Consider the following 72,089-nt stretch of genomic DNA (forward strand, 5'->3'; position numbering starts at 1 on the left):
CTACGTCCACGGGGCAAGGAGGGAGGAGTTCTTACTATTAGAAATCAAGAGAATACAAATAGAGTTACAAATCTCACCGATCAAACCCTAAAACAAAGCTCTAGATCTCTCACAAATCTCTTACAATTGGATGCAGCAATCATCTCCAAAAGACTGCTCAAAATCGTCCTTGCTTAATCCTAACTAATTACAATTAGGGTTATATATCAACTCAGAAACGACCTGGGTCAAAAACCAAAGCCCAGCCTAAAATCCTTCTGTGGTCGACCGCGACGGTCGACCGCGCAGGTCTCGCGGTCGACCGTACGAAGCTCGCCGCCAGTCTGCCTGGCTGATTCTTCTGCTGTTTTCCTATACTCTCGCCATTTCTTTAATTGTGTGTTTGAATTAATGGATAACGAGTCAAATGAATGGAGGGGAGCTTCCCATCACTAAAGAGTGATGGAAGATCACAAGCCCTCGCTCACTAAAAGCATGTATTCCAAACTATATAGATTGTATTGTGTCACGAGACACATATATGTGTAAGTATCATACCCGCTTTGAATATATTTTCACTGTAGATTCTGATCATGTAAACTTGAACTAGATTTCATTAATTCCCATGATCTTGACATGTGGCACTTACCTTTTCTTCAAGTAGAAATCAAAGTTTTGTTTTATATTTTACTAAATCAGGCTTTTGGGTTTGAAATATGCATATTTAGTTTTTCATAATTGTTTGGGCCTTAGGGGCTGTTTGGTTCAATTTCTATACAAAGAGGAAAAAGAAAAGTACTCAATTTGATTTCCTTGTATTTCTATAAAATTTATAGGAAAAATTTATAAAACTTAAAAGAGTACAATATTTATTGTTTTTTTGCTATGTCTTTGTTTGATTTAAAGTATGAAAAAGTTTCTAACTTTATAGAAAATAAGATGTTTTATTTTTCTTTTGTTTGGTTGGATGTCACTTTATAGAAAATAGCTTACTAACAATGCCCATAGGAAATCACATGGGAAGGGTACTGATGTACTTAATTATTTTTTAATATATGTGTCAGATTTCTAGGTGATTTTTGCCCATTTTGAGCAAAAATTAATTTCTATAAAATGTGGTACTTTTCTGTACTTCATAGAAAACTTTTCTATAAATTTTTTGAATCAATCACAATTTATAGAAATCTCTAGAAAATTTTTATTTATAAAACTGCTATAGGCATCAAAAATTACCCACTGATTCCCGCACATGGCTTGAGATAGAGAGAAGATGATGAACATCACTATCCGAGTCACAGAAGCTTATTGGACATCGACAAACGCATGAAGTGAGTTGACGAACCGTATGAAGCAACGGAGCTGCAGAATAATGAAGATACAAACTGATCGGGAGTTACGCTTCGCTTATGAAAGACAAGCGCCCCTCGTATCTTGTCTACTCCATGTATGACTCAACCATGGGAGCTCGTAGATCTCTTCGTCGGCTTTCCCACGTACTTTCAATCATGTAATTCCAAGTTCGGACGACAAAAATATAGCGTTTTTGACCGGGGTGTGCCTGAACGGTGCCCAGGCCTTGGTGGAGACACTCATGGTGTCTCGGCCAAGGTCGAGATACCCATGATGTCTCGGCCATGGCCGAGATACCCCAAATGTGATGCCCCAGGGTTCACACAAGGCTGCAATCCCAGGTAAAACCCGGATTGTCAAACCTACCAAGTACCAATACCATGCTACGACATGTTTCACAATCACAATCACTATCGCTCTAGTGGAAACAATAAATAGATGAAGGTACGGATAGGTAAATAATCAAAATCGAACAACACTAAAAATATACACAGAAGAAGCATAAGAAATATTAATAATGAGCCCAACTGGAATGAAGTATCTGAGTCTGAACTGAATCTCAAATACAATGAATCAAATAAACAAGGTCTTACAATAGCTCTCAACTCTAAAATAAAGTACCAATCTAGAGTCTAAAAATAATCACTACATGTGGAGTTCTGCAATAACTACAAAGTATAATAAATAGCTCAATGGACAACTAAGAAGTCCCATCATCCTGCGACTCTCCGTGCGCCAGACTCGCTACCTGAAAGAGGAGAAACAACGAGCGTCAAAGCGCTAGCGAGATCATCACTACCTCTCCCCAGGGGAAGGGGTAGGAGTATATAAGAAAATAGAGTTAGGATATGCATATATCAAATCATTTATATAGCTTCCTATGAATGAAAACAAATAGTCAAGGAAACATGCTCAAATCTCCAACATAAAGAATAAATACTTCATCTCGAATTACATCCGAGTAACCTGCTCTAAAATAAGAGGATGCCAACCAAAATGAATATAACTACCATCCATAACGGGTGTGCCAAAACTCAAAGGAAATACCCTACTCACGGGTAGTCTATCATGGAAGTAAAGCTTACAACTGATTAATTATCTATGTGTGCATTATCTTATACTATAGCGATACTCTTGTAATATTCTTACTCAATCTCTCTGCGACAATAGGATTTATTATCTCCCTATTCCGGATACATAAAATAACGATACTATTGTAATACTCTTACTCAATTGTTCTACGGCAAATAGGTTTCATCTCCCTATTTCCGTATACGTATAAAACAACACTATTCATATGTGTTTATCTGTTTAACTTGTTTCATAAGTGTGTCAATCCACCACAAACTAAGCATAAATGTACATATCTCGGTGTGCGTGCCCACACCTGAAGTTCACCATCATCCTTGGTGTTAAACAACTCTTAAATATTGTAATATATCTTTACGAGATCGAGGAATTTTCTCAAAAGCCAACACAAATCCAAACAACATGCACAGGCCAAAAACTGTGTGGCGGTCGACCGCACATATGCGTCGGTCGACCGCGATGGGTTCCAGGGGTTAACATGACTCTGTCCTGCATGAGGTCGATTGAGGCGGTCGACCGTGGACATACGCGGTCGACCGTGGCGGTCGACCGTGACCCAGATTTCCAGTTTCTCAGATTTTTTTTAATAAGTGTCGTGTACAGTCGTGTTTATGTGATTCAAACAAGAAAAAAACTTCATGAATATTGCATACAAACATGCTACAGTAGATAGAAAATATTTGGAAACAAATTCAACATATATAACCATGATTTTATGCATTTGATTTATATTCAAAACCCTAAAACATGCACCATGATTTTATGCATTTGATTTATATTCAAAACCCTAAAACATGCATAAAAGCTCAAAACGATAAATCAAACTTCTTTCTTTAGATTTTATATTCAAAACCCTAAAACATGCATAAAAGCTCAAAACGATAAATCAAACTTCTTTCTTTAGATTAAAAATGTTTTAAAAATCATCTTCAGATCTTAAATACATCTGTAAAATTTATGCTCAATCTTTTTAGCATGAAAAGACCTAATCTTTATACATATAATACAAAAGAGTTATCTTTTATACATAATCTAGCCGTTTAGGCTCTGTAAAACATGTTTAAATCTCCTTAAAAACCTTTTAAAAACTGAGAGTTGGATTAGCAGAGATGATACTCTCCTGGGGTTGTAGGAAAACGTGTTAGAAGCAACGTCGAAGAAGATCTCCACTCCAAAAGCCAAAAATCAACAAAAACCCAACTTGAAAGCCTCCAATCTTCTCCAAGAAATCAAACTAGGGTTTGGGGGGTTTGATGGCTGTTAGGGTTCTTAGGAAAAACTGAGAAAAAAACATGAAAAACTCATATATATATCAAGGAAAAACGAATATGGGTTTAGAAATCCAAAACCAACTCAAAATAGGTTTAAAATAGTCTGCAGGTTTCGCGGTCGACCGTGGCAGTCGACCGGGCTACGGTCGACCGCGACGGTCGACCGGACTGGGATTTTTCTAGTTTCCTATGTGTTTGGCCATTATGCATGTTTCGACTCTTTCCTCTATCATGTATGAACTCGTTCATACTCAAAACACATGGTATTATATTCATATACCATTAAATGATCTTTATCATAATAAAAATCCATATATCATAATTAATCTCATATTAATGTATCATTTAAAATTATCGGGGTTTTACATTCACCCCCCCTTAAGAGGATTTCATCCTCAAAATTCCACAGTCACATCACAAAGCTCAAAAGCTAGGAAAAACACATTAAGAAGGTGTATTCTATACATAGAAAACCTTTTGTACTCATCTCATAGCATTAGCACAATAATATTTAAAGCTAACCAAATAGAATGCAAACATTCTCACCTAAATCCCTAACTAAACGAAATTGTTACGTCGAGCAAAATAATCTAAACAAGGAAACTCTCATGTATATACCATATATTTCAAATGATTAAGGATCAGGTGACAATATCCCCATTCTAGTGTTAGAGGTAAATATAAATGTGTCTAAATAACATAGATAATGACAATTATCAAAGCATCAACATCATACCTGTCCAAACAGGTGCGGGTAGTCGCGACGAACATCCACCTCGCGCTCCTAAGAAATCTCTTCGGCTCCTTGCCGGTTCCACTGCACCTTCACTAATGGAATGACTTTATTTCTAAGCTTTGGTGAGTCAATCACTCTCTATTGCTCATCATCTCGCAGATGCTTCTTAAGCATCAAAATATGAAAGACATCATGTACACTCGACATCGATGTTGGCAGGTCTAACCTATAAGAAACATCTCCAATGCGCTCGATGATCCTGAAAGGACCAACATATCTCGGGACAAGCTTCCCCCGTCTACCGAAATGCTGAACGCCATTCATCGGTAATACTTTTAACATAACTAAGTCTCCGACCTGGAACTCCAAAGGTCGTCTCTGCTGATCTGCATAGCTCTTTTGCCGACTCTGGGCTGCAAGAATGCGCTCTCGAATCAATGCTACCTTTTCCATGGTCTGTCTAACTAACTCTGGACCAATTAATAGACTATCCTCTGGCTCTGCCCAACATATGGGTGATCTGCAAGGCCTCCCATACAAAGCTTCATACGATACCATTCCGATGGTAGCTTGATAACTGTTATTATATGCAAATTCAATCAGTGGGATGTGATCCTCCCAGCTACCCTAAAAATCTATAATGCACGCTCTCAGCATGTCCTCCAAGATCTGATTCACCCTCTCGGTCTGTCCATCTGTCTGGGGGTGAAAAATGCTGCTAAATGACAACTGACTGCCAAAAGCATCCTGAAAACTCCTCCAAAAATGAGATGTGAAGACTGAGCCCCGATCTGATACAATCGTCCCCGGGACTCCATGTAATCTAACAATCTCCCGAATGAAGATCCTCGCATACATATCTGTCGTATAAGTCATCCTCATTGGTAAGAAATGTGCAGAGTTGGTCAATCTGTCCACTATAACCTAAATAGAATTATTTCCTTTCTTTGATTTAGGCAACCCCACTATGAAATCCATGGAAATATCTGCCCACTTCCACTCAGGAATGGGTAAAAGCTGTAGGGTTCCTGTAGGTCTCTGATGTTTTGCCTTAATCTGCTAACATGTAAAACATTTAGCATATATTCTAAAATCTCTCTGCGCATACCGCTCCACCAGAAATGCCTCTTTAGATCTTTGTACATTTTCGTCGTGCCTGGATGCACTGTATATCTGCTATGATGCGCCTCATCAAAAAGTTCATTCTTTAGTTGTAAGTTGTTCGGCATGACAATTCTGCCTTTCATCCGAAGGCCTCCATCTATCCTTATAGTCTAATCATCCTTGGACTCTTTGGAAATCTCCCCCTTACAGGTTTTAATCCAAGAATCCTCTATCTGAGCTTCGACCACTCTATCTCTCCAAGATGACCGTACAGATAAAGCTCCTAAAAACACACGGCTCCCGCCAATCTCCGGCCTGAAATCAAAGTGGCTGAGGATATTAAGATCCCGATGAAGTGAACACCTCAAAGCTGCTAGTCCACGATGACGCTTCTTGCTTAATGCATCTGCTACTACATTTGCCTTTCCCGGATGGTATTGAATAGAAAATTCATAATCCTTAATAAATTCTATCCATCGATGCTATCTCTGATTAAGTTCTTTTTGAGAAAAAAAGTATTTTAAACTCTGGTGATCCGTGAATAGCTCAAACTATACTCCGTACAAGTAATGTCTCCACGCCTTCAGTGTAAATACCACTGCTGCTAGCTCCAAGTCATGCGTGGGGTAGTTCTACTCATGAGTCCTCAACTACCTCGAAACATAGCTACAACTCTCTGGGTCTGCATCAATATACCTCCAAGACCCAATAAGGATGCATCCATGTAGACAACAAAGGTCTTATCACTGCTAGGAATAACCAAAACTGATGCTGAAGTCAACTTAGTCTTCAAAGTCTCAAATACCTTCTGGCACTCTGTGCTCCAATTAAACTGTACACCCTTCTTAGTAAGTTGTGTAAGTGGTGTGGCAATCTTCAAGAAGTCTTGAATGAATTTTTTGTAATAGCCTGCTAGGCTTAAGAAGCTACGAATATCGATAACCGTCTTTGGTGGCTCCCAATCAAGTACGACTTCTACCTTACCCGGATCTACTGCAATGCCCTCCCGGCTGATGACATGACCCAAAAATCTAACATCTGATAACTAGATTTCATACTTGCTAAATTTAGCATACAACTAGTGCTTTCTAAATCTTTGCAATGCTAACCTCAAATGCTGCTCATGCTCGGCCTCCGACCTCGAATAGATAAGAATATTGTCGATGAAAACTATCACGAACTGGTCCAAATAAGGACGAAAAACCCGATTCATCAAATTCATGAATACTGTGGGTGCATTGGTCAGCCCAAATGGCATGGCAAGGAACTCGAAAGACCCATATTGAGTCAAGAAAGCGGTCTTGGGAATATCCATATCCCGAACTTGTAACTGGTGATAAACAGAACGAAGATCTATTTTTAAGAAACACTGCGCTCTTTACAACTGGTCGAACAAGTTATCAATCCGCAGTAATGGGTACCTATTACGGATAGTGACCTTGTTCAACTCACGATAATCTCCACATAATCGCATACTCCCGTCCTTCTTCTTCATAAAGAGGACTGATGCTCCCTACAGAGTCCCTACGGAGAATGACTCCGTCGAATGAAGCCCTGGGACAACAACTCATCTATCTGGACTCCCTCATCTCAGCAGGAGCCATACGGTAAGAAGCTCGATAAATCGGTACGGTGCCTGGCTGCAACTCTATGCAAAACTCGACCTCTCTCACTGGAGGTAATCCTGGTATGTCCTGGAAGACATCCTGGTAATCTGAAACTACTCACATCTCACTCAAATTTGTGCCCCGATCCCATAATACCACCTCCTCTACGTACACCAGAAATGACTCCGCAAATTGGTTGCTTCTGGAGGTTGCTATCACTAACTCAGATCCATCAACTGCTCGCAAACTAACTATTTTCACAAAACTATCGATATTAACTTGGTAGGAAGATAGCTAATCCATACCAAGAATCACATCAAATTCAGACATATGCAACATGATCAAATCAATCGCGAATTCGGAATCGTCCAAGCTGACGATGCATCTCCTACAAACACTCTCTAACAGAAACATCTCTCCCAACATGATAGATACAGATAAAGGAAAATCTAACAGTTGAGCTAGAAGCAGAAGTCTAACCGTAAAATCATAGGAAATAAAAGAATGTGAAGCGCCAGAATAAAAAAGAATACGTGCTGAAAAGGAATTCACACGGAATGTACCTTCCACCACAGCCCCGCTCGCACCATGATCGTTAGGAACAACTGCATACACTCTACCGGTCTGCTGCTCTGCATCACCTGGAGTGAATGGTGCTATCTGCCTTTGCTGGGTCTCCTGGACTGCTCGAACTTGTCCTTCAATCCTCGGGACTGCTGGAGGTGCCTCTATCCTTAGCTGATGGCCATGACCGCATCCCTGAGCGCGGTTCTGCTGATGCTACTCTGTTCTGCCCTGTTGGCCTCCTGGTGTAGGTGTACTGTGGCACTATGCTGCTCTGTGTCCAATCTTGTTATAATTGTAACAAGCTCCCTGAAATTGGCGTTGATGATGCTCTCTCTGGTCCTGCTGATGGCCCTTCTTATGGGGACCCTGTTGATGTGGACCCTTACCCTGCTGGTGGGGTCTACCTGAGCCTCCAAATGGTCTCTTACCCTTTCCTTTGTCCTCGGACTATCCTGACTTACCATTATCCTTGCCCTTGATGAATAAGGCTGTATCTGTCTCTTGAGCCATGGCAGCATCTGCCACCTCCCGCACTGAACGAAACCTCCGAGATACTATGTAATGACGCAACCCTGAACGAAGTCGCATCAAGAACATCTGAGACTGACGCTCCTCTGTATGCCACATACCGGTGAACCTAAGCAATGACATGAACTTACTCTCAAAGTCCATGACAGACGTATCCCCCTATTCTAGACGAGCCATCTCTAACTTTTTTCCGGCTTTTGCTGTAGCCGAAACATACTGCTCATCGAAAAGATATATAAAGGTCTCCCACGAAATCGTCATCCTCTGCTCTGGGATGAAACAGAGCCTATACCATCCTCCTGCATCACCTTTAAGGCTGAAAAACCGCTAGCCACTTCTTTTGTACAGAATTAACATTCAACATATCCAAGATGTTACTCACATCCTCCTTCCATTTGTGTGCGGCGATTGAGTCCGTCGAACCATGAAATTCTGGAGCCTTCAACTTCTAGTACCTCTCTACCAAGTGAAGCCAAGCCTCCTGCTCAGCCACTCCATCATCAACTGGAGGTGGTGGCAAAACTACTGGTGTCCTCTCTGGTATCTCCTCCTGAATGAGAGTTCCCTGTCAAGCCTGATCTGCTAATTGCTCCTCAATAGCCACCAACTGAGTTGCCAAGGGTGCTATGAGATCCACTAAGTACTGCGGAGTTTGTTGTGGCTCGAGCTCCCTATCATCCTGCTCAACTCCCTGAGCATGAGTAACTCGGCGTCCATGACCTCCTCCTGACATCTATAATTCCAAAATAAAGCTTATTACACAGTAAATTGTATCTCAAGCATGAAGGATATAACATATGCCAATAAGTAAATCGTATCATATATATCTCATATCATGCTTTATTATTCAAAGCAAAAAGATCATTATAAAAAAATGTTTAGATTTTCCGTGTACATATATAGTACGTCCTCACTCATGCTAAGGATTCCTAGTGGACTGTATACATGATCCCTAGGAAACTCTATCCTAAACTCCATAATATGACATAGGTATGATCCTAAGGATATGAGAACTAGAGCTCTGATACCAACTGTAACGCCCCAGGGTTCACACAAGGCTGTAGTCCCAAGTAAAACCCGGATTGTTAAACCTGCCAAGCACCAACATCATGCTACGACATGTTTTACCATCATAATCATTGTCTCTCTAGTGGAAATAATAAATAGATAAAGGTATGGATAGGTAAATAATCAAAATTGAACAACACTGAAAATATACACAGAAGAAGCATAAGAAATATTAATAATGAGCCTAACTGGAATGAAGTAGATATTTCTCTGAGTCTGAACTGAATCTCAAATACAATGAATCAAATAAACAAGGTCTTACAATAGCTCTCAACTCTAAAATAAAGTACCAATCTAGAGTCTAAAAATAATCACTACATGTGGAGTTCTGCAATAACTACAAAGTATAATAAATAGCTAAATGGACAACTAAGAAGTCTCATCATCCTGCGACTCTCCGTATGCCAGACTCGCTGCCTAAAAGAGGGGAAACAACGAGCATCAAAGCGCTAGCGAGATCATCACTACCTCTCCCCAGGGGAAGGGGTAGAGCGAGATCATCACTACCTCTCCCCAGGGGAAGGGGTAGGAGTATATAAGAAAATAGAGTTAGGACATGCATATATCAAATCATTTATAAGAAAATAGAGTTAGGACATGCATATATCAAATCATTTATATAGCTTCCTATGAATGAAAACAAATAATCAAGGAAACATGCTCAAATCTCTAACATAAAGAATAAATACTTCATCTCGAATTACATCCGAGTAACATGCTCTAAAATAAGAGGATGCCAACCAAAACGAATATAACTGTCGTCCATAATGGGTGTGTCAAAACTCAAAGGAAATACCCTACTCACGGGTAGTCTATCATGGAAGTAAAGCTTACAACTGATCAATTATCTATGAGTGCATTATCTTATGCTATAGCGATACTCTTGTAATGTTCTTACCCAATCGCTATGCGGCAATAGGATTTATTATCTCCCTATTTCGGATACATGAAATAGCGATACTATTATAATACTCTTACTCAATCATTCTACGGCAAATAGGTTTCATCTCCTTATTTTTTTCGGATACGTATAAAACAACACTATTCATATGTGTTTATCTGTTTAACTTGTGTCATAATTGTGTAATTCCACCACAAACTAAGCATAAATGCACATATCTCGGTGTACGTGTCCACATCTGAAGTTCACCATCATCCTTGGTGTTAAACAACTCTTAAATACTGTAATATATTAGTACGAGATTGAGGAATTTTCTCAAAAGCCAACATAAATCCAAACAACATGCATAGGCCAAAAACTGTGTGGCGGTCGACCGCACATATGCGTTGGTCGACCGCGATGGGTTCCAGGGGTTAACAGTGACTCTATCCTGCACGCGGTCGACCGTGGCGGTCGACCGTGGACACACGCGGGACCGTGGCGGTCGACCGTGGACACACGCGGTCGACCGTGGCGGTCGATCGTGACCCAGATTTCTAGTTTCTCAGATTTTTTTAATGTGTTGGGTACAGTTGTGTTTATGTGATTCAAACATGATAAAAACTTCATGAATCTTGCATACAAACATGCTTCAGCAGATAAGAAATATCTGGAAACAAATTCAACATATATAACTATGATTTTATGCATTTGATTTATATTCAAAACCCTAAAATATGCATAAAAGATCAAAACGATAAATCAAACTTCTTTCTTTAGATTAACAACGTTTTAAAAATCATATTTAGATCTTAAATACATTTGTAAAATTCGTGCTCAACCTTTTTAGCATGAAAGGACCTAATTTTTATACATATAATACAAAAGAGTTGTCTTTTATATATAATCTAGTCGTTTAGGCTCTACAAAACATGTTTAAATCTCCTTAAAAACTTTTTAAAAGCTGGGAGGGGGATTAGCAGAGATGATACTCGCGTGGGGTTGTAGGAAAACGTGTTAGAAGCAACGTCGAATAATATCTCCACTCCAAAAGCCAAAAATCAACAAAAACCCAACTTGAAAGTCTTCAATTTTCTCCAAGAAATCAAACTAGGGTTTGGGGGTTTGGTGGCTATTAGGGTTCTTAGGAAAAACTGAGAAAAAAAACTTAAAAAACTCATATATATATCAAGGAAAAACGAATATGGGTTTAGAAATCCGAAACCAACTCAAAACAGGTTATATATATATCAAGGAAAAACGAATATGGGTTTAGAAATCCGAAACCAACTCAAAACAGGTTTAAAACAGTCTGCAGGTTTCGCGGTCGACATATGGGTTTAGAAATCCGAAACCAACTCAAAACAGGTTTAAAACAGTCTGCAGGTTTCGCGGTCGACCATGGCGATCGACCGGGCTGCGGTCGACCGCGGTGGTTGACCGAATTACGATTTTTCTAGTTTCCTATGTGTTTGGCCATTGTGCATGTTTCGACTCTTTCCTCTATCATGTATGAACTCGTTCATACTCAAAACATATGGTATTATATTCATATACCATTAAATGATCTTTATCATAATAAAAATCCATATATCATAATTAATCTCATATTAATATATCATTTAAAATTATCGGGGTTTTACACCAAGTGTCTCGGCCATGGCCGAGACACTGCGGGTGTCCGTAGACCCAAAAACATAGTTTTGAGCCATTTTCAACCGTTAACCATCTGGATTTATTACAACTGATCTAATGTTATCCTAGAACATGATAAAGTGGTTATAACTGAGGATAAGAGTGAATTGGTCATTCTTATCCGAAAATAGTGCTCCTGAAGTCTATAGATACGCCTTCATTTACACCATTTGGAATTCTCGAGCCTTGGCGAAGCCCTGCTGAATCAGAGACTGAGGAGAACGAATTTCAGAGCGAGAGGAGGAGATCGGATCGAGTTCTTCGACATAAGAAAGAGGAGTTCATGAGATCCATACCCCGGTTCCTTCCTTTGAGATCGTACCTAGCTGCGATCTCGAGAAGAGTGGTTCTCTCGCTGTTGCTGAGATAATTGCTCCTGTTTCTTGATTCTTTCGTGAATCAACGAGAACTCCAGTTTGATCTGAACGCTTGGTAGTCCATGGATATTAACTTCCCCGACACAAGCAAAGATCCCACGTAAGCAGCGGTAAATAAATGTTCGTTGTGTTTGTTTGAGAAGAGTTATAATTTTCTTTATTTTATAGTATATGGAGATCTTATGAAAAGATTAGACTTTTAAACTTTTTGTAATGACTAAAGTTATAATAAGTTACACAATGAAAATATTAACTTTCCACCCAAACAAGCTGGCAACCACAGTTAGAGCCAACAACCTTACTGTCAAGGCTGTCGTATCGTAGCCGACGATCAAGATCCTCGTGGCTGAAGAGGTCGAATATGAGTTTGACCAACGGAAGTTCGAGGAGTACGTCTCCTCCTCCTCCTCCTCCAGATCCGCCTCTCATCGCAAGTGTAGGAAGGTCTCCTCCTCCTCTAGATCCGCTTCTCCTCACAAGTACAGGAAGGTCTCCTCCTCTAGATCAACCTCTCCTCACAAGTACAGGAAGGTCTCCTCCTCCCAGAAGATCCGTTGGTCTTCAGATTTGAAGACCCAAGAAGGCAATCTCCCCGATACCGCTTCTACAGTTGCACCTCGTAATGATTCGTCAACATCCAATGAAGCCAAAGCTGCAGATCCGGACACCGCCTCTATTAAGGAGTTGACTGCTAAAGGCGCGCTAACTTTATCATAGAGGGCTCGTCAGAGACACCGCCAACGTCTCGCCCGCTAATTTTCTAAGGCTTTGGAGCAAGTGGACGGGTTTCGCTACCAAACGGATCTGAAGTCCAGGAGATGCCAAGTGGCTTAACCATCGCCACATCAAGATTCTGGATTCTTCTCCAAGTCACCTACTAACGAATGGATTCGTGTCAAACGGAGCCATTCCAAAATATCCTCGCATATGCCTTGGCAGTATAGGTAGTCCTCACTGGAATGAAATGTGCCGACTTCATCAACCGGTTCACAATTACCCAAACTGAATCATTCCCCTTCTTCGACTTCGGCAACCCTACAATGAAGTCCATATAAATGTCTACCCACTTCCACTCTGGAATGGGTAAAGGTTGAAGTGTTCCTGCCAGTCTCTGATGCTCTGCCTTCACCTGCTGACAGGTAAAACACTTAGCCACATACTCTGAAATCTTCCTTCGCATACCACTCCATCAAAAGTGTCTCTTCAGGTCCTTGTACATCTTAGTAGTCCCTGGATGTACTGTGTACCGAGTACGATGAGCTTCATCAAGTAACTCTCTCTTCAGCTCGGCACTGGCTGGTATGACTAGCCTGCCCTTCATCCGGAGACCTCCGTCTGCTCCAATGATCCAATCAGTCTTAGGCTCCTTGGAAATCTCCTCCTTTCGGATTTGAATCCACGAGTCTCCCAATTGAGCTCTGACAACTCTGTCACTCCAAGATGGCTGTACTAACACAGCTCCCAAAAATGCACTGGTTCCTCCAATCTCGGGTCTAAAATCAAACTGGCTAAGAGTGATAAGATCCCGATGTAATGAACACCTCAAAGCTAAAATCCGATGTCGACACTTCCTGCTTAAGGCATCTGCTATGACGTTCGCCTTCCCCGGATGATACTGAATCGCGAACTCGTAGTCCTTGATAAACTCAACCCACATCCTCTGTCTCTGATTGAGTTCCTTCTGAGAAAAGAGGTACTTCAGACTCTGATGGTCTGTGAATAACTCAAACTGTATTCCATATAAGTAGTGCCTCCATGACTTTAGTGCAAATACCACTGCTGCTAACTCCAAGTCATGAGTGGGATAGTTCTGTTCATGTACCCTCAACTGCCTTGAGATATAAGCTACTACCCTATGAGTCTGCATCAATAAGCCTCCTAAGCCTGCCAACGATGCATCTATATATACGACGAATGTTCTGTCACTGCTCGGAATAGTCAAAACCGGCGCTGTAGTCAACTTAGCCTTCAATATATCAAAGGCCTTCTGGTACTCCATGCTCCATATGAACTGTACACCCTTCTTCGTAAGGTGTGTAATTGACATCACAATCTTCGAGAAGTCCTGAATGAACTTCCTGTAATATCCAGCTAAACCCAAAAAGCTGTGAATCTCTATCACCGTCTTCAGTGGCTCCCAATCAAGAACTGCCGTGACCTTTGCCGGGTCCACTGCTATGCCCTCTCTACTGATGACGTGGCCAAGAAATCTAACTTCTGAAAGCCAAAATTCATACTTGCTGAACTTGGCATACAGCTGATGCTCCTGCAGAGTCCTCAATGCTATCCGTAGATGCTCCTCGTGATCTGCCTCCGATCTCGAGTAAATGAGAATATCATCAATAAAAACGATCACAAACTGATCTAAGAAGGGACGGAAAACCCGGTTCATCAAGTCCATAAATACCACGGGTGCATTGGTCAACCCAAATGGCATGACCAAGAACTCAAAAGATCCATATCTAGTAAGAAAGGCGGTCTTGGGAATATCCATCTCCCGAACCCGCAACTGATGATAGCCAGAACGAAGATCAATTTTAGAGAAATACTATGCTCCCTGCAACTGGTCAAACAAGTCATCAATCCTAGTTAGTGGGTACATATTCCGGATAGTGACCTTGTTCAACTCTCTATAATCTATGCATAATCTCATACTACCGTCCTTCTTCTTCATGAAGAGGACCGATGCGCCCCACAGAGAATGACTCCGGCGAATAAAACCCTGAGCTAACAACTCGTCCAACTGGGTCTGAAGCTCCCTCATCTCAGCTGGTGCCATGCGATAGGGTGCGTGGGATATCGGGGCTATGCCTGGCTGCAACTCAATACAGAACTCTACCTCTCTCACCGGGGGTAATCCAGGTATGTCCTGAAAGACATCCTGATACTCTGAGACAACTCTAGTCTCCAATAACTCAGCACCCTGATCCCGTCGCATCACCTCCTCGATGTACGCCAGAAATGACTCCGCAAATCGGTTGCCCTGATAGGTGGCTACAATCATCTCGGACCCATCAGACGCTTGCAACTTGACTATCTTCGCAAAATAGTCAATACTAATATGGTAGGAAGACAACCAATCCATACCAAGGATGACATCGAACTCGGACATATGCAACACTATCAAATCAACTATGAACTCCGACTCGTCTAAACTGATGGTACATCTCCTACAAACGATCTCCAAAAGCGATACCTCACCTAAAGGGGTGAAAACAGATAAAGGGGTGTCTAGAGGCTGAGCTACGAACTGGAGTCTAGCCATAAATGCATGAGAGATGAAAGAATGCGAAGCTCCCGAATCGAAAAGAATACGGGCGGGGAAAGAATCCACAAGGAACGTACCCTCCACTACGGCTCCGCTAGCTCCATGATCACGGGGAACTACTACATAAACCCTGCCTGTGACTGAAGACTGCTCTGTTACTGGAGATGGAGAATATAGGACAAACTGCCCCTGAGGAACCTCCTGAACTGCTCGAACCTACCCCTCAGTCCTCTGAGCTACTGGCAGTGCCTCGAGTATGTTCTGTTGGCCCTGACCTCTGTCCTACTAGCGCTACTGCTGGTTCGGACCCTTGCCGTGCTGGGCTCCTGCGGGTGCGCTACGACATTCTGATGCCTTATGCCCAACCTTGTGACAGTTAAAACAAGATCCCTGGAACTTGCGCTGCTGATGCGCTCTCTGATCCTGCTGGGGTTCCTTCTTATAAGAACCTTGATGCTGCTGCTGATGTCCAGAAAAAGATCTCTTGTTCTTGCCTTTGTCACCGCTCTGCCCTGCCTTGGCCTTCCCTTCCTTATCCTTCTTTAACATGCTAGTCTCAATCTCCTGTGAAGTGGCGGCCTCAGCTACCTCCCTAACTGAATAGAACCTCCTTAAGACTAGGTATCGACGGAGATTAGGGCGAAGCCCTGCCAAGAACATCTGAGCCTGACGCTCTCCTGTCTGCCACATACCCATTAAATGTAGCAACTCCATGAACCTGCTCTCAAAATGTCAAGAATGTTCTGCACTGAATCCACACTGAGTATGTCAAGAATGTTGCCCACATCCTCCTTCCATTTATGGGCTATAAGAGGGTCTGGTGATCCCTGGAACTCTGGTGCCCTCATCTTCTGGTACCTCTCTACCATACGGAGCCAAGCCTCCTGCGCTGTGGCTCTATCTGGGACTGCTAGATGAACAGCTGCAGGCGTGATCTCTGGGGATCTCTCTCTGACAGGAACGTCAAGTATCCCCTGCTGCTGAGCTACCGGTGGTGGTGGTACTATATGAGTCATCACCAACTCCTCAATGGCTGTCATCCGGGCAATAAGAGGAGCCATGATATCCACCAAATACTGAGGAGCCTGCTGCGGCTCGGGTGGTACCTGCTGAGGCTCGGATTGAGCTGGTTGCTGCTCAGATGGAGTCTGCTATGACTTTGCCTGCCCAGCTCTCCGAGTACGAGGCCTACCACGTCCTGCCATCTCGCTGCTCATAAGAAAATAAGAGTTTATGAGTCAAAATAGACTTCTATAAATAGCGTATCATAATACAATTTTGTTTTCACAACATATAGTATTTGCAAAAATATTTTAAACTTATACAAAAATAGTTGTTATATAAAAAAATTTCTCAAATTTTGAGATATACGCATATATCGTCCTCACTCATACTAGGAAATCCTTACGAACTCTATACATGAATCCTAAGAAACTCTATCCTAGCTCCACGACTCGACACAGGATGATCCTAAGGATACTAGAACTAGAGCTCTGATACCAACTGTGACGCCCCTGGGTTCACACAAGGCTGTAGTCCAAGGTGAAACCAAGAATGTCAAACCTGCCATGCACCACACCGTGCAATAATATGTTTCACCATCACAATTAACATCTATCTAGTGGAGTCAACAATAGGTGTAGGTACAAAAGCAAGTAAAAGATAATACAAGAAATAACTGATGAAACGATAGTGATCACATTGATATCTCATCGTCCAACATACAGAAATACATAGTCAATGTTTGAATAGATAACTGGAATACTCAACAAGTCTCAAGTACAAATATCTGAGTAAAGGAAATAAGGCATACAGCCTTTACAACATCTAGATAATAGTCTTCAAATGTCAAACAAAACTACAGTGGAGCTCCAAAATAAAACATAGCTAAAATAGACAGCTAAACACTAAAGTGTGTCGCCATCAACCTGCGACTCCCCGGGCTCCTGGCTCGTTACCTGAAAGGGGGAGGGACAATGAGCGTCAAAGCGCTAGCGAGCAACATCACAACAAACCCCAAGGGAATAGGGCTCGTTGTATAAGAAAATATAGATAATACATAATAGATCTAAAATTATTGATCTTACTAAAGAGGTCGTTGTATAAGAAAATATAGATAATACATAATAGATCTAAAATTATTGATCTTACTAAAGAGGATTTTTAGTATTTAGGAATTTACAACACGAGCATAGGTACGTCGAGTGAAATAATCCAAACAAGGAAACCCTCATGTATATACCTTGTATCTCAAATTGTAAATTCCTAAACACCAAACCCGAAGTTCTAGTACACGAACAATAATAAAAGAAATATAACAAACCCCAGAGCATAAATACAGTGCCATGTCATAGCCTACATGAGTATCATGTTATCATGACATAATCTACATAAGTGTCATGTCATAAAACTCCTGTGAGAAAGTCATATACAGGGTTAAGAAATATGTCTGATATAGGAACTAGATACTGTGGTTTTCCAAACACATGGAATAAGTGGCAAGTGTCCAACACGAGGACAAAAATGGATTATAGTCCAGCACGAGGACTTCTATGGATTATAGTCCAACACGAGGACTGTGTAACTGTGAAAAGTATATGCGGACTGATATACATATTCTATACTCACACGCGTCTCGGTGTACATATCTAAACTTGTGTCAAAAGTCAACCCACATGTACAGATAAATCATTAACATGGTGAACTAGTGACAGGTCATCGAGGCAACCCCGAAAAGCAACTCAAACAGATTTAAGAATCTATAAAACAACTCAATAGTCGACTAAGGTGTCGACTGATGACGTCAGTCGACTCATGTGTCGACTGACAAGCTCAGGCAGCACAGCCTCAGCTTACCAGTCGACCGATCTGTCGACTGCGGAGCTAGGAAAACCAAATCAACCCATCAGTCGACTGATGACTGAGATTTCAGCCCGTCGATCGACTGATCAGTCGACCGATTGACAGCAGAAACTCTGCACAGGTTATTATTCACCCAAAAGTTGATCTAAACTCATCCCCATCAATCCCAAGCATGAAAAATACTGATATTAACATATGTACCAAACAGGAATGAAAGATCTACATGTAAACATTTATCAAAAGCCTTAAACACATAAAAACATGTTTGATATGTTTTGAAATCCATAAATCATCAAATAACTCTTGTCAAACATTTTCAGATCTAGATCTCTTTAATAAAACATTGATGATCTTTTTATAAACTGAGAAGCTCAATACTTCACATCATATACCATAAAGATTTATTCTTTGTACTAAAAATACGTTTTAGGCTCAATAAAAACTCATTAAACTCAATAAATTCATTTAAAACAAAAGGGACAGAGTTGGGCGAGATGTTACTCGCTTCTGGGTGATGAACAACTCCTGGATCTGAGAGAGAGTGGATCTACTTTGCTGCAATGTGAAGATTTCGACGAAAATCCTCCAAGTTCTCCCCAAATCACCAAGAACAAAACTAGGGTTTAAGATAGGAGAGAGGAGGCTAGGGTTTTCTCAGTTCTGAAGATGAGGGGGGTGATTTCGGGTGAAGGGGAAAATATACGAATAGTTATACCCGACCCAAACTTGAACCATATCAAAACAGACCCGAAACCTAAAAAACTGGAAATCAGCGTATCAGTCGACTGATGTGTCGACCGATACAGTCAGTCGACTGATGTGTCGACTGATCTGGAAAAATTCAGTTTTGTGCATGTTTTGCTAATTTGCAAAACCAACGCACAAAACTCTACACCCAAACTCTCATATCATCTCAAATAACTTATTATCATGTATATCAATGACCTCAAGCTATTTATCATAAAAGAATTATTTATTTACTAATAATTCGTATATATTCATATAAAAATTACGGGGTTCTACAATTAGGGTTTCACCCTCACAAAGGTGTGATTCCAAACGTGTGACTCCTACAAACACCAACAATGCAGCAAATCCTCAGAAGGAAACGTGTTTGTCAGACGATGATGTTATACTTGAGAAGTCGTGCCAACACACGATAGATTGCTACGGTCATCATGCCGATGAGTTGTACTATCAAGCTAGGGGTACAAACAGATCTCAAAAGAGAGATACCCGAGGGACGAACTTTCACTGTTCGTGTGCCAAACTTATCCGGGTAGTATTATTAGAATATAGTTGCCTCAAGACCTCTCCACAAAGGGTCTTCGTATTCCAAAGGCTTTCCCTTGAAGCATTAAAACCATGGTTGACAGGGGACAAGTCAAGGCATTTCCGTAAAAGAAAGTCAACCAGTCAAGATAACGAATTCCCTGAAGTCACTATCAACATGGTTGATAGAAGAAAGTCTGCGATTGCTTCAAACGGCTCTAATCCTGACTTTTCTCCAGGAAGAAAAGTCAATTTAGGAATAGCCCAACGGATGTCTAGGCTCTGTTTAGGAAGAAAGTTGGTTTCTTTATTAAGGTAATCATTACAACTTCAGTCGTTACAATGAAAATACAAAAAAGATAGTCTTTTTATAAGACTTTTACACAATGAAAATACAATTCTCGTCAAAACAAACGCAGAGATTATTTATCGATCTTTTGCTTGCGTGGGATCTTGGTCTGTGACGGGGACATTGATATCTGTGGACCACCAAACGATCAGATCAGATCCAGAGCTTTGTTGATTCGCGAAAGAATCAAGAAACTGAAGCAACTATCTCGGCAATAGCGAGATAATCACTCTTCTCGAGATCACCGCAACGCGATAATCTGAAGGTAAAGAATTAGGCTGCAGATCTGACGAATTCCTCTTCTTTATGTTGAAAAATTTGCTGAAGTATCCTCCTCCTCTCTAAAATTCGTGGCTCTTCAGTCTTCAATTTAACAGGGCTTCGCCGACGCTCAAGAATTCCAGATCTGAAAAAAATGAAGGCCCTGAGGCTGTATTTATAAGCTTCAGGAGCCCTATGTTCGGATAAGAATACTCGATTTACTCTTATCTTCAGTTATAATCACTTAACCATGTTCTTGGATGATATCAGATTAATTGAAACAAATTGAGGCGGTTAACGATCGAAAAATAGCTTAAAACCACCAAATCAGTATTTTTGGGCTGCGGACACCCGTGGGTGTCTCGGCGTGGCCAAGACACTTGTGAGTTTCTCATCCTGGTGCGGACACTCATGGGTGTCTCGGCCATGACTGAGACACTCATGGGTGTCTCGGCCTGGCCTAGACACCAAGGAGTGTCTCGGCCTGACCGAGACACCAAGGGGTATCTCGGCGAGGCCCGGAACGTAGTTTCGCATGCTCTGTCCGTTTCTGCCGTATTTTTGTTGTCCAAACTCAGAATTACGTGATTCAAAGTGTGTTAAAAACCCATAAGGAGATCTACAAGCTCCTATGATTGAATTATATGTGGAATAAATGGGATACGAGGGGCGCTTTGCCTTTCATAAGCAACACGGGGCTCCCGATCAGTTCGTGTTTCCATTATTCCGAAGTTCCGTTGCATCGTATGGTCCGTCGACTCACTTCATGCGTTTGTTGTCGTCACATGAGCTTCTGTGACTCGAATAGCAATGTTCATCGTCTTCTCTCTGTCTCAAGCCGCGTGCAGGGACCTATAGGTAATTTTTGACGCATATAGATACCCCATCCAAAGTGTTTCAGTCTCGTTTCTTTTATAGATGAGCCTGAAATAATTTGGATATGATCAGTCTAACCTTTAGTCGGTGTAAATAGACCTGTAGTTAGTTTTAACTATTGACTTCTTTGATTTTTAGTCTATTCAATATCTTAATGAATAACCGAAGTTGTTCCGACGCTGCGTTTATCGTCTGGTCGTCATCGAAGTCTCAGATCAAAACTGGTGAGTTGATTTTAGCTCATATCGTCGAGTTGACTTTGAACTGATTATCTTCATCAAAAATACATTGACTTATATTGACCTAGGGTTACGCATTGATCGATGTTAACCTTAGGGTTTTGAATCGCATCGCGTTGACTTTTCATCGCAACGCGTTGACCAGCATTGACCTACGGTTACGTGTTGACCGACATTAGCCTTAGGGTTTCGGATCACCTCGCGTTGACTTTTCATCACAACACGTTGACTAGCGTCGACCTAGGGTTACGCGTTGACCGGTGTTAACCTTAGGGTTTTAGATCGCCCCGTGTTGACTTCTCGTTGCAATACGTTAACCGGCATTGACTTTCATCGCAACGCATGGTAGTCTCAAGTGTTGAGGTTACAGGACCAACTATTAAAGCTGATTCATCTGCAGGTATGGATCTTATCCTGAAGTTATTGGATGCTCAAGTCACGAGACCAACTAATAAAGCTGGTGCATCAATGACTCTCACACGTATATGATTTTTGGCAAACCCTTAGCCATCAACAGGTTTGATGAGCTTTTACCGAATACCGTTTGAGTCAGACTAGCATGTAGATTATTTAAGTCCGTTCAGCATGCAACATTATGCTAAAAGAGTTAATTCTTTTAGTACTATGATATTGAATACGTAGACTTTATCTTTCTCACGGGAATAGACTACCCGACCGCATGTATCAGATGCAGACTAAGGATTTTTGGCAAATCCTTAGCCATTAACGGATTTGACGTGCCTTTACCGATTACCGTTTGAATTAGGCTTGCATACGGATTGTTTAAGTCCGTTCCGTATGTAACGTTATGCTAAAAGAGTTAACTCTTTTAGTGCAACGATATTGAATATGTAGACTTCGTCGTTCTTACGGGAATAGACTACCCGGCAATGCGTGTTAGGCGTTGACTTATCCCTTCTTAGGATTCAGGATAAAAATCCCCATACTTGTATTCTGGTGTCTTCTTCAATTGGTGAAAGACTAAACTGGCAATGCGTGTTAGGCGTTGACTTATCCCTACTCAGGATTCGGGATAAAATTCTCCATACGTGTGAGGCATAGATTTTGGCGTTACGAATAACCGCCTGCCACAATATCGAATATGTGGGCTTTCGTCCTTTTTATGGTCAAAGACTAACCGGCAATGCATGTTAGGTGCTGACTTATCCCTATTTAGGCTTCGAGATAAACTTTCCCAGACTTGGATTCTGGTGTCTTCTTCAATCGGTGAAAGACTAAACCGACAACGCGTGTTAGGCGTTGACTTATCCCTATTTAGGATTCGGGATAAAATTCCCCGTGCGTGTGAGACTCGGATTATGGTGTTATGAATAACAACCTATCATAATGTTGAATATGTGGGCTTTTATTCTTTTTATGGTCAAGAACTAACCAGCAACGCGTGTTAGGCGCTGACTTATCCCAACTTAGGCTCCGAGATAAACTTTCCCAGACTTGGATTTTGGTATCTTCTTCAATCGGTGAAAGACTAAACCGGCAATGCGTGTTAGGCATTGACTTATCCCTACTTACGATTCAGGATAAAATTCTCCGTGCGTGTGAGACACAGATTATGGTGTTATGAATAACAACTTGCCATAATATTGAATATGTGGGTTTTTATTCTTTTTACGATCAAGAACTAACCGGCAACGCGTGTTAGGTGCTGACTTATACCTATTTAGGTTTCGGGATAAAAGTCCTCAGACTCGGATTCTGGTGTCTTTTTCAATCGGTGAAAGGCTAAACCGGCAACGCATGTTAGGCGTTGACTTATCCTTACTTAGGATTCGGGATAAAATTTCTCATACGTGTAAGGCACGGATTTTGGTATTGAAAAGTAATGTCTTCTCTTGGGGCAAAGACAAACCCGATGTTGGAGAGGAAGAATTTTATATTCTATCTTCAAATGCAAGGGAAACTCAAAATGGGATCTCCACTTTGAGAATCTGAAGACTAAAACTAAGAGTGGGATCTCCACTCCAAGAATCGAAAAGATTCGGATAATCCTATCTGTCGGAAGGTTTGATTATCAAACTAAAGGTGATTTTCTCGTTTATCGAGAGTGAATTGTGGTTTTGGCCCTAACTATAGGAATGTTTGACCAAGCAAGAGTTTGAGGTGACCCTAACTGTAGGAAGGTTCGATCACTCGATTTGAAAATGGACCTCTCATTCATGAAAGGAATCGAGAGGAGATTTTGGTTGTGGTTCTAACTGTAAGAAGGTTTGACCAAATAGACAGTGAGAGCAGGAGTACAAATTACAACGGGAGTGTTGATTCATACAAATCACTCGAAGAGAGTCCCTGGTGTTAAGTGACAAATACTTAACACGAAAGGGTTTCACAATTGTCAATGATCAGGAGACTAAAATTTTGAGTACTATGTCAGGACTTTAACAGAGGGAGTTTAGTGTTTATCACTTTGTTTGTAATGACTGGGTTATCCCTTAGAATATTACATGTAATATTCTTCCGGGAACTTCTCGTTACATAAATCATTCACCCCCAGCTTCCTTTGTGAAACTAGGTCTAACATTGTACTTAGTTGGATGACCGGGCTATCCTTAAGAATACCAGACATGACACTCTCTAGGAACTTCTCGTGAAAGAAAGGAAGCAGTTTAGACTCATATACCTGTTATAGTATGCAGGGAGCAGTTTAACCTCATATATCTGTTGGAGGATTAAGAAGCAGTTTATACTTGTATACTCTTCGGAGTGTCAGAAGGTGCAGTTTATACTCTTATACTTGTCGGAGTCTTCATTTGACTTAATTGAGCATTATGACGCCGACTTCAACCAAGGTTTGGATGCTATTTTTGAGAGCGCAGCAAGCCTTGGTAGGATGAAGGATCCTCCTGTGATACGCACAGTACTTCGGAGCCGTAGTATTGTCAGCTTCCTCTTGATCTGCGATAGGTGGTAATTTGATCTTGTTATTTTCAAGGAGGGACTCGAAAATGGCTAGAACATCTTCGTCCTTGAAGGAGTACTCCTTTTGGAGTCTCGAATCTGAAGACTTTTGCTATATTCGGGGTTGTTGTTGTGACGTCTGATTAACATCAATAACTGCTGCAGGCGCCTTCCCCTTACCATGGGAGACGAAGCTTGAGTTTGGAGGGTTAGACATCGGTTGGATTCTCTCGGCTTTCTTCTTTCTGAGGAAGCGTTCAGCCTGCTATCCGTGCACCTTTAACTCTTTCCAGGTGTTGTATGGTGCTACTCCCATAACTTCTAATATATCGATGGATAGGTTGTTATGACAAGTTTGGAGGATGAAGTCTTTTGTGACTGGATCTCGATAGTTCATCGTTTTATTTCGAAAGCGCCTGATGAAGTCGTCGACCGTCTCGTTGTATTCCTATTTCTCATCGAAGAGTGTTTTGATTGACACCTCGGCGTCATCATAAAAAAGTGAGTGAGGAACAGGTCCTCGAGGTCGTCCCAGCTATTGATGCTTTTAGGCTTGAGATGGTGGTACCAATCGAAGGAAGCTCCGTAAAGGGTGCCGACGAATGACTGGACCATCAGGGATTCATTCCCAGAAATCACACCCAAGTGAAACTTGAAGTAGATTAGATGCTGAGTGGGGGAACTCTTTCCGTCAAATGGCGTGAAGTTGATCAGGTTGAACTTTGCCAGATACGGTATCGAATCCTACTCTCTTGGGTAAGGACATAAAATACCGGTCTTCTTCACCTCTCGAGTAGACATCAAAGCATTGACTTTGCTCTCTAGGTCTTTTATTTTTTCATCCTTACTCGTGTCCTTCCTTGATCGATTTTGAGGAGGAATAATGGGGCCACCCCGAGTGTTGTCATTTTTGGCGGGACCACCCCTGACGTTATTATTCCTAGTGGGGCCACTCCTAGCGTTTTGGTCAATGGGAGGGTTATCTGCATCGAGGTGTTCATCCATATCTAAATCGCTAGTTGCTTGACTAACATTGTGACGACGACTGGATTTACCTATCTGATTCTACAAGGCTCGGATCTGTTGATCATGCTCTTCCCTCATTCGCAGCATAGCCATTTCTATTTCGAACTTGAAGTTCTCTTTTTTCTTAGCCAAGGCATCCTTGATGATTTTGGCCATTTGCTTGGTGTTGACCACAAATGCCTCGTGGGATTGTCCTATGCTGGACACTTTATTATCAGAAGCGATGGTAGAGTTCACATCTGATGCTTTATCTTCCGAGGATAATCTGCTATTCATCCTTTGATAGTCCCTATGACTAGTAGTTCCCATGCATAACTGAGTTATACGTTGGGATATGTCCAAAAAATGTCGGGGATTAAAACTTCATGTTAACTTCTCCTTATCGACCATATTGATGGTGACCTTTGGGAGTTCATCATCTTGCCCAGCTGATCTTTTTCTATAGAAATGCCTTGTCTTGGACTTAGACGTTCTGGTAGAGATCCTTTCAAATACTGAGATCCTCTGTGGAGCGGTCTTGGGGCAACTACGCGCTAATAATACTACCCTGATAAGTTTGGTACACAGATAGTAAGAGTTCGCTTCCCGGGTACTTCTTTTTCGATATTTATTCGTACGCCTAGCCCGATAGTACAACTCATCGATGTTGCGGTCAGAGCAACCTATCGGTTGTTTGTTTGATTCCTTAGACGGAACACTGTCATCTATTCAGCGCGTCCTCTTCTGAATATGTAGCGTTTTATTGGTTTTAGCAGGAGTCATACATTTGGAATCACACCCGTGTGAGGATAAAATTTTAACGGGCTCTTGGTTTTGTGCAGGCATCCACACACGGGTAGTTATGGGAATCAACTTGTTAGGAGGTCGCGTACGACCCCTAATCTGGATGGTTATTTGGTGTTCCTTCAACGGTCTCAAGCGTTCCTTAACATGCGCTTTGCCTTGATTTTCGTGTAAAGGACCCAAGCGATCCTTCAACGGAATTCTAAATTTGGAGAGGTGCATGTCGCCGTAGGGTTTCACCGAAGGTGTGGTAGCAGAAGGAGCGGGATCCCAAGTTGACTAAGGCTGGGGAGCAACGTTGCTTGCTTTTGCCTTAGGCGTTGTTTGGCCTTTGGCATCCAAATTTGTTTGGATCTTAGTTATCTCTTAACTTCCTCTTCCTTTTGTATTTCTTGTGCTTTTCGCACAAGGATTTGGATATGCGCAAGAAGTGTGCAACGCTTCTGAATACACTCCTCAAGAGTGGAATGGTTCTGTTTAACACGAACCTATTCATTAGTAGGTGGTTGGGAGGAGATTCCCAAAGCTTGCTATGGAGATGTCTTAGCCACTTGGCACTTTCTGAACTCCAAATCTGCTTGGTAATGGAGTCCGTCTACCTGATCCAAAGCCTTAGCTAATTGGGGCGCGAGGCGTTGGCGTTGCCTTTGACGTGCTCTCCTTGATAGTGTTGGCGCGCCTTCAGCAGTTAACTCCTTGATCGCGAAGGAGTTCATATCTATAGATCTGGTCTCATTGGACGTCGGCGGATTGTTGTGAGGTGCGGATGCAGCAACAGTAGTGAGGAATTCGCCTTTTTGAGTCTTCAGATCTGAAGACCAGCGGATCTTTTGAGTGGAGGAGACCTTCCTGCGCTTGTGAGGAGAGGCAGATCTAGAAGAGGAGGAGGAGACATACTCATCGAACTTCTGTTGGTCGAACTCGTATTCGACCTCTTCAGCCACAAGGATCTTGATCGTCGGCTGTGGCACGATAGCCTCATTGACGAGACTGTTGGCTCCCACTGTGGTTGCCAACTTGTTTGGGGAGAAAGTTGGTTTCTTCATTGAGGTAATCATTACAACTTCAGTCGTTACAATAAAAATAAAAAATAATAGTCTTTTCATAAGACTCTTACATAATGAAAATACAATTCTTGTCAAAACAAATGCAGAGATCATTTATCGGTCTTCTGCTTGCGTAGGATCTTGGCCTGTGATGGAGACGTTGATATCCATGGACCACCAAATAATCCGATCAGATCTGGAGCTTCATTGATTTGCGAAGGAATCAAGAAACTAAAGCAATTATCTCGACAACAGCGAGATAATCACTCTTCCCGAGATCACCGCAACGGGGCAATCTCAAGGCAAAGAATCGGGCTGCAGATCCGACGAACTCCTCTTCTTTATACTGAAAAATCCATCGAAGTCTTCTTCTCCTCTCTAAAATTCATAGCTCTTTAGTTCTCAATTCAGCAGGGCTTCGTCGACGCTCGAGAATGCCAGATCTGAAAAAATAAAAGCCCTGGGACTGTATTTATAGGCTTTAGGAGCCCTATGTTCAGATAAGAATGATCGGTTCACTCTTAACTTTAGTTATAACCATTTAACCATGTTCGTGGATGATATCAAATTAATTAAAATAAATCTAGGTGGTTCAAAATCAAAAAATAGTCGCCAAATCGGTATTTTTGGGCTGCGGACACCCGTGGGTGTCTCGGCGTGGCCGAGACATTCATGGGTGTCTCGACCATGGCTGAGACACTCATGGGTGTCTTGGCCATGGTCGAGCGGGTGTCTCGGCATGGCCGAGACACCTTGGGGTGTCTTGGCCTGGCCGAGACACCAAGGGGTGTCTCGGCGAGGCCCGGAACGTAGTTTTACGCGCTCTGTTCGTTTCCGCCATATTTTCATCATCCAAACTCGGAATTGCATGATTCAAAGTATGTTGGAAATCTAGAGAGGATATTTACAAGCTTCCATGATTGAATCATATGTGGAATAAATAGGATATGAGGGGCGCTTCGCCTTTCGTAAGCGATGCGGGGCTCCCGATCAGTTTGTGTTTCCATTATTCCGAAGTTCCGTTGCTTCGTATGGTCTGTCGACTCACTTTGTGTGTTTGTCATCATCACATGAGCTTTTATGACTTGAATAGCGATGTTCATCATCTTCTCTCTATCTCGAGCTACATGCAGGGACCTATAGATAATTTTTGACGCCTACAGGCTCCAGCTAGAAGCCATCAAACATAGGGTTGACCTAAGGATGTATGAAGGACTATCTTCAGAGTATGAGTCTCGGCATGGCCGAGACACCTTGGGGTGTCTTGGCCTGGCCGAGACACCAAGGGGTGTCTCGGCGAGGCCCGGAACGTAGTTTTACGCGCTCTGTTCGTTTCCGCCATATTTTCATCATCCAAACTCGGAATTGCATGATTCAAAGTATGTTGGAAATCTAGAGAGGATATTTACAAGCTTCCATGATTGAATCATATGTGGAATAAATAGGATATGAGGGGCGCTTCGCCTTTCGTAAGCGATGCGGGGCTCCCGATCAGTTTGTGTTTCCATTATTCCGAAGTTCCGTTGCTTCGTATGGTCTGTCGACTCACTTTGTGTGTTTGTCATCATCACATGAGCTTTTATGACTTGAATAGCGATGTTCATCATCTTCTCTCTATCTCGAGCTACATGCAGGGACCTATAGATAATTTTTGACGCCTACAGGCTCCAGCTAGAAGCCATCAAACATAGGGTTGACCTAAGGATGTATGAAGGACTATCTTCAGAGTATGAACTTTTAGATACTTGCTCTGCAATTGCCTCTGATGACATAATGTCTAGCGTGGGACAAGCTCTAGAAATGTTTATGATCAACACCGAGCAAGTGGTCAAAATTCTCGAGGATGCTCTAGCCAAGCAGAAAGAAGCATTCAAAATTGAAATAGAAATGACTATTGTAGGCTGTCTAAAAATCACAACAGATAGCTTATCCCCATTAAACATCAACAATGGAGGTTACAATTCAATGACTTGCAGAAGGCTATAATTTGAAAACTTTCATGTAGATCGATGAATGTTACAAATCAATGACATTCACGACAACCGATGAAAGCTCTGATCAATGTTCTTCACAACCAATAATGAGAGTTGCAATCTGATGACTCTCATATTTCAAAGATCTAAAGTGAAGATTACAAAACAACAATCATCGTGATGCTCTAACAGAAGAGATTACAAGTCAACGATCTCTTCAATCCAAGACGCAGGATTCATCCCTGCATCCTAGAGGTGAAGCACAAGTGGCCTAATTCCAGAGTCAAAGCTATGCAAATGCAGCTCCTAAATGCTACAAACGCAGCTCCTAAATGCTGCAAACGTAGCTTTCATTCGCTGCCAAACGCAGCTCCTAAATGATGTAAACGCAGCTTCCATTCGCTGATAAACACAGATCCTAAATGCTGCAAAACACAGCTTCCAACCACTACCAAACGTAGCATCTAACTGCTGTCAACGCATCTTCTAACAGCTGCCAATGCATGTTCCATCTGTTACCCAATGCAGCTTGTAAACACTGCGTTCAAATACATATTTTATTCCAGAATACAGGACCTACGTTTGACTTGTTTAAACACGAGTTGAACGGTTCTAGAAACCATTTTCTCCCCATGATCTGAGGGATTTTTGCCCCCACTTAGGAGCGGATTAAGGAGGCAGTTACACCATATTCAGCCCCACTTAGGAGTGAATTAAGGGGGTGGTTACTCCCCTTAATTCCCTATAAATAACTGAAAAATCAGTTTAGTTGAGGGCTCTTTGGCTTGGGCAAATCAAGAGAGATCTTTGGATCCTTGAGCTTTTTCAGATCTAGAAATCAGCAAAGGGCATTCTTCGATAACAGGAGCTATCTTCGTGCTTGGCTTGTCTAACCAATTACGGTTAAGATCAATCAACTCTTTTATAAGAGTTTAAACTCACTCTGAGTTATCAATTCGTTTAGAGTTTCAAACTTGCCACGAAGTACTCCACAGCGTTAAATCATGAGGAGATGATACCGTTCCAGTAAAACAAGACGTTCGGATCAACAACGAGAAGCAAACTAGACACGAGCATTCGAGGGAGGCATCTTATCGCTACCGTGAAGAACCCAGACTTAAACAAAGGGGAGAATTCAGATCAATTCTCCTCTTTTTTATAATCGGAAATCCAAATTGTAATTAAGATCGAGAGAAAACAAATCAAATTTCTTTCATTCTTTTTACTACAAATTTTCACCAAATATCTATGCAGCAGATAAGGGAAATACTTGACCAACAGATTGGTAAATCTAGTCATCACAACAATGCCTACTGGGCAGGTGGCAATTCAGACGAAGACGAACATCTCAATAGTGATAACCCTCTTATTGATCAAAACGCTAGAGTGGCCCCACTAAAGACAATAGCGCTGGGGGTGGTTCTACCGAAGATGACAATGTCGAGGGTGGTCGTGTTTTTCCTCTCAGAAATCATCCAAAGCATGATACAATCGAAGAAGAAAAGATGAAAGACCTCGAGAGAAAAATCAACGCTCTGATGTCTGCTCGAGAGGTGAAGAAGACCGTTCCATTCGCTGATAAACACAGATCCTAAATGCTGCAAAACACAGCTTCCAACCACTACCAAACGTAGCATCTAACTGCTGTCAACGCATCTTCTAACAGCTGCCAATGCATGTTCCATCTGTTACCCAATGCAGCTTGTAAACACTGCGTTCAAATACATATTTTATTCCAGAATACAGGACCTACGTTTGACTTGTTTAAACACGAGTTGAACGGTTCTAGAAACCATTTTCTCCCCATGATCTGAGGGATTTTTGCCCCCACTTAGGAGCGGATTAAGGAGGCAGTTACACCATATTCAGCCCCACTTAGGAGTGAATTAAGGGGGTGGTTACTCCCCTTAATTCCCTATAAATAACTGAAAAATCAGTTTAGTTGAGGGCTCTTTGGCTTGGGCAAATCAAGAGAGATCTTTGGATCCTTGAGCTTTTTCAGATCTAGAAATCAGCAAAGGGCATTCTTCGATAACAGGAGCTATCTTCGTGCTTGGCTTGTCTAACCAATTACGGTTAAGATCAATCAACTCTTTTATAAGAGTTTAAACTCACTCTGAGTTATCAATTCGTTTAGAGTTTCAAACTTGCCACGAAGTACTCCACAGCGTTAAATCATGAGGAGATGATACCGTTCCAGTAAAACAAGACGTTCGGATCAACAACGAGAAGCAAACTAGACACGAGCATTCGAGGGAGGCATCTTATCGCTACCGTGAAGAACCCAGACTTAAACAAAGGGGAGAATTCAGATCAATTCTCCTCTTTTTTATAATCGGAAATCCAAATTGTAATTAAGATCGAGAGAAAACAAATCAAATTTCTTTCATTCTTTTTACTACAAATTTTCACCAAATATCTATGCAGCAGATAAGGGAAATACTTGACCAACAGATTGGTAAATCTAGTCATCACAACAATGCCTACTGGGCAGGTGGCAATTCAGACGAAGACGAACATCTCAATAGTGATAACCCTCTTATTGATCAAAACGCTAGAGTGGCCCCACTAAAGACAATAGCGCTGGGGGTGGTTCTACCGAAGATGACAATGTCGAGGGTGGTCGTGTTTTTCCTCTCAGAAATCATCCAAAGCATGATACAATCGAAGAAGAAAAGATGAAAGACCTCGAGAGAAAAATCAACGCTCTGATGTCTGCTCGAGAGGTGAAGAAGACCGATATTCTGTGTCCTTACCCGAGAGAGTGGGAGTCGATCCTGTACCCAGCGAAGTTTAACCTGATCAACTTCATGCCGTTCGACGAAAAAGGGCTCGCCCACTCAACATTTGATCTACTTCAAGTCATACTTGGGCATGATTTCTGGCAATGAAGCCTTGATGGTTCGGTCATTCGTGGGCACCCTTCGCGGGTGTTTAGGTCACAAGTTGATTTCATTGCCAACAAACTCATTACAACCGTTTATCGATTACAAGTTTGAAAAAAGAGGAAAGTTGACCTTTTTATAAGATCTCCTTAAACAACAAAAATAAAAGATTATAACTCTTGTCAAACTACACACAACAATAGCTTATCTTCTGTTGTTTGCGTGTGAACTTTGCCTATGCCGGGGACACGTTAGTCCGTTGACCATCACAGACCAGATCCGGTTGACAGAAAAAGTTTATCAAAGCTCCTACTTCACGAAGGAAGTAATCACAGAAGTGGTAATCCTAACCAAGCGAGATTACGACTCTTCTCGAGATTAAGACTCTTCTCGAGATTAAGACTAAGCTTAATCCGAAGGAAAAGGGGGAAAAAAGGTTTCAGATCTCTCGAACACTTGCTTTCTTTTATCGAGGAACTCCGCTAAGACCTGCTAACCCTCTAAATTCATGCTCCACTCTCTAATTTGACATCACTACGCCCTCTTGATTTCCAGATCTCTAAAATGAGCCCCTATGCCTATATTTATAGGCTTCGGTTGGGGTTTTCGGATAAGAACAATGGATTCAGCCTTATCTTTAGTTAATAACTATGTAACCACATTTGGAGATAATATCTAGGCAGTTAGGAACCTCTAAAATAGAAGAAATCCCATAAAAACTCGTGAAAACCCACAAAAATGTGTTTTTGGATAAAATCTGCGCGAGTCACCATCTGGTGGCTTGGACTTGGCCGAGCCACCATTTGGTGGCTCAGCCCTAAGCCGAGCCACTGGCCCTGATCGAGTCCGATTGGTATGACTCGGCCACCAGCGGCAATTGTGATTTTTTAGTTTTTTAACTTGTTAAGTCGTTTACGCCTATTTCATCATTTCGCTGACGGTTCACTTCACTGATTTTCTTTGTGTGTTTCGTGAAGACGTGGATCGTTTGACGGTGTCCTATGGGTGGGTAGGCCATTTGGTTCACCGTTCCGATGGTCGATGAGCGTGCGGGCCACTTGGCGGTGGCAGGTGAGTACGCGGCCTACTTGGAACTAGCTGATGAGTGCACGGACCAAATGGAGGTGGGTGGTGAGTGCACGGGACGCTGGGTTCACCGTTCTAGTGGCCGATGAGCGTATGGGCCACCTTGGAACTGGATGATGAGTAGGCGGGCCAATTGGAGGTGGCCGGTGAGCGCACGAGATGCTTGGTTCGCCGTTCCGATGGCCGATGAGCGTATGGCCCACTTGGCGGTGGTCGGTGAGCACACGGGCCACTCAGATAAATCTTCTCAACTTGGATGATGACGTTTATCGTCTCCCCTTGTCTCGAGCTACATACGGGAACCTATAAGCATTTTTAGACGCCTACAGATACCCCCTCCAAAGTGTTTCAGCCTCATTCTTTTATAGAGGAGTCTGAAATACTTTGGATGTGATAGGCCCCCACCTTTAGTCGGTGTCAAAGGATCTGTAACTGGCTTCAATTCTTAACTTCTTCAACTTTTAGTCTATTCAATATTTGATGAATAGTTGGAATTCCTCTGGCGCTATGTTTATCGTCTTGCCATTATCGAAGTCTCGAATCGAAACCGATGAGTTGGTTTTGGCTCGTGTTTTTGAGTTGACTATCTTCATCGAAAATTCATATCTAAACTTGAAGATTGATCGGAGGCTACGCGTTGACTGACATTGACCTTCATCACAACGTGTTGTCCAGCGTTGACCTAGGACTACGCATTGACCGGCGTTGTCCTAGGGTTTCATATGGACTGGCGTTGACCTTCATCGTAATGCATTGACCAGTATTAATCTAGGACTACGCGTTGATCGGTGTACATATAGTTTATACTCATATGTCGACCGGAGTCTACACAGTTTAGGCTCTTAAGATGTTAGAGTGGGGAGAACCAGTTTATACTCGTATACTCTTGGGAGTTGCGGGAACCAATTTCACCTCGTGCACACGTTAGAGGTTCAAGGAGACATAGTTTAGACTCGTGTACTCATTGGAGTGTCAATACGGGTGTTGAATACGTCAGAAAACATTCAAAAAAGGGTCAAAATGTATGCGAAGTGTCCCCTGAGCCCTCGACACGTGCGAGCCAGCACCGTATGGGTCACACGTGTGCGAGCCAGTATTTCATGGTTCGCACACGTGCGAGCCAACAAATGATGCCTGGCCCAGTTCAATCCGGTTCAGAGCTTGATTTAGGTTCGGTTCAAGTGGTTCGGGTTTGGTTCAAATGGTTTGGGTTCGGTTCACATGGTTCGGGTTCTCTTAAACCCCCTAAATCAAACCCGACTTCTTCCTCCTCTCCTCTCTTTCGATTTCAAAACTCCAACCTCCCAAGTTCTCCTCTCCATTGAATTCTTCTTCTCTAAGAATTCTGATCTCTCCCTCCTTTAAATCCTACAACTTCTTCTTTAAATCCCTCAACTTCCTCAAATCTTCAAGCAAGGCAAGCTAGGGTTTGGGTTTGGAGAATTCCCATCCGAGCTCCTCTCAACTTCCTCAAATCTTCAAGCAAGGCAAGCTAGGGTTTGGGTTTGGAGAATTCCCATCCGAGCTCCTCTTGCTGTTCTTTTCAACGGGGCTCTGGCAAGCTAGGGTTTGGGTTTGGAGAATTCCCATCCGAGCTCCTCTTGCTGTTCTTTTCAACGGGGCTCTTTCTCTATTGATTCTTCTTCAAACTCAGGTAAAACCCGCACTCTATGGCTTCAATTTGATTTCTTCATTTTGAATGATTGATTTTCCAAAACCCTAGCTTTTTTTATTTGGGGGAAAACACTATGGTTGATCTTGGGTTCTTGAATGCTGGTCGAACCTTTGAGGGAGGCTTAGTTTGGGTTTAGACGTTCCAACCTTTTAGTTCTATGCAAATTTTTAGTCTTGCCTATAGCCGAAATTTTGGGTTTTGATGATGATTCTTCTTGTTTTAGTGATGACCGAAATTCTCCATCTAATTTGATTTTGGGATGAGACTTGAACCACTTGACTTCACCCTTAAGAACAGATTTTTATCTTCTTTTCATTGTTGTTTTCTTGCTTGAGAACTGACATTGGGTCGTGAACTAAAATCATCGCTTGTTTGAACATCATATGGGAATTAAGATTGTTAACTCATGTAGACATAGCCGATACCCTCTCCGTATTTATTGTTGAAATCAGAATTTAAGTGTTTAGCTTCAACTTTAAATAAGAATCGGTACTCTCGGCTTATTTTGAATGTTTAACCTGACCGAAACTTTTGCTTTGGGGGTTTCGGTGTCGCGCACATGGTTGTGACTAGCTGGATTGAGTGAGAATTGAGTTCCCAATTTGTGGGAAATATCGAGGCTCTCAACTCTTGAATTTGTGCATAGCTGGAACCTTTGATCTTTTTGCATGGCCCCAATTGATGACTAAACTTATTTGCTGGCTTGATTTGAATACTAGAGCCTACCCCTTAGCTTGAAGCATTTGACTTGGCTTGATTTGAACATATCCCGAAGCTATTATCTCAATTTTGTGTATTGATAAAAACTCCATGTCCCAATTCTTATATCCGTAGGTTTAATTGGATTTTTAACCAAAAAGTTCTATTTTTATAGAATTTTAGTTAAATATTGCAATTTCCTTTTGATTATTGGATTGCTGCCTCTCACTTCTTGACATACCTGAACCACTGATTTTCTTTACAGTTTAGCCATGTCGCTAAAGGGATCACGTGTTGTGAGGGGTCGCTCTGCTACTCAGTCACCTGAGTCAGAGCCTTTTTCTTGCACAGGTAACTTTTTATCGCCTTGGCTTGTAAATTCGACATTGGTATATCATATTGCATATAGGGGTGAAAAAATTACAGAAGGAGAGGAAATTGCCTAAGAATTCATCTCCTATTATAAGAACTTTATGGGCACTGAAATATTCACCTCTTTGTCAGTTTTAAGCATAATTCAAAGTGGTCCATGTCTCACTAAATATCAAGCTGTAAATTTATCTTGTTCAGTTACAAATAAAGAAATTAAGCAAGTTGTTTTCTCTATGTCAGAGGATAAAGCCCCAGGATCTGATGGGTTCAATATATCATTCTATAAAACTGCATGGCCTATTATTGGTGAGGAAGTCACCTCTACTATTCAGGAGTTCTTTGAAACTGGAAAACTGTTGGGATCTATCAATTCCACCTCTATCTCACTCATACCCAAGGTACAATGCCCTCAAACCCCTACTAACTTTAGGCCAATTTCTTACTGTAACTACCTGTACAAGTTCATTTCAAAAATCCTTGCTAATAGGCTACAATCTATCATTGGATTTATAATTAATGAAGCTCAATGTGCCTTTGTCAAAGGTAGACAAATTAACAACATTATTTTATTAGCACATGAATTGGTGAAGAATTATGGCAGAAAACACTTAACTCCAAGGGTTATGATCAACATTGTTATAAGAAAAGCCTTTCACACAATTAGCTGGTCTTTTCTGGAAAGCATGCTCAAAGGATTGGGGTTCTCATCAGTATTCATTAAATGGATTATGGCATGTATTTCATCCACTAAATTTTCTATATCCATGAATGGTTCTCTCCATGGGTATTTCAAGGGTGCTAGCATGTATTTCATCCACTAAATTTTCTATATCCATGAATGGTTCTCTCCATGGGTATTTCAAGGGTGCTAGGGGTTTAAGACAAGGGAAAATTTTCTATATCCATGAATGGTTCTCTCCATGGGTATTTCAAGGGTGCTAGGGGTTTAAGACAAGGGAACCCTTTATCTCCATATTTGTTCATTATTGGCATGGAGTATCTTACCAGGAATATGAATATGCTAAAGAATGACAGAGATTTCAAATTTTATCCTTTGTGTGGGAAGTTGAAAATCACACACCTTGCTTTTGCTGATGACCTTCTTCTATTCAGTAGAGGAGGCATGTACTCTATTCAAAAACTATATCAGTGTGTGAAGGATTTTGGTGCAATATTTGGATTGGAAGCCAATCCTTCAAAATGTGCTATTTTCTATGGTGGCATTGAAGAAGCTGTTAAAGCGTCTATCAGTAGTTGCTTAGGATTTCATGAGGGTTCCCTGCCAATTAAGTACCTTGGTGTACCTTTAATATGCAAGAGGCTCTCCTGTGTTGATTGCACTCCCTTATTTAAGAAGATTACTAGTCAATTTCAGTCATGGCTAAAAAATTAGAAACTGGCTTTTGCTGGTAGACTACAAGTCATTAAAAGTGTGGTGATGGGGATTCAATTATACTAGACTTCTAATTACATTTTGCCATCTAAAGTTCTCCAAAAAATAGATGACTTATGCCGAGATTTCTTATGGGGTAAATTGACCTGGTTTACAAATCTCCCCTAGTTGTTTGGGACAAAATCTGTAACGATAAGAAGTGTGGTGGCTTGGGAATTTTTTCTACAAAAACTTGGAACATGGCCTCAGCTCTAAAAACCATTTGGTATATACATGTTAACGAAGAATGGTTGTGGATTAAGTGGGTACATGGAAAGTATCTGAAAAATACAACAATCTGGCATGTTAACATGAAAGTTGAAGATTCTTGGATGTGGGAACAATTGCTCAAAGCCAGAGATAAAGTAGTTATTATCTGCAGAGTCATAGAAAATATGAAGAATTACATCAGTTCATGTTGTAAAAATTCAAAAATTAAGTTGTCGGAGCTATATTCAGCCATATCTCTAGTTTCAAGCAATGTAAACTCGTATTTAACAGTCTGGGACTCCTTGATTTATCCTAAACATAGCTTTATTTTGTGGTTAGCAGTTCTAAATAGGCTATTAACCATGGATAAGCTACTTAGGAGGGGTGTTATTCAGTCAAGCCACTGTTGTTTATGTTCAGGCACTGCATAGGAAACAAGAAATCATCTTTTCTTTGATTGTCTCTTCTCTAATAGGGTGTGGAATAACATTATGGATTGGCTACAATTTAGGTGGAGGGCTTGTGATTGGAATGTACTGTTGGATTGGTATAACTGTAGACTGAAAGGGAAATGATTTAAACAAAGTCTGAAGAGATTAGCTCTTGCGAATACAGTTTATAGAATATGGAGGGAGAGAAATGATAGGATTTTCAACTCGAAGACTAAGAGTATTGATTAGCTTACTAAGGAGATAAAATTAGACATTATGATCATGGTCCTTAACAGTCCAATTTCAGAGGTAAATAAACAATGGTTTCTATTGTTGTAGCTACTTTGATTCCTTGTTTTTAGGTTTTAGTTTTTTTTAGTTCTTTACTGAACTGTATATCATGATGTACTTACACTCCAAATTTGGTGGATGAATAAAAAAGCTCTTCATTGACCAAAAAAAAGCACCCAAACAATGAGCACACGCGCCCAAGCGGATTTTTTTAAAGATGATTACTAATTCAATTTCTCATTCTGCTGTAAAAATGTGGCTGATGTGTCATTGGAGTGAGCATACACGCCTAACCTCCGAGTGCACGAGCTTAGTTTAAGAAAATAGTTTCCTTCTATTTTAGAATCTTTATTCGTTTTAGCTTGTTTTTTTCATGACTCTTTTGTTTCCATTGATGTGATATGATATTAGTTATGCTAATATTGCTTGTTCTTGCCATCTTGAGATAAAGTAGATGATAAAATAGTTGCTTGATTAAAGTTGTTGGTTTATATTCGATTTATTGATATATCCATGTTTAGATTCAAGTAAAGCTTGTTGTGCTATGTAATCGTAAGTGATATATTGTATGCTTCTACCATGCTGTAAGTTATATTTTGTCATGACCAAGAATCCATGGACATTATGCATGTTGACCTAGGTGCTACTTTAGACTTTTATTTACTCAGTCCGATATCATGAGGTTAGCCCTAGGGGTAAGCATAATTAAGCATCATGATGATGTTTGCTTATGTTTGGATATTGATCATGTTGCTCCTGACTCTAAATCAATAATAATTTCTGCTTAATTAAATCAACAAAGTTCTAGATTTGGAAAATATTGTGACTGTGTGAAGGCTCGTATTTTTTCACCGTAAAAACTTAATCAAGCATAAAGCATGATAAATCAAGAAAGAAAAAATAAAAAAGAGATCAAGTATCCACATGTAACAAGTCATGAATGACTTGATTTGACATTTGATGGGCATGTTTCTACTGCTTTCTAAACATAATTGTAAAACCCCGTTAAATTTGAATATATTTTGATAAATAATCATAAATATGATATATGGTTATAAATAACATATTTGATGTTTGAGTATTCTAGGATTTGATTTGAGATCAATCAATGTATATATATATGAGTATAGAAGAGAATCATGCACAAAACATGCATAAGATGAATCTATGCTCTTAGTAGTCTACTACTAAGGTTTTTAGTCGACTACTTAGGCCATTAGTTGACTAGTAAGAGTATTAGTCGACTAGTCGGGATGTTTCCAGTTTTCTTATGGGTTTTGGGTCGGATTCGTTTTATTTTGAATCCAGTTGTATATATGCATACATATACTCATTTTAAAAGTTCTTTTTACCCTCTTTCATGTGAGATTAATACCAGCCTCCTTCCTCCACAAGTCCTAACCCTAAAGTGTGATTTTTGGGAGAGATCTCGAGGCATTTGTCGAGAGAAAGGCGAGCTTTTGTGGTTTCTGATGAAGAAGGGATCCTGCACGCGTGGTTAGGAGTTCAACACAACGTTTGAGGCAAGATCATCTTCATCCAAACATGTACCTATAATTAGTTAAAGTTTTGAAGATGTTTAATTGATGTTTTCATGGTTAAGTATAACCTAATGTGATAAAAAAAATTAGATTTTTGATGATAAATTTTAACACTATGCTAGATCTGAAGATAATTCTTTGCTGTTGATAATAGAAATATGATTATGATCATTAGGATTAATGTTAATTTTGGTTTTAACTTGTTAATTATATTTAACCTATGAGTAAACCCTAATTAGTTGTTTAATTGAGTTTTCTTGTAAGTTAATAATGCTAAAACCCTAGGTTTGTGATACCTAAGTCATAAAAACATGTTTAAACGAAGTTTCACCTCTGTTCATGAGTAGTTTTCATCAAGTGTTGATAATTACATTGTTTAATTAAGAGCTAATTGAGAAAATTGATTAATTAGGATGTTAATCCCTAAGTAGAACAAGTTAATAGATTTGTTTCATGTTCAGGATGATTTCTGTTGAATATCACATGTTTTCATTTGTACTAAATCTCATGATAAGTATATGATGAATGATAAGCTCTGTTCGTGCATGAAACTCATGATAAGTATATGATGAATGATAAGCTCTGTTCGTGCATGAAAGAATGCATGTTTTGACAGAGTAGTCGACTACTAAAATATGATGAATGATAAGCTCTGTTCGTGCATGAAAGAATGCATGTTTTGACAGAGTAGTCGACTACTAAATTTAGTAGTCGGTTAGTCATGTTCAGTTTGGGTTTCCAGAAACTGGAATATTGCAGAGTAGTCGACTAATGTGCTTAGTAGTCGACTACTAATCCTAATACATGCCTCACAGAGTCTAGATGGACTCAGTGTAGTCGACTACTAAGCTTAGTAGTCGACTATTAAGACTTTTCCTGAACATTGTGTTGCATTGTTTTGAGATGTGATCGCAGGGTTCGAGTTGCACGATAGTACATGTATAGATATGAATATACATGAATAGTGTCGTAATACACACATGAGTATCCTAAGGGGATTTTGACAAGTGTTGAACTGATTACACTTGAGTTAGAGATTATTTATACACATATTGGATATCGTTGATGAGCACAACTCAGTACTATATGAGATAGTCCATCGATATACCAGACATACACAATTTATACATGAGATGGATATTATTGATGAGCTCAGTTTAGTACTACGTGTGGTGGTGTGTCGATATTCCATTTGTACAAGCCATTGAGTAGGGTTTGGATGTTTTGTCTAACAGTTCGTCCGCATGGGGTGCGATGAGGCTTGTGAGTCGTCTCTTAGGATACCTATATGGTAGGTCGTCCCGCACTCATGTTACGCACTGAGATTGCGATGAGACTAATGAGCAGTGTATACTGTTAGGATACCTACAGAGTAGTCTGTTACACTTGATAATGCGATGAATTAGAAATTTTGCGAAGAGTTGTAATATGATAATTATGTGATAGCCTGAGTTTGGTGGATGCCAAAAGTGAACTCGACTCATTGTTGAGATATTTGGTGACTGAGATACCTTGTTGTACAAGTACACGAGATACATATATTAATGGTTATTTCAATGCTTTATCTTACCATTATGTTTCCTTCCTTTCTTAGTTCCAGGGTTAATATTTAATTATCTATAATTTAAGACATATGGTATATATTGCATCAGAAATTAGTTTTATTGTTGAACCCATTACAATCGTTTATCAATTACAGATTCAAGAGAGTGTATCTTTTTATAAGATCTCTCGTTACAACGAAAATAAACAAAGACTTCCTAGAAACACACGCAGGTCGTTTATTGATCGCTGCTTGCGTGGGATCTTTACCTGTGCTAGGAACTATTTGATTCGTGGATCGCCGAGTATCAGATCCAAGTTGATCAAAATAAAGGCTCGCTGTTCTTGTTTTATTTTAGACACAAGAGCAGAAGTAAATATCTCAATAATACGAGATAAATACTCTTCTTGAGATCAAAACGATGTTTGATCCCAATGTAAGATGGAAAAGCTGCAGATCTCTTGAAAGCTCCCTCTTTATGCTAAATAATTCACCAAGATCTCACTTTTAGATCTGAAATTCGTGGCTCTCCTCTCACAAGGTCAGCAACTCGCCTCAAAGTTCCAAATTCCAGATCACCCGTGTATAAGGGCTCTAGGGGTATATTTATAGGCTTCAGATGATGTGTTTTTAGATAATATTTTATGATCTGATCGTTTCTTTAGTTAGAAACGACTTTACCATGTTTAGGGATGATCCCAAAGAAGTTAGGGAGGCACTGGACATCACAAATCCCGAGAAATCATTAAAAAATGTGTTTTTGGGGATTCAGGCTGTAAGAGATAGTTTTATCTGTATCAGGAACCCTCTCTGTGCAAGATAGGTCAGTGTCTCTCACACTTGTGTGAGACACATTATTGTGTCTCGGATTCCGAGACAAAGAAAACTGTCTTAGAATTCCGAGAAAGTTTGTACTATCTTCGGTATTATGGCTTTAATTCTCTCGTCAAACCTCAAAATAAGGTGATTCAAGATACGTTGGAAAGCTGACAAAGAGACCTACAACTTTTATGTTTTGATCTTTTGGATTCGAATTGTATCATGGTCGAAATTATAGTTCTTCATACTCGTGCATCTATTTTCTTCTCGAACCATGCATTCTAAATCTCATTGTTACTTCATCGCTTTATTGCTTCACGCATTCCTTTACTTCCCCCTTGGCATAAAATAATCCTCTTTGACTCAGACATCAACGTTCATCATATTCTCTTCATCTCGAGCTGCGTGTGGGAACCTATACGTAATTTTTTATGCTTACAGTATATACATAAGGGTTTTCTTGTTTGGATTATTTCGCAAGACGTACTACGTCTTGTGTTGTAAATTTCTAAGTACTAATTCTATTAGACATGAGGAAAATGATCTAGGTAGACCATGCTTAATAGATAGAGCCTCAACTACATCTAGTAGCCCTTCCCTTGGGGGCGGATGGATGTGATCTTGCTATAGAGCTCTGACACTCTTGTTGTTGTTCTTTTTATTTTAATTTCTTTTCAGACAGCTCAGAGTTCCGAAGAGCCACAGGATGACGTAGTTCTAGCATAGTCATCATCACACATTTTAGTAGTTAAGACTCCACTATAGTTTTATGTTCTCAATCAGATATTAGAGTTTTGTTTTCATATTGTAAAGACAGTGTGCCTTAGTACGATTTTTAGTTGATTCATGTTGAGACACTTTTGTTATTCTAGATATCAGATGTATATCAGTTGAGACATAATTTTTATTTATGAGATATCTCTTTCTATATCATGTCTATTATTTTTATTTCCTTATTTTATCTATTTTGCATCTACACTTATATTTGATTCCACTAGAGGATATTACTGTGATTGGTGAAACGTGTTTATGCACAGTGTGGGTGCATGGTAGGTTTGACATCTTTGGGTTCATCTTGAATTGCAACTATGTGTGAAAACAGTGACGTCACACTAATCGGAGAGGGCAACTACATGATGGATGCTCTTTATGAATAGAGTTATTCACACCTAGTATATTGTTTATCATGTATAACCAAAAGAATATTCATGTGGGTTAGTTAATGGGAGAGATTTTGATATATCATAGTTAGTGTGTTGCCCGGGATTGTCTTTGAGCGCTAGTGCGAGATGAGTATTTGCACATAAAATAAGTGAAGTAAGAATCTAAGTAATATTCCCAGTGGGTATGCCAAACATATATTATATCATAAGATCTTTCCCAAACATGATTAAGTAAAATATGAGAATAGTTAGATAAAATATGAAAATAGTTAGATTCAAATACTACTTTTACATTATACTCAACGATCTAGGTGCACTCTCATTCTGTGATCTCTATTGTATTTATATATTTGGTTATTTGCTAGTTTCATTTTATGATCTGGATTTTGAGATACATGTTTTTTTGTTCAAGATGAAAAGTGTACGTAGTCATACAATTATATAGTATTTCTTACACTTATAGAAGTCATGCAATCATGATCCATGTTATATATGCACAAACCACTCAATTTATTTTTATCACTTGCTAGACGGCTTTCCGACGGTCTTGGTTTGCACACCAGGGCAAATCCGGACATGACATCTTTGCTTTTCGGCACCATGGATTTTAATGATGTTCAATAGATGTGGTTGCATCGATCAGCTCAGCTTATCCAGTGTCTTTCCTAGTTTGCCAGTTATCATATTTTATTATCTCTTGGGCTACACTTATTATTTCCACTGCTATGTAGTAACTCTAATGTATCTAGTTTATCTCAATTATTATTCTAAACTTGTATGGCAGAGCGGTCTGGCTATTATTGTGATGTGAAGATGATATTGCTATCAGACTTATGATATCATTTATGTTATTCAGTTATCTGTTGGACTTGTTGATTCCTTTTGTTGACTATTGTTTGCTTTCACTAAGTATTTGTACTATATACTTATTTTTGCGTATATTTGTTTCTCTATATTTGTTATTATGTATGATTTTGTGATTCTATTTTGATTATGATGGTTGGGATGTATGTGTCAATCTTTCTGATATGCTTAAGTATATACTTTTCGATGGTGTTTAGCCTAATCGTATACATTGCTTAGCCTAGTCACGTGCCCATCATGTGATCCTTGGACACAGGGCCTGACACTATATATCATATGTTGGTATGAAAAAGGACACGCTCAACATTCGCCATGAACTTTATTGTCATCATGTATAGTCTCGTATCATAGCGCCTAACAAACCAGTAGGCCAAGTCACTTGTATAGAATCCGACAAAACTAAAAGTCCATATCATGGTGGTTTGTAGAACACATGCAGATATGTCTGTGTAATCTAGGTCTCTCTATATACCATCATCGATAAAAAGGAACTAAACATCATATAGCATAACAGGCGTCATGTAAATGTTTGAAATAAATAGCATTTATTGACATCAGTCACAATATAAGGAATATGAGCACATAACAAATCGCTCTGAAGTAGTCTAAAATGACGTCAAAGAAACTACATCGAGCAAACAAGCATAATCTGCCAAATTGTCCTAACCACAAATGATTAACTGGTAACCCTCTATCGGGTAGGCATCTGACGTTTAATATATTGTGAGTATTGCTTGAGTGCTCCAATAATAGGAATTTTGGAAATTCTTTAAGGCTATATTTGGTTTGAGAGAAAGGGAAAGAAAAGAAAGTAAAATAGAAGAGAAAGTAAGTTTCTACTGTTTGTTTTGAAAGAAAACAAAAAAGAAAAAGGAAATAAATTTTACACCAGAAAAACAATATATATTTTTTTCTTTCCCCTTTTCTCTCCGTTGCCCTAGTGAAAACGAGGGAGAGCGACGTTAGAAAGCCCCCAATGCGATCCTGATCTCTCCTCGTCGCCAAACTAGAGTCCTCTCTCTCTCTCTCTCTCTCTCTCTCTCTCTCTCTCTCTCTCTCTCTCTCTCTCTCTCTCTCTCTCTCTCTCTCTCTCTCGATCTCTCGATCAAACCCTAGTTCAACGCCGGCCAAACTAGGGTTTCTCCAATCGAGCTCTCGTCAGCTTGAGATCACGAACGTTCCCTCACTCTTCTAGTATCGTTCATTGCCGATCGCGTAACAAGGGGAAAGATCCGAGGGTGAGCTTCGATTCATTGTCTGAATTGTTATTTTTTATTTATTTACAGTAACACAATACGATTCATTGTCTGAATTGATGTTTTCGTTTGGTTTACTCGCAATTAGGCTTGTCTTTGGTGATATCTTTGATCTTTTCCGATCGCTCCAGATTTCAACTGCAGATTACTCTTGGATCTCTCTGTCAACATGAATCCAAATTCATCCAAGGTAAATTCTGCTCATATTTTTGTTGTGGATTGGAGATCTGATTTTTTTAATGGTTTTATAGGTGATTAAGTTGATATTTGTTGATACAATTGCTGTTTTTATGGTTGAATCGAATTGAGTGTTTTTTTTATGTCAGGGTCTGGTTATGCATAAAGATTGTATCTTGATAATAATTTTTCTTCTGATAGTGCATTGCTGGATTGTTGATGTACCGTGTATTTATTATTAGTTAGCTTAATGCTATGCAGAGCTTTCTGATGGTAGATGCTTTGCTTATCTAGGTTTTGAATGTTTAACTTGTTGCGTTTGAGTATTGAGAGTAGTACATGGTAAAAGTTAGAATATTGGTGAACATTTGCAATTTGGTACAAATTTCTATTTTGGATTGAATATCTCCAAATTGAGATAACATTTCGTCCCTAAGGTTTTTAGTTGTGAAATTAAGATGCATTATTGGTGTGTATTTCTCTGATTTAAGAGTATATTTTTCTGATTTATGAGTAGCATATAAACCTAATATGCATGGAAAAAAAAGAAAAAACAGAAAAAAAAACTCAAGATTTGAGGACCATGGCAGTAGCTGAAAGTGGTTGGAAAGGTCAATCCTAATTCCATCAGAATCTCGTAGCCTTATCCCTCTCCAATTAAAACACTACTAGTATAAACAAATTCAGTAATCATATACAAGTTCATAAAATATATTAGTTCAATTACTATTGACGTTGTAGATTTCTTTTATGAGGGTTGTTGTGACACCCCTGTTTACACACATGGCTGCAGTCCAAGGTGAACCCAGAGATGTCAAACCTGCCATGCACCCATACTGTGCAACAACAAGTTTCACCAATCATAGTAATATCCTCTAGTGGGATCAAATAAAAGTGTAGGTACAAAACAGGTAAAGAAGTAGAACAACAATAATAGACATGATAAAAAAGATGATATCTCATAAATAAAGGTCATGTCTCAACTGAAAATAAACTAAAATACATCTGGAGTCTGAAATAGCATACGATGTCTCAACATGAATCAAAACGGAAAGTCGAACTAAGGCACATTGCCTTTAAAAAATGGAAATAAACTCTAAGTCTGAATAAAATTTAAAACTACAGTGGAGCCTCTAATAAATCTCTCGGGACGACGACTATGCAAGAACTCCATCATCCTGCGGCTCTCCGGAACTCCGAGCTACCTGAAAGAGTATTTTTAAAAGAAAAAGAAACAACAACAAGAGCGTCAGAGAGCTACAGCAAGATTACCTCCATCCGCCCCAAGGGGAAGGGCTGCTAGATGGAGTAAAGGTTCTATCTATTAAGCATAGTCTATCTATATTATTTTCCCCATATCTAGCGGAATTAATATTCAGACACCTACAAAACAAGACGTAGTACGTCGAGCGAAATAATCCAAACAAGGAAACCCTCATGTATATACCATATGTCTCAAGTCGTAAACATCTAAACATTAATACCGAATTAAGGATAAACAATCTAAATGAAATCAACAATTTGAAATCCACAACACGAGACTGAATGGAATCTTCTGGAAACTAGGTAACGGCGAAGACTTGGGCTAAGTCCCATGAGAAACATCTATGCCTGGCGCTCTCCTGACTGCCACATGCCCGTGAAACGTAGAAGACTCATAAATCGGCTCTTATAGTCAGCCACAAACATATCTCCCTACTCTAACTTAGACAACTCTAGCTCTTCCCCGCCCCGTGCCGTGGAAGAGATGTACTGCTCGTCGAAGAAATACACAAAATCCTTCTAAGTGAGGGTCATCCCATGATCCGGAGTGAACTGAAGCCTGTACCATCCTCCTGTATCACCCTTCAGGCTAAAAGCTGTCAGCCTCTGCTTCTGCACTGAGTCGACGTTAAGTAAATCCAGAATGTTACTCACGTCCTCCTTCCAATTGTGGGCCACAAGCGAATCTGATGATCCCTGAAACTCTGGTGCCCTCATCTTTTGGTAGCGCTCCACTAAACGGAGCCAAGCCTCCTACTCTGCGGCTACAACTGATGGTGGGGTGAGTCCTGGTGTGGTCTCTGGGGACTCCTCTACGATGGGGATTGCTGAAATAACTGGCGGTGGGACCACAGGTGGTGGTGTAGCTGGCGGCATGTGATTTGCCACTTGCTCCTCAAGCGCTGCTAGCCTCGCTGCAATGGGTGCCATGAGGTCTATCAAATACTGGGGAGTCTGCTGTGGCTCGGGTGGAGCCTGCTACTGCTCGGGTTCTGGTTCAGTCTATCCCTCTCCCTAAGTACGGGATCCTCTCCGTCCACGTCCTCGTCTGGCCATCTATACATTCAGAATATAAGATACAGTATTGAGACCTCAGGCAAAAGATATAACACATAACAATAAGAAAATCGTATCACTTATTATTCATGCAAATACTTTTCAATCAAAGTATGATAGTCATAAAAAAAATTTAATTTTCGAGATATAAGTATATATCGTCCTCACTCATTCTAGAAATTTCTAGCGGACTCTATATATGAATCCTAAGAAACTCTATACTAGCTCCACGACTCGACACAGGATGATCCTAATGATACTAGAACTAGAGCTCTGATACCAACTGTGATGCCCATGTTTTCACGCATGACTGCAGTCCAAGGTGAACCCAGAGATGTCAAACCTGCCCTGCACCCACACTGTGCAACAACGAGTTTCACCTATCACAGTAATATCTTCTAGTGGGATCAAATAAAAGCGTAGGTACAAAACAGGCAAAGAAGTAGAACGACAATAATAGACATGATAAAGAAGATGATATCTCATAAATAAAGGTTATGTCTTAACTGAAAATAAACTGAAATACATCTGGAGTCTAAAATAACATACGATGTCTCAACATGAATCAAAATGGAAAGTCGAACTAAGGCACATTGCCTTTACAAAATGAAAATAAACTCTAAGTCTGAATAAAATTTAAAACTATAGTGGAGCCTCTAATAAATCTCTCGGGACGGTGACTATGCAAGAACTCCGTCATCCTGCGGCTCTCCGGAACTTCAAGCTACCTGAAAGGGTATTTTTAAAAGAAAAAGAAACAACAACAAGAGCGTCAGAGCATTATAGCTAGATTACCTCCATCCGCCCCTAGGGGAAGGGCTGCTAGATGAAGTGGAGGCTCTATCTATTAAGCATAGTCTACCTATATTATTCTCCTCGTATCTAGCGGAATTAATATTCAGACACCTACAAAATGAGACGTAGTACGTCGAGCGAAATAATCCAAACAAGGAAACTCTCATGTATATACCATATGTCCTGAATCGTAAACATCTAAACATTAATACCGAATTAAGGATAAACAATCTAAATGAAATCAACAATTTGAAATCCACAACACGAGGCTGGTACGTCGAGCGAAATAATCCAAACAAGGAAACCCTCATGTATATACCATATGTCCTGAATCGTGAACCGCTAATCATTGATCCCAACCTAAGAAATAAAGAAAAGCAAAAAAAATAAAAAAATAAAGACGTCAACATATCGTATTCATAATATCTGCCACTACCACTAGGGAGATAGAATGAATACCGGCACAAATCTCGTGTACTTTCATATGTAAAGTACTCTGGGTCATATATTTTAGCAGTGAGTCAAAAACATAACTGACATCTACCAATGACTCGGGCTATCTCTTGGCTATCTTAATGCAACTCCGTGCAAGATTTTGATACTTAGCATTATTATATGTAACGGACTACCTTGTTGGTATCCTAATCAATGTACACGGCTCATTAGTCTCATCGCGATCTTAGTGCGTAACATGAGTGCGGATCGGCCAACCATATAGGTATCCTAGAAGTACGGCTCACAAGCCTCATCGTACCCTCGTGCGGACGGACTGCTAAATAAAGCATCCAAACCCGACGCAATGGCCTGCACAAATAGAATATCGACGTACTACCCCCGTAGTACTGAACTGAGCTCATCAACGATATCCAGAAGATGTGTGTATAGTATGTTCTAAACTCTTTCTTAAAGTAATTGGGTTTTAACCCTTCATATTCCCTCTCAGAAACCCCAAGTGTGTACTACTGCACTATTCATGAAAATATGTGTAAAGAAGTATGGCTCGAAGTCCGCGATCACATCTTAAGTAGACATAAAACAAAACTAAGGAAAAACAGCCTTTGTAGTCGACTACAATGATTAGTAGTTGACTACTCAGAGTCAATCCAGACTCTGTGAAAACAAATCTACTGTTAGTAGTCGACTATTAGGGTTAATAGTCGACTACTCTGCTATAACTCAGTTTTTTGTGTTTCGAAGGTTTGACAGAGTAGTCGACTACTCTGCTTAGTAGTCGACTACACTGTGAAAAAATGTATACTGCTGTGCACAAACAGGAAATTAACTTAACATACACTTATCACTTCATATTTACATGATTTAAACTTGTTAAACATACAGTAATAACTATTCTGAGCATGACAACAATGTATAAATTTGTCTAGTTAGGATTTTACATCAAAATTAATCATTTTCTTCAATTGATCAATATGTAAACAATATGATAATAATAACATGATTTAAAATCTACATATGAACAGAGATCAATCTTGTTTCAAATTCTGATTTTACAAAACCTAGATTACACAAGTCTAGGGTTAAACTTATTTAAACATCATGTACATTTAATAATTGCATATCTAGGGTTTAGGCATGATCTAAACATGATTAACGGATTAAAAGTGAAACTAAAAGCATCACAATGATTATGATCACAAACTATATACAACAGCAAGAAAAACAAGTATAGATCTAGCATGGGTTTATGAAATAATATAAAAAATCTAATCTTTTTATATCTCATATTAAGATCATGCACATAAACATCAATATTTAACTTCTAATCTAGTTATTTAACTATGGGGATGGGTTTGGACGAAGATAATCTTGCCTTAAGGTGTTGTTAGACTCCTCAACCACGTGCACGCAAGATCTCTCTTCTCCAAAATGCCAAAACTCCTGATAATCATATATTATTATAATTTTATACCCTCATTATTTATTTTTAATGAATAAATATACCATTAATAATTGTTTTTTATCTTTAATTGCAGGTTAGTGAAGAATAAAGCCCAAGATCTCTTATCTCAACAAAAACCCATAAATTAAATGAAGAACACAACCAAGAGTCAAAAATCACAAGCCCAGAATCAAGCCGAGTAGCCTGTAGAAGCCGGAGAAAATAAAAAAATTAAATATGAAAAAAAATGTATCAAGATAGTTGGCTGCAAAGAAACGACGATATCTCCCAATCCGGAAGGCGGAATTTAACATATAATATATGAAAATCGCCTATCTCGACGAGACGAAGCCAACCGTGAAGTCAGAATTCTTATTGGAGCATCGATGCCAGCATCGATGCAGGCATCGATACGGGCATCGATGCCTGTATCGATGCGAAGTCATCCAGATTGTATCAACGGCCGAAATTGCATTCTTGGGGCTCAAGTTTGATCCAAGGGCTCTCATTCACTGATGTTTACTATAAATAGGGGTTGAGAGAGGGGTTGAAAGTGAGGGGTTAGAGGTGTGAAAATTTTTGTAACTCCTTTTGGAGAGGAGGGCTACTCTTAATTGAGAAGGCCTTCCAAAATTATAACTTTAGTTGCAATTAATAATAATAATTTTTTCACCACTTTAAATTTTTCTCTTCTTATCTTTATTGGATGATGAAGATGAAGATGAAGATGGAGAATTATTTGAAGGTTTGCATTTCTTTTCTTTTTCTCTTTTATTGCTTATTAGTTTAGATTTATTTCTATGCTTGTAGTTAGATTTTATTTTCTTGTTAAATAGCCAAGAGGCTAGAACCCTCTTGCCTTAGATTTATTTCATGCTTATAGAGTAGATTTATTTTCTTGCATTTAATTCTTGCAATTTTATTTTGTAGTTTAGATTTTGCAATTTATTTTGTAGTTAGATTTTAATTTCTTATACTATTCACCTTGAGGCTAGAACCCTCTTGGGTTTAGTTTTTCTTTTTGTTTATTTTTATTTTGTTTGATTCGCCTTTAGGCTAGAACCCTCTAGGGAATCACCCTTTTCTAAGAAGTGGGTTCAATTTTAGATTACCCATATCTATAATTGAATCCACCATCTTTAATTTCTTGCATTTTCTTTTATTCTTGAATTTTATTTTCTTTATTCTTGATTTTTATTTTCCTTTTCCTTCTTGCCTTATTGATCAGAGTTATATATAAAAATGTTTTCTTGAGTGATAACTGGCTCAAATTAGATTATCTAAAAGTTATCAAGTGAATTTAGTTATTTACTGACTTCTTTAATTTGGCAAGTTGACTGAATTTTATGGGTATATTCACTGCAAACCCTCACGAGACTACAACTCGTCCACTAGGGTAACCTAGGGGTTTAAAGGCTTGTTGTATGCGCTAAATACAACCGCGATTCCTGCGAAAGTGAGTTAGGATTTTCTTTTTATTTTCTTTGCTAGAGGACTAGCAAAAGTTTAGGTGTGGGGGTTTATACCCTCATTATTTATTTTTAATGAATAAATATACCATTAATAATTGTTTTTTATCTTTAATTGCAGGTTAGTGAAGAATAAAGCCCAAGATCTCTTATCTCAACAAAAACCCATAAATTAAATGAAGAACACAACCAAGAGTCAAAAATCACAAGCCCAGAATCAAGCCGAGTAGCCTGTAGAAGCCGGAGAAAATAAAAAAATTAAATATGAAAAAAAATGTATCAAGATAGTTGGCTGCAAAGAAACGACGATATCTCCCAATCCGGAAGGCGGAATTTAACATATAATATATGAAAATCGCCTATCTCGACGAGACGAAGCTATCCGTGAAATCAGAATTTGGAAATAGTAGGCATCGTTGTTGGCATCGATGTGGGCATCGATGCTGGCATCGATACCTGCATCGATGCCTGCATCGATACCAGATTACTGTAGCGCGCGTCAATGGCTGATTTTGCTTGTCTTGGGGCTCAAGTTTGATCCAATGGCTCTCATTCACTGATGTTTACTATAAATAGGGGTAGAGAGTGAGGGGTTAGAGGTGTGAAAATTTTTGTAACTCCTTTTGGAGAGGAGGGCTACTCTTAATTGAGAAGGCCTTCCAAAAATTATAACTTTAGTTGCAATTAATAATAATAATTTTTTCACCACTTTAAATTTTTCTCTTCTTCTCTTTGTTGGATGATGAAGATGAAGATGAAGATGGAGAATTATTTGAAGGTTTGCATTTCTTTTCTTTTTCTCTTTTATTGCTTATTAGTGTAGCTTTATTTCTATGCTTGTAGTTTAGATTTTATTTTCTTGTTAAATAGCCAAGAGGCTAGAACCCTCTTGCCTTAGATTTATTTCATGCTTATAGAATAGATTTATTTTCTTATATTTAATTCTTGCAATTTTATTTTATAGTTTAGATTTTGCAATTTATTTTGTAGTTAGATTTTAATTTCTTATACTATTCACCTTGAGGCTAGAACCCTCTTGGGTTTAGTTTTTCTTTTTGTTTATTTTTATTTTGTTTGATTCGCCTTTAGGCTAGAACCCTCTAGGGAATCACCCTTTTCTAAGAAGTGGGTTCAATTTTAGATTATCCATATCTATAATTGAATCCACCATCTTTAATTTCTTGCATTTTCTTTTATTCTAGAATTTTGTTCTTCATTCTTGATTTTTTTATTCATTTTTCCTTCTCACCTTATTGATCATACTCAAATCCACTCTCACTTACACTTTGCACCTATTTACACACCACTTTCACTCTCTCAATCTCTTCACAATCACATTCACTCATCAATCTTATTTGTCACGCACACAATATAAGAACCGATTTTATATTTTCTCCTACAAAACACCTTCCTCGTGGGATCGATATCTTAAATACTATAACTTGACACGGTTGTACACTTGCAGCCTTTTTGGTACATGTTTATGCCGCATCAACTCCCCTTCTTCTCGACAAACTTTTCAAGAACACTCCCAAAATTCCCAGTTTAGGATTAGGGTTTGAGGAGGAAGGTGGCTGGTGATAATCTCACGTGAAATAGGGTAAAAAGAGCTTTAAAATGAATATATATACTTAGGGTAATAATAGGGTTCGGATACAATGCAAAACCAACTCGTAAACTAAAACCTGGCACGTCCAGGAATTCTCGATAGTCGACTTCTAAGCATAGTAGTCGACTACTAAGTAATACACAGGTTTCTGAAATCTATACACAGTATTTTAACGATAACTTTCTCATCTGATCTCAGAATGAGGTGATTAAAGATTTGTTGAAAACCTGTTGAAAAGACCTACAACTTTGGTGTTTTAAGTTTTCCCATATTCTAAGTGTTTCATTGTATAAAATTTATAAACTCTTGACTAATTATTTTTCCCAGATTTTTCTCGTGCATGTTTGGTGCATTTGCACTCATATATTCATATATATGTATCGAATTAATCTCAAATCAATTCCTAGCATACTCAAATATCAATAAAAGTTATTTATCATAATATAACATGTTTATTATTATATCTCACAATATTCAAAATTATAGGGTTTTACATTCTTCCCCCTTAAAAGAATTTCGTCCCTGAAATTTCGTATTCGTATCTTAGAGATTAATAATGCCAGAAAAGCACGTTGAGGGAATAATCCAGACAAGGAAACCCTCACATACACATCTCGTATCATTAGTCTCAAGGTATGAATATAGCAATATCTACATTTAACAATCTAAAATGCTAATATTTCCACTTAACCCCTAACTAAACGGAACTAGTACGTCGGGCAAAAAACCCAAACAAGGAACCCTCCATATATATACCATGTGTTCCGAATGATTAGAAGTTAAGTATCAATACCTCCATTCTAGCGTTAAATGTAAATATAACCATATAAATAATCACATACATAAATCAATCCACCTTCTCAACAGGTGCAGGTAGTCGCGATGCATAACATCTTCGCGCTCCCGAGAATCATCCTCAATGTCTATACTTAACAGTCTAAAATGCAAATATTTCCATTTAACCCCTAACTAAATGGAATAAGTACATCGAGTGAAAAATACAAACAAGGAACCCCTCATATATATATACCATATGTTCCGAGTACTTAGGAGTTAGGTGTTAATACCATCATTTTAGCGTTAAGTATAAGCATTACCATACAGGTAGCCACAAATCATAAACAAGTCATACTAAATTTAATTTACCTGCTCAAATAGGTGTGGGTAGTTATGACGTATATCCACTTCACGTTCCCAAGAAGCCTCCTCAGCTCCCCTCCGATTCCACTGAACTTTAACTAAATGTATCGCCTTGTTTCTCAACTTCTTGTCCTCCTTGGCAAGAATACATATATGAATCTCAACAGTAGTCAGATACTCCTGAATCTCGATCTCTGGTGTGTCTAGTACTCGCTGCTACTCCTCGTCGCGTAGGTGCTTCTTAAGCATCAAAACATGAAAAACATCGTGTATGCTTGACATGGATGCTGGTAGGTCTAGCTGATATAAAATAGCTCCAATACGCTCAATAATCAGGAATGGTCCAATATACCTCGGGATAAGTTTTCCTCATCTACCAAAACACTGAACTCCCTGCATTGGTGATATTTTTAATAACACATAGTCCCCAACCTGGAACTCTAACGGTCGTCGCCTATGATCTGCATAACTCTTATGACGACTCTGCGCTGCAAGAATGCACTCTTGAATGACTGCTATCTTCTTCGTAGTTTGCCTCACAAGCTCCAGTCCAAGCAATAGGTTGTCCTCTGGTTCTGCCCAACAAATAGGTGATCTACAAGGCCTCCCGTACAATTCTTCATATGGTGCCATCCCAATGGTCGCTTGGTAGCTATTATTATAAGCGAATTTGATTAATAGGATGTGATCCTCCCAGCTACCCTGGAAATCAATGACACATGCTCGCAACATGTCCTCCAATATTCGGTTCACTCTCTCCATCTACCTATTCGTCTACGAGTGAAACACACTAGAATAAGATAATCTGCTGCCGAAAGAGTTCTGGAAGCTTCTCCAACAATATGAAGTGAAAACTGAGCCTCGATCTGACACAATCGTCTCTGGAACTCCATTTAATCTCACGATCTCCTGAATAAATATCTGTGCATACGTCTCTGCCGTGTATATCATCTTTACTGGTATGAAATGTGCTGACTTTGTCAACCGATCTACTACCACCCAAACTGAATCATTCCCCTTCTTCGATCTCGGCAATCCTACAAAGAAGTCCATAGAAATATTTGTCCACTTCCACTCCGGAATGGGTAAAGGCTGTAGGGTTTCTGCCAGTCTCTGATGTTCGGCCTTCACTTGCTGGCAGGTAAAGCACTTAGCTACATATTCTGCAATCTCTCTACGCATACCGCTCCACCAAAAATATCTCTTCAGATCCTTCTACATCTTCGTTGTGCCTGGATGCACTATATACCTGGTACGATGTGCTTCATCGAATAAATCCTTCTTCAGCTGAGCATTAGCTGGCATTACTAATCGGCCCTTCATCCGAAGTCCTCGAACTCATAATCCTTAATGAACTCAACCCATCGTCGCTGTCTCTGATTTAGTTCCTTCTAAGAAAAGAGGTACTTCAAGCTCTGATGATCTGTGAATAGCTCGAATTGTAGTCCATACAGGTAGTGTCTCCATGTATTTAATGCGAAGACCACTGCTGCTAGCTCCAAGTCATGTGTGGGATAGTTCTGTTCATGCGTTCTCAACTAACGTGAAATGTATGCTACTACTGTCTGGGTCTGCATCAAAACACCTCCTAGGCCCGCTAATGACGCATCTGTATAGACTATGAAGGTCTTATCACTACTAAGAATGGTCAAAACTGGCGCTATAGTCAACTTAGCCTTCAAAGTCTCAAAAGCCTCCTGGCACTCCGTGCTCAGAACAAAAGGAACACCCTTTTTCGTAAGGCGTGTGTGACGCCCCTGGGTTCACACAAGGGTGCAGTCCAAGGTGAAACCAAGAATGTCAAACCTGCCATGCACCATACCGTGCAATAACATGTTTCACCATCATAATTAACATCTATCTAGTAGAATCAACAACAGGTGTAGGTACAAAAGCAAGTGAAAGATAACAGAAGAAATACTGATGAAATAAAATCACATAAATATCTCATCATCCAACATATAGAAATACATAGCCAATATCTGAATAGATAACTGGAATACTCAATAAGTCTCAAAAACAAATGTCTGACAAGAGGAAATAAGGCACAGCCTTTATAACTTCTAGAACAAGACTCTCAAATATCTACACAAAAGAAAATCTAAAGTGGAGCCCCAAATAAAACATATAACTAACTAGACAGCTGAAGCTAAAATACACTGTCATCAACCTGCGACTCTCCGGGCTCCTGGCTCGTTACCTAAAAGGGGGAGGGACAACGAGCGTCAAAGCGCTAGCGAGTAACATCACAACCAACCCTAAGGGAACAGGGCTCGTTGTATAAGAAAATACAGATAATATATAATAGATCTAAACTCATTGATCTTACTAAAGAGGGTTTTAGTGATTAAAAATTTACAACACGAGAATAGGTACGTCGAGCGAAATAATCCAAACAAGGAAACCCTCATGTATATACCTTATATCTCAAATTGTAAACCCCTAATCACCAAACCCGAGGTTCTAGTACAAGAACAATAATAAAAGAAATACAAGTACTCTCAGAACATAAGTGCAGTGCCATATCATAGCCCACATGAATATCATGTTAAAATTTACATTGGTGTCATGTCAAAATCTACATAACTATCATGTCGTGATCTTCTGTGAGAAAGTCAGATTTAGGGTTAAGAACTAGGTCCGAAACAGGAACTATATATGGTAGTTTCCAAACTAATGGAATAAGTGGCAAATGTCCAACACGAGGACTGAAATGGATTATAGTCCAACACGAGGACTTCTATGGATTATAGTCTAACACGAGGACTGTGAACAGGTAAAAAATATCACTGTGACATATACTGAAATCTACTTATATAAATCCCGACTCAAATCAGTGTGTAAGTCCCCAATTTGTACCCTCGGTCATCTATCGTGCCTGGGTACATAGTAAGACTAAAAACCAAAGTCAGATAATCCAATCAAACACTCGAACATAAGTAAAATACTCAAAAATACACAAAACAGAACTCAAATCAGTGTGTAAGTCCCCAATTTGTACCCTCGGTCATCTATCGTGCCTGGGTACATAGTAAGACTAAAAACCAAAGTCAGATAATCCAATCAAACACTCGAACATGAGTAAAATACTCAAAAATACACAAAACAGGATTTTGCAGCAGACAGTGCGTCGGTCGACCGACTCGGTCGACCGCACTCTGATACGAGCCTGGCGGTCGACCGCTAGGCATTTCGGTCGACCGGAAGAACATCACGGTCGACCGCACAGAGGGAAGACGCTGCTCTGCTCTTGCTGCGTGCCCAGCAGTCGACCGATGCGGTCGACTGCGAGGCAGACAGAACCCAGATCTGGGTTTTCTGTCAACTTCAAAACCTGTCAATCTTTCTCTCTCGAGTTAAGCAGCAAAATAGCATATTAAAAATGTCATTTAACAGATAAATAAAGAAAGCTTACACATTTAGAAATCATTACCAAGATCCCAAACATAATTAAACATGATCTATGTATAGTTAACAATAAAAACAGGAATTTTCTCCTTTTAAAACATATTCAGATCTATACCTCCATAATAAAATTCATTGGTGAGCTTTTAAAATAAGGAAAAACCTGAATCTCATATTATGAGCCATAATGATCTATTAGGTATTTAAAAATACGATTTTGACTCAATAAAACCAAATAAAACTCAAGTTTTGACATGAAAACAAAAGGGGGTGGAGTTGGGCGAGAAGTTACTCGCCTCTGTTGAGAAGATGAATCCCTAGATCTGTAGGAGGTTGATCCCCTTCGCTGAAATCCCACAAACCCGATGAAAATACTCAAGAACTCCTCCAAACCACCAAGCAAAGAGAGTTAGGGTTTTAGGGAAGAGAGGGGGGATAGGGTTTTGATTTTAGATCAGAAAATGGGTTTCTCTCGGGTTATTAGCATATATACCAAACCACAAACCCGACCCGAAACCCGTTTGAACCCAACCTGAGAAAACCCTTAGACCGCTGTGCGGTCGACCGCTACGGTCGACCGCGTAGCAGAAAAATGCCTGCTGCTGCTAGGCATATACTATGCTGGTTATTCACTCGATTTCTCTCACATAGATATATATATTATTTATCATAAGAGGATTATTTATTATTAATAATTCACATAAATTCATTATAGAAATTTCGGGGTTTTACATTCTTTCCCCCTTAAAAGAATTTCGTCCTCGAAATTCAGAAATCATACAAATCTTGAAATATGAACTTCTAGATAATATATAAAGATATTTATACTTAACGATCTAAAATAATAATATTCTCGCTCAAATCCTAATCTAATGGAACTAGTACATCGGGCGAAAAATCCAAATAAGGAACCCCCATACATATACCATGTGTTCCAAAAGATTAAAATTTAAGCAGAAATATCTTCATTCTAGTGTTAAATATGAACATGATCAAAGATATAAACATAAAGTAAGATATATAACATAATAAGAATAAATTTACCTGCTCAACCAAGTGTGGGTAGTCGCGACGCATGTCCTCTTCGCGCTCCCAAGAAATCTCCTCAATGCCTCCTCGGTTCCACTGAACTTTTACTAAGGGAATCACCTTATTCCTGAGTCTCTTATCCTCCCTGGCAAGTATACAAACCGGAATCTCAATAGTAGTCAAATCCTCCTGAAGCTCAATCTCTAGTGCATCCAATACTCGCTGCTGCTCCTCATCATGCAAGTGTTTCTTGAGAATAGAAACATGAAATACATTGTGTATACTAGACATCGATGCTGGAAGATCTAGTCTGTATGACACAGCTCCAATGCGCTCTAAAATCTAAAATGGTCCAATATATCTAGGCGCAAGCTTCCCCCGTCGCCCGAATCGCTGTACGCCTTTCATAGGTGACACCTTTAGCATAACTGAGTCCCCAACCTGAAACTCCAAGGGTCTTCGCCTCTTATCTGTGTAACTCTTCTGTCGACTTTGAGCGGCTAGAATCCGCTCTCTGATCAATGCTACCTTCTCGGTAGTCTACCTCACTAGCTCTGGCCTAAGCATCAAGCTGTCCTCTAGCTCCGCCCAACATATCGGCGATCTATAGGGCCTCCCGTACAATGCCTCATATGGAGCCATACCGATCGTCGCCTGATAACTGTTGTTATAAGCGAATTCTACCAATGGAATATGATCCTCCCAGCTGCCTTGGAAGTCAATGACACATGCCCGCAACATGTCCTCCAACACCTGATTCACCCTCTCCGTCTGACCATCCGTCTGGGGGTGGAATACACTGCTATAAGATAACCTGCTGCCAAATGAGTCCTGAAAACTCCTCCAAAAATGTGAAGTGAAAACCGATCCTCGATCTGATACGATCGTGTCTGGAATTCCGTGAAGTCGAACTATCTCCCGAATGAAGATCTTCGCATAAGCCTCGGTTGTATAAGTGGTCCTTACTGGAATAAAATGTGCTGACTTCGTCAATCGGTCCACTATGACCCAAACAGAATCATTTCCCCTCTTCGACTTCGGCAACCCCACAATAAAATCCATGGAAATGTCTGCCCACTTTCACTCTGGAATGGGTAAAGGCTGAAGTGTCCCTGCCGGTCTCTGATGCTCTGCCTTCACCTGCTGACAGGTAAAACATCTAACCACATAGTCTGCAATCTCTCTACGCATACCGCCCCACCAGAAATGTCTCTTCAAGTCCTTGTACATCTTGGTGGTCCCTGGATGCACTGTGTACCGAGTACGGTGTGCCTCATAAAATAACTCTCTCTTCAACTCTGCACTGGCTGGCATAACCAATCTACCCTTCATCCGTAGACCTCCATCAGCTCCAATGGTCCAATCAGTCTTAGGCTCTTTGGAAATCTCCTCCTTTCGGATTTGAATCCAAGAGTCTCCCAACTGAGCTCTGACAACTCTGTCACTCCAAGATGGCTGCACTGTCACAGCTCCCAAAAATGCACTAGTTCCTCCAATCTCGGATCTAAAATCAAACTGGCTAAGAGTGATAAGGTCCCGATGCAGAGAACACCTCAAGGCCGAAACCCGATGCCGACGCTTCCTGCTTAATGCATCTGCTACGACGTTCGCCTTCCCCGGATGATACTGGATCGCGAACTCATAGTCCTTAATAAACTCAATCCATCTCCTCTGTCTCTGGTTGAGTTCCTTCTGGGAAAAGAGGTACTTCAGACTCTGGTGATCTGTGAATAACTCAAACTGTACCCCATATAGGTAGTGCCTCCAAGACTTCAGTGCAAATACCACTGCTGCCAACTCCAAATCATGAGTGGGATAGTCCTGTTCATGCACCCTCAACTGCCATGAGATATAGGCTACTACCCTCTGAGTCTGCATCAATACGCCTCCTAAGCCTGCCAACGATGCATCTGTATATACGACGAATGTCCTGTCACTACTCGGAATGGTCAAAACCGGCGCTGTAGTCAACTTAGTCTTCAAAATATCAAAGACCTTCTGGCACTCTATGTTCCATATGAACTGTACACCCTTCTTCGTAAGGTGTGTAATAGGCGTCACAATCTTCGAGAAGTCCTGAATGAACTTCCTATAATATCCAGCTAAGCCCAAAAGCTGCGAATCTCTGTCACCGTCTTCGGTGGCTCCCAATCAAGAACTTCCGTGACCTTAACTGGGTCCACTGCTATACCCTCTTGACTGATAACATGGCCAAAAAATCTGACTTCTGAAAGCCAAAACTCGCACTTGCTGAACTTAGCATACAGCTGATGTTCCTGAAGAGTCCTCAACGCCATCCGTAGATGCTCCTCGTGATCTGCTTCCGATCTCGAGTAAATGAGAATATCATCAATGAAAACGATCACGAACTGATCTAAGAAGGGACAGAAAACCCGGTTCATCAAGTCCATGAATACCGCAGGTGCATTGGTGAACCCAAATGGCATGACCAAGAACTCGAAAGAACCATATCGAGTAAGAAAGGCGGTCTTGGGAATATCAATCTCCCTAACCTGCAACTGATGATAGCCAGAACGAAGATCAATCTTCGAGAAATACTACGTACCCTGCAACTGGTCAAACAAGTCATCAATCCTAGGTAGTGGGTACCTATTTCGGATAGTGACCTTGTTCAACTCTCTATAATCTATGCATAATCTCATACTACCATCCTTCTTCTTCACAAAGAGGACCGGCGCGCCCCACGGAGAATGACTTCGACGAATAAAATCCTGAGCTAATAACTCGTCCAACTGGGTCTGAAGCTCCCTCATCTCAGCTGGTGCCATGCGATAGGGTGTGTGGGATATCGGGGCTGTGCCTGGTTGCAACTCAATACAGAACTCCACCTCTGTCACCGGAGGTAATCCAGGTATGTCCTGAAAGACATCCTAATACTCTGAGACAACTCTAGTCTCCAATAACTCAGCACCCTGATCCCGTCGCATCACCTCCTCGATGTACGCCAGAAATGACTCTGCATGTCAGTTTCCCTGAGAGGCGGCTACAATCATCTCGGACCCGTCGGACGCTCGCAACTTGACTGTCTTCGCAAAACAATCAATGCTAACATGGTAGGAAGACAACCAATCCATACCAAGGATGACATCGAACTCGGACATATGCAACACTATCAAATCGACTATGAACTCCGATTCGTCTAAACTAACGGTACACCTCCTACAAACACTCTCCATAAGCGATACCTCACCTAAAGGGGTGGAGACCGATAAAGGTGTGTCTAGAGGCTGAGCTACGAGCTGGAGTTTAGCCATAAATGCATGCGATATGAAGGAATGTGAAGCTCCCGAATCAAAAAGGATACGAGCGAGAAAGGAATTCACAAAGAACGTACCATCCACTACTGCTCCGCTAGCTCCATGATCACGGGGAACTACTGCATAAACTCTGCCCGAGGCTGAAGACTGTTCTGCTGCTGAAGATGGAGAATATAGGACAATCTGCTCCTGAGGAACCTCCTGAACTGCTCGAATCTGTCCCTAAGTCCTCTGAGCTGCTGGAGGTGCCTCAAGCCTAGTCTGCTGGCCCTGACCTCTGCCCTGATGTCGCTGCTGCTGCTGCTGCTGCTGGTTCGGACCCTTGCCCTGCTGGGCTCCTGCTGGTGCGCTACGACACTCTGATGCCTTATGCCCAACCTTGTGACAATTAAAACAAGATCCCTGGAACTTGCGCTGCTGATGCGCTCTCTGATCCTGTTGGGGTCCCCTTTTATAAGAGCCCTGATGCTGCTGCTGCTGCTGTCCAGAAAAAGGTCTCTTGTTCTTGTTCTTATCCCCACTCTGTCCTATCTTGGCCTTCCCTTCCTTGTCCTTCTAGAACATAGTGGTCTCAATCTCCTGAGAAGTGGCAGCCTCAACTACCTCCCTAACTGAGTAAAACCTCCTGGACACGAGGTACCGTCGAAGATTAGGGCGAAGCCCTACTAAGAACATCTGAGCCTGACACTCTCCCATCTGCCACATCCCCATGAAATGTAGTAACTCTATGAACCAGCTCTCAAAATCTGCCACTGACATGTCCCCCTGAGTCAAGCGGGACAACTCGAGCTCCTTCCTAGTCCGTGCTGCAGAAGAAATGTACTGTCTATCAAAGAATTATATAAAATCCTCCCATATCAGGGTCGTCCTCTGCTCCAGAGTAAACTGAAGTCGGTACCATCTCCCGGCATCTTCCTTCAGGCTGTAGGATGCTAGCCTCTGCTTCTGTACTGAATCCATACTGAGTATATCAAATATTTTGCTCACATCCTCCTTCCACTTATGGGCTACAAGGGGGTCTGGTGACCCCTGGAACTCTGGTGCCCTCATCTTCTGGTACCTCTTCACCATACGGAGCCAAGCCTCCTGCTTTGCGGCTCTATCTGGGATTGCTAGAGGAATGGCTACAGGCGTGACCTCTGGGGGTCTCTCCCTGACAGGAATGGCAGGTATCCCCAGCTCCGTGGTGTTATATGAGTCGTCACCAACTCCTCAATGGCTGTCATCCGGGCAATGAGAGGAGCCATGATGTCCACCAAATACTGAGGAGCCTGCTACGGCTCGGGTGGAGCCTGCTAAGGCTCGGACTGAGCTGGCTGCTGCTCTGATGGAGTCTGCTGTGACTCTGCCTGGCTAGCTCTCCTGGTACGAGGTCTACCACGTCCTGCCATCTATCTCTCTCTCTCTGATGAGAAGAAAAATAAAGTTTATGAGTCAAAACAAACCTTTATAAATAACGTATCACATTGAAATTTTTGCAACATACAGTATTCACACAAATACTTTGAATTTACACCAAATAGTTGTCATAAAAAAAATTTCTCAAATTTTGAGATATACGCATATATCGTCCTCACTCATACTAGGAATTCCTTACGGACTCTATACATGAATCCTAAGAAACTCTATCCTAGCTCCACGACCCGATACAGGATGATCCTAAGGATACGGGAACTAGAGCTCAGATACCAACTGTGATACCCCTGGGTTCACACAAGACTGCAGTCCAAGGTGAAACCAAAAATGTCAAACCTGCCATGCACCACACCGTGTAATAACATGTTTCACCATCACAATTAACATCTATCTAGTAGAATCAACAACAGGTGTAGGTACAAAAGCAAGTGAAAGATAACAGAAGAAATACTGATGAAATGAAATCACATAAATATCTCATCATCCAACATACAGAAATACATAGCCAATATCTGAATAGATAATTGGAATACTCAATAAGTCTCAAATACAAATGTCTGACAAGAGGAAATAAGGCACACAGCTTTTACAACTTCTAGAACAAGACTCTCAAATGCCTACACAAAAGAAAATCTAAAGTGGAGCCCCAAATAAAACATATAACTAACTAGACAGCTGAAGCTAAAATGCACCGCCATCAACCGCCATCAACGAGCGTCAAAGCGCTAGCGAGTAACATCACAACCAACCCCAAGGGAACAGGGCTCGTTGTATAAGAAAATACAGATAATATATAATAGATCTAAACTCTTTGATCTTACTAAAGAGGGTTTTAGTGATTAAAAATTTACAACACGAGAATAGGTACGTCGAGCGAAATAATCCAAACAAGGAACCCTCATGTATATACCTTATATCTCAAATTGTAAACCCCTAATCACCAAACCTGAGGTTCTAGTACAGGAACAATAATAAAAGAAATACAAGTACTCTCAGAACATAAGTGCAGTGCCATATCATAGCCCACATGAATATCATGTTAAAATTTACATAAGTGTCATGTCAAAATCTACATAACTATCATGTCGTGATCTTCTGTGAGAAAGTTAGATTCAGGGTTAAGAACTAGGTCCGAAACAGGAACTATGTATGGTAGTTTCCAAACTAATGGAATAAGTGGCAAATGTCCAACACGAGGACTGAAATGGATTATAGTCCAACACGAGGACTTCTATGGATTATAGTCCAACACGAGGACTATGAACAGGTGAAAAATATCACTGTGACATATACTGAAATGTACTTATATAAGTCCCCACTCAAATCAGTGTGTAAGTCCCCAATTTGTACCATCGGTCATCTATTGTGCCTGGGTACATAGTAAGACTAAAAACCAAAGTCAGATAATCCAATCAAACACTCGAACATGAGTAAAATACTCAAAAATACACAAAACAGAAATTTGCAGCAGACAGTGCGGCTGTCGACCGACTCGGTCGACCGCACTCTGATACGAGCCTGGCGGTCGACCGCTAGGCATTTCGGTCGACCGGAAGAACGTCGCGGTCGACCGCACAGAGGGCAGACGCTGCTCTGCTCTTGCTGCGTGCCCAGCGGTCGACCGATGCGGTCGACTGCGAGGCAGACAGAACCCAGATCTGGGTTTTCTGTCAACTTCAAAACCTGTCAATCTTTCTCTCTCGAGTTAAGCAGCAAAATAGCATATTAAAAATGTCATTTAACAGATAAATAAAGAAAGTTTACACATTTAGAAATCATTACCAAGATCCCAAACATAATTAAACATGATCTATGTATAGTTAACAATAAAAACAGGAATTTTTCTCCTTTTAAAACGTATTCAGATCTTATACCTCCATAATAAAATTCTGGTTGAGCTTTTAAAAATAAGAAAAAACCTGATAATTATATTATGAGCATAATGATCTATTTAGTATTTAAAAAATAGATTTTGACTCAATAAAACCAAATAAAAACTCTAAGTTTTGAATGAAAACAAAAGCGGTGTGTCGTAGTTGGGCGGCAATTTACTCGCCTTGTGAGAAGTATGCAATCCCTAATCTATAGGAGGTTGATTCCCCTGTCGGCTTGAGAATCACCAAACCGCTAAAATCCTCAAGAAATCCTCCAAATCACATTAAGCAACCAAGAGAGTTAGGGTTTTAGGACAGAGGGGGCTAGGTACCTTCACACCCACCTTCGTTGTCCAGTTATTTTAGATCAGGAAAATGGTTTCTCTCGGTTATTAGCTACTATAACCAAACCACAAACCCGACCCTCGAACCCGTCTGACACCCAACTAGAAAACTCTCAGACCCCGTGCCGCCTACGATCCGTCTTCTTTCATCCCGGCCGGCTCGACCGCTACGCCTCGACCGCTATAGAGAAAATGCCTGGCTGCTAGGCATATACTATGCCGGTTCTATTCACTCGATTTCTCTCACATAAAACACTATTTGTTCTTAAACACAGATATCACTTTTACTTATTATATATTTATAATACATATTAATATATATATTATATATATATATTATATATATATAATATGATATATATTATATTTAATATTATATATATATATATTATATATAAATTATATATGATAAAATATATATATATATATAATAATATATAATATATACTATATCCCATTATATATATTATTCTCATAGAGACTACTTTATTATTTAATAATTCACATAAATCATATCAGAAATTTCGGCGTTTAACAGCCTGTAAGTTGGTGGCTATGTTTGAGAAGTCCTTGTATGAACTTCTTCAATAGTCGCCAAGACCAAAAGCTAACGGTTCTTGGTAACTATCGGCGGCGCTCCTAACAAGTATTGCCTTAACCTTAGCTGGATCCACTACAATGACCTCTCTGCTGATGACGTGGCCCAAAAATCTAACCTCGGATAGCCAAAACTCGCACTTACTAAATTTGGCATATAGCTGATGCTCCCGCAAAGTCTGCAATGCTAATTAAAGGTGCTGCTCGTGCTCTGCTTCCAATGTCGAATAGATTAGAATGTCATCGATGAATACTATCACGAACTGGTCCAAGTATAGACGGAAAACCCGATTCATCAAATCCATGAATATCACAGGTGCATTGGTTAGCCCAAATGACATGATAAGAAACTCGAAGGACCCATAACGAGTCAGAAAGGCGGTCTTAGGAATATCCATCTCCCGAACCCGTAACTGATGATAGCCAGAACGAAGATCAATCTTCGAGAAGTGCTGCGCTCCCTGTAGCTAGTCGAATAATTCATCAATCCTCGGTAATGGATACCTGTTCCGGATAGTGACCTTGTTCAACTCCCGATAATCTATATAAAGACGCATACTACCGTCCTTCTTCTTCACGAAAAAGACCGACGCCCCCCATGGAGAATGACTCTGACGAATAAAACCCTGAGACAACAACTTGTCCAGCTGAGTCTGTAGCTCGCTTATCTCAGCAGGTGCCATATGATAGGGAGCTCGAGATATCGGTGCTATGCCTGGCTACATCTTGATGCAGAACTCAACCTCTCTCACAGAAGGTAGCCCTGGTATGTCCTGAAAGACATCCTGAAAATCTGAGACAACCCTAGTTTCATAGAAATCAGCACTCTGATCTCTCAGCATCATCTCCTCGATATAGGCCAGAAATGACTCCGCAAACTGGTTGCCCTGTAAGGTCACTACGATCAACTCAGACCCATCGAACGCTCGCAAACTGACTATTTTCGTAAAACAGTTAATGCTAACATGGTAGGATGATAACCAATCCATACCAAGAATGACGTTGAAATCCGACATCCGCAAGACGATCAAATCTATGATAAACTCGGACTCATCTAAGCTGATGACACATCACCTACAGACGTTCTCTAATTGAAATACCTCTCCTAAGGGAGTAGAGACGGACAACAGAACATCTAAAGGATGAGCGACTAACTGGAGCCTATCCATGAAAGCATGAGATATAAAAGAATGGGAAGCTCCAGAATCAAACAGGAGATGGAAAAGAGTTTACTAAGAAAGTACCTTCTACTATAGCTCCGCTCGCACCGTGATCACGCGGTACGACTGCATAGACTCTGCCAGTGGATGGCGATAGCTGAACTGATGATGGCCTACTGGCCCCTCAATCCTAGGAACAGCTGGCGGTGCCTCAATCCTCTGTTGCTGCTGCTGGTCATAACCGCGGCCCTACTGATGCTGACCCTGACCATGGTTCTGCTACTGACCGTGTCCTTGATTCTGCTGCCGACCCTGACCTCTGTCCTGCTGGGCTCCTGCTGGCGCACTACGACAGTCCTTGGCCTTATGCCTGATCTTGTTGCAGTTATAGCATGCACCCTGAATCTTGCGCTGCGGTGGTGCTCTCGAGTCATGTTATGCTCCCTTCTTGAACTTGCCCTGCTGATGGTGATGAAAGTCCTTACCCCGCTGCTGGGGTCCTCCTAGTCCGACAAAAGGTCTCTTGCCTTTTCCCTTGTCATTCTGCTGTCCAGACTTGTTGTTGCCCTCCTTGTTCTTCTAGAACATCGCAGTCTCTGTCTCCTGCGATATAGCTGCATCTGCTACCTCTCGGACTGAACGGAATCTTCTGGAAACTAGGTAACGGCGAAGACTTGGGCGAAGTCCCATAAGAAACATCTGCACCTGGCGCACTCCTGACTGCCACATGCCCATGAAACGTAGAAGACTCATAAATCAGCTCTCATAGTCAGCCACAGACATATCTCCCTGCTCTAGCTTAGACAACTTTAGCTCTTACTCGGCTCGTGCCGCGGAAGAGATGTACTGCTCATTGAAGAAATACACAAAATCCTCCCAAGTGAGGGTCATCCGATGATCCAGAGTGAACTGAAGCCTGTACCATCCTCCTGCATCACCCTTTAGGCTAAAAGCTGTCAGCCTCTGCTTCTACACTGAGTCGACGTTAAGTAAACCCAGAATGTTACTCACGTCATCCTTCAACTTGTAGGCCACAAGCGAATCTGATGATCCCTAAAACTCTGGCGCCCTCATCTTATGGTAGTGCTCCACTAAACGGAGCCAAGCCTCCTGCTTTGTGGTTGCAACTGATGGTGAGGTGAGTCCTAGTGTGGTCTCTGGGGACTCCTCTGCGATGGAGATTGCTGGAATAACTGGCGGTGGGACCACAGGTGGTAGTGTAGCTGGCGGCATGTGATTTGCCACTTGCTCCTCAAGCGCTGCTAGCCTTGCTGCAATGGGTGCCATGAGGACTATCAAATACTAGGGAGCCTGCTGCGGCTCCGGTGGGGCCTGCTGCTGCTCGGCTTCTGGTTCAATCTGTCCCTCTCCCTGAGTACGGGATCCTCTCCGTCCACGTTCTCGTCCAGCCATCTATACATTCAGAATATAAGATACAGTATTGAGACCTCAGGTAAAAGATATAACAAATAACAATAGAAAAATCGTATCACTTATTATTCATGCAAATACTTTTCAATCAAAGTATGATAGTCATAAAAAATTTGTAATTTTCGAGATATATGTATATATCATCCTCACTCATTCTAGAAATTTCTAGCGGACTCTATACATGAATCCTAATAAATTCTATACTAGCTCCACGACTCGACACAGGATGATCCTAAGGATACTGGAACTAGAGCTCTGATACCAACTGTGACGCCCCTGTTTTCACACATGGCTACAGTCCATGGTGAACCCACAGATGTCAAACCTACCATGCACCCACACTGTGCAACAACAAGTTTCACCAATCACAGTAATATCCTCTAGTGGGATAAAATAAAAGCGTAGGTACAAAACAGACAAAGAAGTAGAACGACAATAATAGACATGATAAAGAAGATGATATCTCATAAATAACGGTCATGTCTTAACTAAAAATAAGCTAAAATACATCTGGAGTCTGAAATAACATATATGTCTCAACATGAATCAAAACGGAAAGTCAAATTGCCTTTACAAAATGGAAATAAACTCTAAGTCTGAATAAAATTTAAAACTACAGTGGAGCCTCTAATAAATCTCTCGGGACGACGACTATGCAAGAACTCCGTCATCCTGCGGCTCTCCGGAACTCCGAGCTTCCTGAAAGGGTATTTTTAAAAGAAAAAGAAATAACAACAAGAGCGTCAGAGCGCTACAGCAAGATTACCTCCATCCGCCCCCAGGGAAGGGCTGCTAGATAGAGTGGAGGCTTTATTTATTAAGCAAAGTCTACCTATATTATTTTCCCTGTATCTAGCGGAATTGATATTCAAACACCTACAAAACGAGACGTAGTACGTCTAATGAAATAATCCAAACAAGGAAAACCTCATGTCTATACCATATGTCCCGAATCGTAAACATCTAAACATTAATACCGAATTAAGGATAAACAATCTAAATTAAATCAACAATTTGAAATCCACAACACGAGACTGGTACATCGAGCGAAATAATCCAAACAAGGAAACCCTCATTTACATACCATATGTCCCGAACCGTGACCCGCTAATCATTGATCCCAACCTAAGAAATAAAGAAAAGCAGAAAAAGAAAAAAATAAAGACGTCAACATATCGTATTCTTAATATCTGCCACTACCACTGGGGAGATAGAATGAATACCGGCACAAATTTCGTGTACTTTCATATGTAAAGTACTCTGGGTCATATATTTTAGTAGTGAGTCAAAACCATAACTGGCATCCGCCAATGACTCAGGCTATCGCTTGGCTATCTCAATGCAACTCCGTGTAAGATTTTGATACTTAGCATTATCATATGTAACGGACTACAATGTAGTTATCCTAATTAGTGTACACGGCTCATTAGTCTCATCGCGATCTCAGTGCATAACATGAGTGCAGATCGACCTACCATATAGGTATATAGGAAGTACGGCTCACAAGCCTCATCGCACTCTCGTGCGAACGGACTACTAAATAAAGCATCCAAACCTGACTCAATGACCTGAACAAATGGAATATCGACGCACTACCCCCGTAGTACTGAACTGAGCTCATCAACGATATCCAGAAGGTGTGTGTATAGTATGTTCTAAATTCTTTCTTAAAGTAATTGGGTCTTAACCCTTCATAATCCCTCTCAGAAACCCCAAGTGTGTACTACTGCACTATTCGTGAAAATATGTGTAAAGAAGTATGGCTCGAAGTCCGCGATCACATCTTAAGTAGACATAAAACAAAACTCAGGAAAAACAGCCTTTGTAGTCGACTACAAGGATTAGTAGTCGACTACTCTGAGTCAATCCAAACTCTATCAAAACAAATCTACTGTTAGTAGTTGACTATTAGGGTCAATAGTCGACTACTCTGCTATAACTCAGTTTTCTGTGTTTCGAAGGTTTGACAGAGTAGTCGACTACTCTGCTTAGTAGTCGACTACACTGTGAAAACATGTATACTTACGTGCAAAAACAGGAAATTAACTTAACATACACTTATCACTTTATATTTACATGATTTAAACTTGTTAAACATATAGTAATAACTATTCTGAGCAAGACAACAATGTATAAATTTGTCTAGTTAGGGTTTTACATCAAAATTAATCATTTTCTTCAATTGATCAATATGTAAACAATATGATAATAATAACATGATTTAAAATCTACATATGAACAGAGATCAATCTTGTTTCAAATTCTGATTTTACAAAACCTAGATGTCACAAGTCTAGGGTTAAACTTCTTTAAACATCATGTACATTCAATTAATTACATATCTAGGGTTTAGGCATGATCTAAACATGATTAACGGATTAAAAGTAAAACTAAAAGCATCACAATGATTATGATCACAAACTATATACAACAGCAAGAAAAAAAAAGTATAGATCTAGCATGGGTTTATGAAATAACATAAAAATCTAATCTTTTTATATCTCATATTAAGATCATGCATATAAACATCAATATTTAACTTCTAATCTAGTTATTTAACTATGGGGATGAGTTTGGATGAAGATAATCTTGCCTCAAGGTGCTGTTGGACTCCTCAACCACGTGCACGCAAGATATCTCTTCTCCAAAACGCCAAACCTCGCCTTCTTCTTGACAAACTTCTCAAGAACACTCCCAAAATTCTCAGTTTAGGGTTAGGGTTTGAGGAGGAAGGTGGCTGGTGATAATCTTATGTGAAAT

This window comes from Asparagus officinalis, chromosome 6 (genome assembly GCF_001876935.1).
Source record: "Asparagus officinalis chromosome 6, Aspof.V1, whole genome shotgun sequence".
NCBI lineage: Eukaryota > Viridiplantae > Streptophyta > Magnoliopsida > Asparagales > Asparagaceae > Asparagus > Asparagus officinalis.